This window comes from Equus caballus, chromosome 15 (genome assembly GCF_041296265.1).
Source record: "Equus caballus isolate H_3958 breed thoroughbred chromosome 15, TB-T2T, whole genome shotgun sequence".
NCBI lineage: Eukaryota > Metazoa > Chordata > Mammalia > Perissodactyla > Equidae > Equus > Equus caballus.
The window spans coordinates 49583232-49644179 of NC_091698.1; the positions used below are offsets into that span (position 1 = coordinate 49583232).

Consider the following 60948-nt stretch of genomic DNA (forward strand, 5'->3'; position numbering starts at 1 on the left):
AATGTAAATCAGTCTTAATATTGTTCAGAGCCTGTAATAAATCCTTTATTTAAGCATTTTAAAATGTGGTAAAGACAAAGATATTTATCATCTCCAACTGGTTTCTAAGGAAGGTGTTTTTGTTGTTGATTTTTTCAGAATATAGTTGTTTGGAGATTTTTTTATGTTTTGTTGAACACAAATACGATTGTTATCTTTAGTCTATTTGCCTTGTCCTATTTTAAGACAGGAATCAAGGGTGCTCTGGAAGGAATACCATGGTCAGTAACTGCTAGTTATTGCTAGTTACAGTACTGCTGCTAGTACAGAACACCCAGCACTAACCACCACTGCAGTTAATGAATCCGGAGCATATTTCAGTCTTTGCAACATTCATTCAAGATTCAAAGTCCTAAAAAAGACCGATGCCTCACACCTAATACAAAAATTAATTCAAAATAGATATTAGCTCTAAATTTAAAATCTAAAACTAGAAAACTTGCAGAAGAAAAATAAGAAAAAAATCATTGAGACCTTAGGTTAGGCAAAGATTTCCTAGATTTCCTAGACAGCAAATTCAAGATCCATAAGAAAAACAATTTGAGGAACCGGAATTCTTCAAAATTAACAACTTCTGCTCCTCGAAAGGCATCACTAAGAAAATGAAAAGACAAGGCACAGATTGGGAGAAAATATTTCCAGATAGCATTTCTGTGCTATGTCTAAAATATATGAAGAACTCTCCAAACTCAATAATAAAAAACAAACAACCCAATAAAAAATGGGCAAAAATTTAAACAAACACTTTGTGTTAGGCTGAACAGTAGGCTCCCAAAGAGGCCCACATCCTAACCCTGGAATTTGTGAATGTGTTACCTTACATGGAGAAAGAAACTTCACAAATGTGATTAAGTTAAGGATCTTGAGGTGGGGAGATTATCCTGGATTATCCAGTGGGGCCCAATGTAATCACAAGGGTCCTTATAAATGGAGGGAGGAGGGTCAGAATCAGGTAAAGTCAGTGTGATCACAGAAGCAGAGAGAAATTGGATGATGCTACACTGCTGGTTTTGAAGATGGAGGTTGGGGCCAGGAATCAAGAATGCGGGTGGTCCCATGAAGCTAGAAAAGGCAAGAAAGGGATTTTCTCCTACAGCCGGAAGAAGAACGCCATCCTGCCAGCACCTTACTTTAGGACTTTTGACCTCCAAACTGTAACGTAATAAATCTGTGTTATTTTAAGCCACTAACCTTGTGGTAATTTGTTACAGCAGCAATAAGAAACTAATATATATACACATATGTACATATATACACATATTGACTTCATAACTTTTCTGTAAACTGTTTATACGTTTTATGTACTTTTCTCTCTCCTCATTTCCTCCTTCTCTAGATGGATACATATACATACACAGTTTAAAGAAAACATAAAAACAGTTATATATATACATATGCATAAAACATATAAACATTTTAAGGAAAACTATGAAGTGCATATGTGTGTAACCACCATCCAAGTCAAGAATTAGAATATTCCCAACATCCTAGAAACCCTCATGTGCCCTTCTCCATCGCATATTTCTCCCTCTCGCCAGAGGTCACCACTGTCTTGACTGCATGATAATCATTTTCTTGTTTTCCTTTATAACTTATGTGCACATATAAATACACATATAAAAGTGTACCTGTAATCAGTATAGTAATTTTGCTTGTTTTTTTTTAAATTTTTGACTGTGGTAAAATACACATAAAATTTTCCACCTTAACCTTTTTTAAATGTGCAGTTCAATAGTGTTAAGTGCATTCACATTGTTGTGCAACAGATCTCCGGAACTTTTCATCTGCAAAACTGACACTTTATACCAAACAACGACTCCCATTCCCCCTCCCCCAGCTCATACTTTCTGTTTCTTTAACTATGACTACTTTATACACTTCATATAAGTGAAATCATACAATATTTGTCTTTTTGTGATTAGCTTATTTCACATAGCATATTATCCTTAAGCTTCATCCACGTCGTAGCATGTGTCAGAATTTCTTTCCTTTTAAGGCTGAATAACACTCCGTTTGGACGTGTATATCACATTTTGTTTATCCATTCATCTGTCGGTGGACACCTGGGTTGCTTCCGTCTTTTGGCTATCGTGAATTATGCTGGTACAAACATGGTTGTACAGTTCTCTCTCAAAGACGCTGCTTTCAATTCTTTTGGATATATATCCAGATGTGGTATTGCTGGATCATATGGTAATTCTATTTCTAATTTTTTGAAGAACCACCATATTGTTTTCCAAAACAAATGTACCATTTTACATTCCCATCAACAGTGCACAAGGGTTCCAATTTCTCCACATCCTTGTCAACACTTTTTATTTTCTGGGTTTTTTTACAGTACCTACCCTAACGGGTGTGAGGTCACATCTCATTGTGGTTTTGATTTGCATTTGATGCAAGTGATGTTGAGCATCTTTTCATATGCTTGTTGGTCATCTGTATACCTTCTTTGAGGACATGTCTATTCAAGTCTTTTGCCCTTTTTTTCAGTAGTGTTAATTTGTTTTATTGTTGTTGAGTTGTAGAAATCCTTTATATATTCTGGATATTAACCCCTTATCAGATATATGATTTACAAACATTTTCTCCCATTCCATAGGTTGCCTTTTCACTCTGTTGATTGTGTCTTTTGATACAGAGAAGTTTTTAATTTTGGTGTAGTCAAATTTATATATTTTTACTTTTATTGCCTGTGCTGTTGGTATCATTTCCAAAAAAATATTGCCATATCCAATGCCATAAACCTTTTCCCCTATGTTTTTTTCTAAGAGTTTTGTAGTTTTAGGTCTTATGTTTAGGTCTTGGAGGCATTTTTGGTTAATTTCTTATATGGTGTAAGGTAAGGGTTCAACTTCATTCTTTTGTACTTGGATATCCACTTTACTCAACACCATTTGTTGAAAAGACTGTCCTTTCCCCCATTGATTGGTCTTGGCACTCTTCTTGAAAACCATTTGACCATAAACACAAGGGTTTATTTCTGGGTTCTCTTTTCCATTCCATTGGTCTATATGTCTGTCTTTATGCCAACACCAGACTATTTTGATTACTGTAACTTAATTTTGCTTGTTTTAGAACTACTGGAAATCCTATTATTTGTATTTACGAAGATCTTGGTTTTTTTGTTTTGCATTGAGAGATCCTCTTGTATTTTTGCATACAGCTCTAGTTGGTTCATTTTCATTGAAGTATGGTAGTCTATTGTCCACAACGTAGTCATTCTACTGCTGATTGATATTTGATATTTTTCCTCAAATCTATGATTGTTTTTTGGAAATGGATTGCTGCTACTTGGTCTCATTGGGTTTTAAATTCTTTCTCATAGCCTTTTGAGTATATTTTACAGCCTCTTTTGACCTACCTTATGGGTTTTTTTGTTTTTTTTTTTTTGAGGAAGATTAGCCCTGAGCTAACTGCTGCCAATCCTCCTCTTCTTGCTGAGGAAGACTGGCCCTGAGCTAACATCCATGCCCATATTCCTCTACTTTATACGTGGGACGCCTACCACAGCATGGCGTGCCAAGCGGTGCCATGTCCGCATCTGGGATCCGAACTGGCGAGCCCCGGGCCTCCAAAGCGGAATGTGCGCACTTAACCACTGCACCACCGGGCCAGCCCCAACCTACTTCATCTTTGTGATTTCATCTTTTCTTTAACATTTCACCCGTAAGCTACTTTATACTTCCTATCTGATATTCTAATATCTGAAGTTCTTGGTGGTCTAAGTTTTTTTTTTTTTAAGATTTTTTTTTCCTTTTTCTCCCCAAAGCCCCCCGGTACATAGTTGTATATTCTTAGTTGTGGGTCCTCCTAGTTGTGGCATGTGGGATGCCGCCTCAGCGTGGCTCGATGAGCGGTGCCATGTCGCACCCAGGATTCGAACTGACGAAACACTGGGCTGCCTGCAGCAGAGTGCGCAAACTTAACCACTCGGCCACGGGGCCGGCCCTCTTGGTGGTCTAAGTTTGTAGTTTATTGTTCGTGTGGAATCTCATTCTTTTATTTATGTGGGTTTGATGATCTTTGTAAGCTGATATTTATTTGTTGAAAAATGTGTGGCCTAAGTGGAGGATGCTTCCTCCAGATACGATTTTCACTCACTTCTTCAAGGAGCCAGGAACTGCTACAAATCTGCGACTACTTTTAATCCATATTTGGAGCATCGGCGTCTCCGGTCCAACCCTCTCTCTCTCCTCCTCCATCTCGCCACTGGCCTAACAGCTTAGTTTCTGGAATGCAGGACTGATACTGCAATTTCATTTGCTTCCTGTTCAATTCTACCTTCTCAGAAGCACTCCAGATTCTTTGGGTTTTTGTTGTCTTGGTTTTTCCTGCCTTTGGAAAGTTCCCTGTTTACTGTGATACACGCAATACAATAAAAATTGTGTTTTGTGTAGGTTCTAGTTGTTTTGTAAGAGGAGAGCTCTTTTAAGACTATCTGTTCCACCATCATGTCAAGAGCAGAAGTCCTTCAGATGTCTTTTTTGGCAGGTTGGTAAGGTATTAAGGGCCTTGCTTCAGATTTTCCTGAATAACTTGCTTTTGTTTTTGTTGCTTTTTGTTTTATTTAATAAAGTAGACGCGAGCTGGATTGTCCTCAGCTGACGACGAGACTACACCTGGACCACGGGGAGGATCTGTTGTGATCCGGGGAAGAGAAAAAGGTAACTGGGAAGAGGAGCAAAATCTACCAGACAAATTTGGTTAAGTTTCTGCTGTTCAGTGAGGAATGTGAATCACAAACTAACCACAAATATGTCCATTGTTAAAAATAATGTGGATTTGGATTTACTTGGACAGAAGCAATGAAATGCTGATTTTGGCTCTAAAGTAGGTGACAGCCAAGGTCTACTACCTAAATCAGGTAATATCTGGAGAAAGAAACTTACCTTGATCTTATTATTTTGGTCTTGTACAGAAATGTCTTCACTGTGCTAAGATTTAATATTCTTAGTTTTTATAGCATACTAATATAAAAAATCTATTTGAAGAACATTCTGTCTTTTGCAAAACCACATTTCAAGATATCTATTAAATTACTCAGTGTACCTTATACAAGAACCCACACACATACAAAATTTCTCCTTAAATTCAGTGCCAGGAAAAACCTTGTCTCTAGAAAAATGTTTCTTTCTTTCTATCAGACTAAATAACCCATGCGTTTCCTGTCTCAAGTTTTTTCCTTAAATCCTGGAAAAATCAGATCTAAGCTAAGGGCTCAGTCGCGGTAACCAGTACATCCAAGGTGCTTGGTCCCATCTCTGTCTCTGATCCTATTTGTAAAAATATTTGATTACCCTTTCATTTCATATCATAAAAGTAATACATATTCATTAGTCATTGTGGGAAATGCAGACAAGAAATGTTTTTTAAAAGCTTGTTACTTTTAAAAGCTTATATGTACATTCTCTGATTGTACTACACCTACCCCAACCCCAACTCTATTATTTGATTGCCAGAAAGGCAAACTGACTCTGAGTTATGCAAGAGAGGAAATTTTTCTGTTGCTTCTACCCATCTTAGGTTTATTGGCTGGGGCCCTGCAAATGAGACTGACAAAAGACAGATTAACAAGGGAAAAACAAACAAAGGTTTATTAACATGTGCACCATACCTACACATGGGGCTATCCAGTGATGAGTAACTCAAAGAGGTGATTAGAACTTGGGCTTATATAGCATCTTAGCAAAGAACAATAATTTTGTAAAGAACAAAAAGACAAAGGAAAAGGACTTTGCATTTCTAGGGGCAGCAAATTATGGGAAGGCAAATTTAAGAGGAAACTGAAGGTAGCTAAGGGCTGGTTTCAGCAAGCTTTGTTATGTAGGTTCCTCTGGTGCCATCTGTGGGTTGCCAAGGGTCTAGGGGAGTCTCAGTGATTAACCTCTGACCTCCTGGTAGGAGGGGGTGGGGGTACATCTTTACAAATGTATGTCTTCCTTTTAGGCAAATTGTTGGGGGCAGGGGCAGAGAACTTTTTTATATCTGCTCTTCTCCATTGCCTTCAGCTCAAATTACTCATTATGTTAAAGTGGCATATTTGGGGTGGCAAAGTCTACTACCCTTCACTTTTTCTTTTGGTGAGGAAGATCCATCCCGAGCTAACATCCATTCCAGCATTCCTCTGTTTTGTACGTGGGACGCCTCCACAGCATGGCTGATGACTGGAGTAGGTCCATGCCCAGGATCCAAACCTTTGAACCTAGGCCACTGAAGCGGAGTTCTCAGAACTTTAACCATTTGGCCATGGGGCCAGTCCCCTACCCTTCACTTTCTTAAACAACAAAAAGTACTTGTTAGAAGGATACTGGAGTGCTCCCATAATTCAAGTAGAATGCCCAGGCCTCAGAATGCACAGGAGCCCCCAGCAATAGAAATCACAGACAAACTCCCTAGGACTCAGCCATCAGCTGACTCATCTCCAAACTGCTTTTTTTCCTGAGCGTTGGCCAGCGTGGAGCCCTGTATTTGGAAATCCCACTAAGACTGCATGGATTGGGGCAGGGCCAGATAGCCAGTGCAGATGAGTATGGGGTGGTTCTGTTACCGTAAAAGAAGAGTGAAAACCACTGAGCCACTTGTTTTTTTCCTTCTGTGTGGTCACAGCCAAGTGTTCATGAATTTATCTTGCTCCACACTGATTGCCACCGCTGTGAGAAAGAATCCTGGACTGACTCATTCTCCTGGTGGATTTGCTGAGCAGGCATCAGTTGAGAATTTTGGCTTTCTGCTGCCTTCATGCTCCTCCTGCCCCTTGTCCCACAAAGATGACTGAGTCATCTGGAGGAGACAAAAGAAGGAGTCCACACTGGGCAGGAGGCCATAATCCCCCTAAGTACAGTAATTAGAGCAAAATAAAAGTTAATTCTGTTTAGTTTAAACATTAACGGTAGATGGTGTGAGTCTGTTCTATGACCTCAACTAATGGGACATAACAGGCAGTACCCGCAGATGTGTACCTAATGCAGTATTTCTCAATGCTTATGGGAACACTCGTTTATGGAACACTAGTGTACTCAGTGATATTAACATTAGTTTTGTGGAAAAAGTTTTGGCAGTCAAAATACACTTGGGAAACATTGCATACTGTATTATATTTTTAGATATGCAAAATACACTGTCTCAAACTAAAGGCTCTAGGAAGTTCTGCAATTTCTCTCTCTCTCTCTCTCTCTCTGCATATATATACATATACTAAACTAACAGTGTGAGGATAAAGACTAAAATATGTAGTGATTATACTCCATGGGGTAAGTGGAACTGTAGATATTTTTTCTTTGTTTTGCTTGTCATTATACTCTGATTTTTCTGTATTATATATCTAAAGAAGAAAGTTAACAATTTGTACAAAATGGACGACAATTTAAAGCTTAAATATCTGTTAGCTACAACAAAGGAAGAGAATTTGTTCTCATCGAACACTGAAAGTGTTTGATAACGTCTCTCATTATCTATTAAAGTATAGCACATTGTTCATTAAATACCTGAATTGAATATAAGTTGGATGAATGTAGCAATATCAGAATGCCTGTGAGATGCAATATATCACTATTTCATTACGCAAACATTAATCCCTAAGACATACTCCAGTATCAATGAAAAAATTCTTCATATTCTTTCACTAAGTAACAAAGACATTATTCCAAACGTTCTTTTAAGTCAGGGATTGGCAAACCTTTTATGTAAAAAGCCAGATAGTAAACATTTTAGAACTTGTGGGCCATACAGTGTCTGTTACAATTGCTACTCAACTCGGCTGTTTCAGTGTGAGAGCTGCCACGGCCAACACCTAAACAAAAGAGAATGGCTGTGTCCCAGTAAAACTTTATTTATGAACCCTAAAATTTGAATCCCATAGTTTTCACACTCATTAAATATAATTGCTCTTTTTAATTTTTTCCCAACCATTTAAAAATCTAAAGTCATTCTTAGCCCATGGGCCGTACAAAAATAGGCGGAGTCAAATTTGGCCTAAGGGCCATAGTTTGCTGACCTACATTTTAACTATTTGCAGTGCAGTGATCACACACACAAAAATGTTATTTGTTCAAAAAAACATGTCTATGCTTTTGGGCTTTCTGATAAGGAAGACTTCAGATTTGACCTGACATTTTCTAAGGAGAACAATCTTAATAAAGGCTTTTTACCTGTGGTACCTAGCTCCAAGCTGGCCCCCAGTGATCTCCACCTCCTAGTAGACACCCCTTGTGTAGTTGCTTCTCACATCACAATGCCATGTGGTAGAAGTGATGGTATGTCACTTCCAAGATGAGGTTATAAAGACTGAGATTTCGGGGGCCGGCCCTGTGGCACAGCAGTTAAGTGCACACGTTCCACTTTGGTGGCCCGGGGTTTGCCGTTCGGATCCCAGCTTCCAACATGGCACCCCTTTTCAAGCCATGCTGTGGTAGGCATCCCACGTATAAAGTAGAGGAAGATGGGCATGGATGTTAGCTCAGGGCCAGTCTTCCTCAGCAAACAGAGGAGGATTGGCAGCAGATGTTAGCCTAGGGCTAATCTTCCTCAAAACAAAAAAGACTGAGATTTCTATCTTGGGTGCATGCTCTCTCTCTTGGCTCTCTGCCATGTTGCGTGGTGAGGCCCACATGGCAGAGAACTGAAGCCTCCAGCCAACAGTCAGAGAAGAACCCAGTCCTCCTGACAACACCCCTGGGAATCAGCTTGGAAGCAGATCCTCCACCCCCAAACGAGCCTTCAGATGACTCCAGCCTCGGCTAACAGCTTGAATGCTCTGTGCCAAAATCACCTAGCTAAACTCTCCCGGACTCCTGACCTCCCAGATAATAAATGCATATTGTTTCAGCTGCTAACTTTTGGTGTCATTTGTTACATATCCATGATAAGTAACACAGCACCCGCCCGTTAGACCAAGATCTGCTGGGTTCCTAACACTAACCCCTCACATATTGCTGCTCTCGAGACCCCTCTGCTCTGATTCAAAACCCAATCCCTTGTCTGGGTGCCCAGTCCATGAACCCTGCTGTACTCAGACACTCCCTCAAACTGAGGCTTAATTCCAGCCGTTGGAACGTCTGTGTGTCACACATGGAACTAGTAAAAGAAGAGGGTGAAATTCCCTGCACGTTATTTTACATAAAACAGTGGTCAGATATGCAGAATCTAGTGGTTTAATAGCATCTTTCCCTCTCAAGAAGAAAAATAAAAGTTTATTTGCTGCTTCCTAACCTACTTATGTAACTCCCCATCGCTCCTCATTGACACTTTTCAGTATCTTTTCCGACAGTATATTGTGCTTTAAGTGACAATTTTATCTCTGAGAACTGTGCTTTGTTTTTCAACCAGTCGCCTGATTTTCCTTTACAATGCACAATCTATTCCACTGTCTGTTGCTCCTTACTCATCAGTATTACAGGTCCTGTGATTATTCAAGATGACATTTTGTAAAGCATACGGCAGGAGAAGCAAGAAAATAATGGTCATTCTGCCAAGCCAATCACATGATCCTGACAGAAGCTTGGAGCCAGGCCAGTCATTATTAGCAAGAAATTGTCTCATTGTATTTTGTGATTTCAGAGCATTGAAATTTTTTAATGTCCACAGATACCTTCTATACACTTAGAAAAGTATTGGGATTGTGCATTCTGTGAGTGTGAGGGGGTTTCAGGCACTTGAGCATGTGGGCATTTGGGTGAGTGATGGGAAGAGAGGTGGGGGTCAGAAAGTCGGAAATATCCAGATGCTCTAACTTCCTTATTCAGTTTTTTTCTTTCTTTTATTTTTCTGAGGAAGATTAGCCTTGGGCTAACATCTTTTGCCAATCCTCCTCTTTTTGCTGAGGAAGACTGGCCCTGAGCTAACATCCATGCCCATCTTCCTCTACTTTATATGTGGAACACCTGCCACAGCATGGCTTGCCAAGTGGTGCCATCTCCACACCCAGGATCCAAACTGGGGAACCCTGGGCCAGCGAAGCAGAACGTGATCACTTAACCACTGAGCCACCGGGCAGGCCCCCAATTTGTTTCTTAATTAATCAGAGAACTCTAAATGTAGAATAAACTTCAAGAGATCATTAAAAATTCCCATCCGGCCTTTGAACTCGATAGCTATGTCTTCCCCAAAATAAGACAGGGGGTCAAGGTTACCATGCTTAGGGGGCTGAGTTTGACCAGCTTGACAAGGCTTATCAGCGATGACAGGCTTGCCAGGCACTGTGCTCAGAGTTCAGGCGCTGGACTTGGACGATCTCAGCTCAAATTCCTCCTCCGTCACTTATTTTAGTTTTTATTTTTCCTTTCGCCTGCCCAGCACCTTCACTGGTCCGTCTTTGGAAACAGCATCTCCTCATTTGGGGAAGTGCTTCTCTCTTTCCAACCATTTGATTCTAAAGGTTCTAGTTTCAGTTATTCCTAAGGTCCAGCTGCTCCCTTCCCTCTCATAAGCACCGCTCCATAGACTCTCCCTTCTATTACATAAGATACGCACAGTCTTTCCCTAAGCTGGTTAGAACTGAGTTCCTATAGTTGTGACTACTGGCAAATGAATCCTGATTAATTCAACTGTGCTAGGGGTTTTGGTGTCAATAAAAGAAGAGGAAATTATGATCTGATTGAAAAACAAGATACATGAAAAAGAAAGAAATTAGAGAATTAGGTAAAAGAGTATACACATATAATTACTATAGTATCAACTATCTGGTGGTGTAATAAGTTTTCACCTAAAGTGCATTTAAATAGTAATATTGCATTTGAGAAAAAATTATTAAAATTGCTACAATACCTGCATGTTAAAAGACATCTATTAGTTATGACCATATGCTCAGCAATAAACCCCTCTCCAACCAGATACAACCCGTAACATTGTGCCACAGCCAGCCATTCTGCCACGGCTCTGTAAAAGTGATACTCTGTGTTGAACGTCTAAAAGTTTAAGTATTATTAAAATGACTTTAGTAATCAAATATCAGCATCTTAACACTGAAGAAAATATTGCAATTTTTGAACAAATAGAAAAATGGGAAGGGGGAAAATATTAAGCAAAGTGCATACTTGTCACTTGCCTTTAAGAGAGTAAAAAAAAAGAGGGTCATTTTTAAAAAGTGCCCCTCTGAGAAGGGAGACGGTGGTGATGGTTGGTTCCATCGCAAGAATGCCTTTGTCTGCTGTGATCCATACTGAACTAAAAATGTTTGCAGCCTGAGAGCAGAAGAGAGCTTTAACATGTTTTTTTGTTGGATAATCACATGCACACAATACCAGGAGTTTTTCAGAGACCGTATTGAAGAAAGTGGCATTGACCGATGGCTTGAGTGTAATACATGGAAAACTTGTTTGTAAACACTGAGAAATGACAACTTTATGAGGTTGTTCAGTGTGGAGATGGAGAATGATGAGGGAGGGGAGCAGAGAGCAAAAATTAAATTGTGATCAATGTCTCAGACTATAAGTGGAAATACAGAACTCTAAAAAGACAGTTTGTTCAATGAAAAACTCATAGTTCATGGGCTTCATTGTATTGTTTAAAAACAAAGAAGAACTTTGGGCCTTTTTTTTTTTTTTTTGAGGAAGATTAGCCCTGAGCTAACTACTGCCAATGCTCCTCTTTTTGCTGAAGAAGACTGGCCCTGAGCTAACATCCGTTGGGCCATTTTTAGTCCAGCAATGTGTGTAACATTCTGTGTCACTAAAAGTAGTTGTGTCACCTTTACTTTTTGGAAGGACTCTACAGAGTGGAAAAAATATGTTCTAAAATATTAAGTGTACTCTATTTTATTCATTTTGTGCTAGATTTTTACTAATTCTATTCTAATATTACAAATTTGGGTTATCCCTGTTCATCTTCTCGTCCAGTCTACCATTGCCCGCAGTATTCCAATTAGTTCTCAGTTGACTAGTTGTAAGTTGACCATGAATGCTGTAGGACTTTAAAGGAAGTGAGTATTGGTGAGGGCCAGGCTGGTTAGTAACATCTTTAAGCAGAAGCCAAGACCTGACTTGGGCCTTGATGGATGGGACAATTACAAATAATTTTGAAGAATCAATTCATCCATTGATTCATGTGACAAATATTGAGCACCCACTATTTGCTGGGCTCAGTACTAGGCAGGGTGAATACAATTGTAAATAGAATACAAACTCTGCCCTAAAGGTATTTATACGCTGGTGAGGGGAACAGAGCATAAGCAGGCAAGTAAATGTATATTTTATAATTCCAGGTGGAGATAAGTGCTCTGAAAAAAAATAATAGAGAAGGGTGAAGGCATAGGGTGCTAAAATTAGGCCTCTCTAATGAACTAACATTTGATCAGGAACCTGAATGGAAAGAAAGAACAAGGAATTCAGAGATTCGGAGGGATAGCATTCCAGGGGTTGGGCAAGGGGATAGTGGGAAGTTAGTGCTTCATGGGTACAGAGTTTGAGTTGGAAGATGAAAATGTTCTGGAGATGGACGTTGGTGATTGTTGCACAACAAGGAATGCACTTAATGCCACAGAACTGTACATTTTAAAATGGTTAAAATAGTCAATTTTATTGGCATATTTTACCACAATTTTTTTAAAAGGTCTGTATCAATTTCAGAAAGAGTAGAAAGCCATCTCTACAGAACCTAGTTTTAACTGAATATTTATTTACATTTGTGGAGAAAAAGTGAATACTACTGTCCTGGTTGGTCACAGATAACATCCATAGCAGGAAACAGTGAAAGTTTTGTCTGGAATGTAAATTCCTATGTTACATTGGCCCAGAACAAATGCAAGCAAGAATGGATGTAAGGATCACCATCACCGAGCCAGAGTCTGCACCACTGACTGTGCGAGGAGGTAACCAGATTCCCCCTAGAGGCCAGCAGACAAAAAGGAAGCCTGTTGCTCATCACCATGGCTGCAAAATCCTTTGGGCCTAAGGTAGGACTTGAATCCTTCAGAACTGGTCCAGAAGGATGGCTTTGTCTTCAAGTTGAGCAAATCAGAATAAGAGAGGAAGTCCTAGTACAAATGTACAGTGAACTGGTTGAGATGTCTGATGCTAAGACATCCAGAGGCAGGAGGAGGGAAGGCATATGGCAAATCATAAACCATGGACACTGATTTAAAAATAAAAATAAGAAATAACTCCTGCAGATGTTAAACTGTACCTGAACATAGATTGAATGAAAAATAAAATGTGTTGGGATTGGATTTTACATGTATGTTTATGCATATACACACACCCACACACCCACCACACACCCACAATCCCCCCCCACACACAACTATGTCCCAGGTCATAACAGTGATTACTTTTTGAGGTCTATAATATGAATTCAGCACAGAAACTGGGACAGTGGACACAGAATGTTGTTAGCCTGATTCCTCTACCACACCCACCATTCAAGCTTAATATAACAATTCCAAAAGAATGGTAATAATGGTTGCCTTGTTGACAGACAATGTTTAAGGTCATCAATTTGAGGTAATAATGCTAGACATCTTAAAAAATATAGTAAATATAGTAAACATATTTTTTGGTGTTTTTTTTTTTTTTTTTTTTGAGGAAGATTAGCCCTGAGCTAACATCTGCTGCCAATTCTCCTCTTCTTTTGCTGAGAAAGACTGGCCCTGAGCTAACATCTGTGCCCATCTTCCTCTACTTTATATGTGGGACGCCTGTCACAGCATGCCTTGATAAGCAACGCATAGGCCCATGCCCAGATTCAAACCAGCGAACCCCAGGCCACCAAAGCACATCATAAGAACTTAACCACTACGCCACTGGGCTGGCCCCTAAATATATTTTCAAATAAACAAAAATAGCTACAATTTATTGACTATCTATATGTGACTGATACTCTTGTGTGCTTTATATAATCTCATTTGGTTCTATGAGCAGCATATATGTTACCATCATCATTGTACAAATGAAAACACTGGGTGTCTGAGGGGCTAAGTAGCTTGGCTTGTTCAAGGTCACCCAGCTTGTACTCAGCAGAACTGGGATACAAACACAGATCCATTAGACTCCATATTCTTTGCACATTCGTGTCAGTGATGAGAAATTTTCCAGTTACTTTTGGATTTATTAATTCCATTTTAAGTTGCATCTTATGATTCTGAAAATGTTATTCCCAATGCGTGTTGCCCAGCATTAGTAATACCTCATATTTGAAAAGTAATTTATGTTCCAAATGCTTTCCATTTTCTCATTTAATTCTCGCAATGTTGGGAAAGAGGTATTTTAATTCCCATTTTACAAATAGTGAAAACTGAAATGCAAAGATTTTAAGTGCACTGCATAAAGAAGCTAATTAGAAGCTGAGCCAGGATTGAAACTGAAGTCATCTTACTCCATGGCCAACATTCTCTTCAGTACACGGATGCAAGCTGGCTTGAGACTGTGCGATTGTGGAACAAAAAGTTGAGAAAAAAGCGAAATTTCCAAAAAGAGTTCTAAATAATTCCGGAAGAGGGGGCCAGTCCTGTGGCAGAGTGGTTAAGCTTGGTGTGCTTCATTTCAGCAGCCCAGGTTCACAGGTTCAGATCTGGGCATGGACCTACACCACCCCTCAGCCATGCTGTGGCAGCGACCAACATACTAAATAGAGGAAGATTGGCACAGATGTCAGCTCAGCGACAATCTTCCTCAGGCAAAAAGAAGATTGGCACAGATGTTAGCTCAGGGCTAATCTTCCTCAAGCAAAAAAGTAGTACTAATAATAATCATTCCAGAAGAGCATCACCCTCTTTCTAGTCCCCATCTACCAGAGTAACCATTGCATTTGCTGTATACCTCTAAGTGCTAATAGAAACATACACAAATTTATATGATTTTAAAATTTTTTAGTGGTTTAAAATACCATCATACTATAAATATTATTTGCAATTAGATTTTCTTCTCTTTACATTGTTCCAGATAAATCATATGAATCTAACTAGCTACTTTTCAAGATATGGAAGAATTTACATACGAACATGTTTAAAATGAGGACAGAAATTCAATTCAAGAAACATTTATGGAGCACTTACTATATGTCAGGTACTGTCCTGTGCGTTCTGGGGATACAGCAATGAACATATAGACAAAAATGACTGCCCTCACGCTTCCACAGCTTGCCACTGCATAGCCACTTCACTTTTTATCATTAACAGTTTTAGCATATGTTTGTCAATACAACATATAATTTATTATTTTAACAGTGGCATAAGTTCTATAGTATGGGTACATGAGAATTTATTTAGCCATTAATTTGTTTGACATTCAGTTTATGCTTTTTTTTGATTTTTACAATCAGTGCTGCAGTAAACACTCATATTACATGTATTCAATGTAATGAGCCTTTATCTCTTCTGAAGGATAGGTTTTTAAATGTAGGATTGCTGATTCAACATATATATGTATACATGGTTAAACTTTTAATAAATTCATCAGATTAATTTTAATAAAAAGCTGTAACAATTATATTTTTCTACCAGCTTATAATAGTTTTGATTTCCTCCCTCTTTACCCACAATGAGTTTTAAGTCTTTAAAAATTTGCCAAGGGGCCAGCCCAGTGGCATAGCGGTTAAGTTCGTGTCCTCCGCTTCGGTGGCCCGGGGTTCACAGTTTCAGATCCTGGGCACAGACCTAACAGCGCTCTTCAAGCCACACTGTGGTGGCATCCCACATAAAGCAGAGGAAGGTTGGCACAGATATTACATCAGTGACAATCTTCCTCAACCAAAAGAAAAGAGGAAGATTGGCAACAGATGTTAGCTCAGGGCCAACCTTCCTCACAAACACACATAAAAATTTGCCAAGCTGATGGGCCAAAAATAGTTTGATGCTACTGATTTAATTTGCATTCCTCTGGCTCTTCTACTAGAGATGGTTGAGCATCCTATACATGTTTATTGACCATTTGCATTTCCACTCGATAATAATTGAATTAGAATCAGCCACTGGAAGGTGCATCATCACATTTGATCCTCACAACAACCCATTCAGAGAGGTAGTGTCTGCTTCCACTCACAAATTTTACAGATAAGAAAACCAGTTCCAAGAGGTTATGAACTTACCCAAGGTCACACAACTGGCAAAGTGGTAAAGTGGGGATTTTAAGAAGTCTGATTGTGGTGCTTCTGGGCTTAACCACTACACAAAGTGCCTTTGCTGCCAGGAACATTTTCAAGCCACTCCCTCCAGTCTTACTTGCTCCCTTTTAGAGAAGCTTGAACAAGTTGGTTAAATCAGCAAATATTTGAAGGGTCTCCTTGCAGAAGACTCTGCGGCAGACATTATCGGGTGATCTGAGGAAGCAAAGCTCCTGCCCCCAAAGTCTTACTGGGGAACCAAGATACATTATTGATAAGGAATATACATCAGTTTTTTTTTTTTTTAAGAAGGGATAAGATTTAATGTCAGTAACTGTGGTGTGGCCAGCAAATCTATCCAATGTCAGAGAAGCGGACAATCACACAAAATCCTGCAGCCCTACGGAGTTTAATACTATTCAAAGGGTAGTGTAGGGAATATTGCGAACAACTCTGAAATGAGAGCTAACGCTGATTTATTTTTGTAGAATAGTGTAGGAAACAAATCACTTTCGAGATGATGCTATTCCTAAAGAAAAGCAGTACTAACCTGGGTGGACAAAAACTAACCAAACAGACCCATCTCTACCCCTTTGTCCTCATTAACCCGCTTCTCCACTCCCCAGGTGTGCTCACCGGCTCTGGTACTATCCACCTATGTGGTGCTGAAGCAGGTGCTCACTCTGTTGTCTGAAGCCGTTCCCTGTAGAGCCCTGAGACCTTTGGCTCCCTTTGATTCAAAAATCACGAACTGTCAACCGACTTCTGCCATGAAGACTCTCTAGACACGCTTAATATGTAAATCTAAACTGTGCGGTGTCGCTCTGCGTGCCCTACCAATAATCTTTCGACCAATCCCTCCTCTTGGCCATTGTCACCAGCTATGCCTTAGACACACACGCCGGTTGTCTTTTACAGGATTAATAGCTCATCCTTTAAGATCTTTGTAAATGTACGTGACTCATTACACCGAGTCATTCTTGAGACAAAGATATGCATAATGAAAATACACACCAAGAGAAGGCGTAGCTCTCCGCATATGTATTGGTTATTTTCTTTTACTTTTTGCGCACGCTCCTAATCAACTGTGGCTTGCTGTCCACATTAGATGGAATTGCGCCTTCCCTCGGCCATTTCCTCTAAGCTTTGGAAAGACTGATTTCCTGAAATTTAAGTCACTGGCTAACGGTTTCCTGCCCTCGCTTCCCGTCTCCCTTTCGCTTCTCAGCCTCCTCCCGCTTAACTGGGGCCAGATCCGTGAGCAATGGTGTCCACATCCCTTAGTTGACCAAGGTGATATCCAGATTCCGAGGTCTCGCTCCTTGGTGTAGTGTCGCTTAACCCCAGTGCCTACCTCCTCCCTCCCAATCCTCTCCTCCGCCCGCCCCGAGCCGCACAAGGAGGAGCCTAAATGTCCCCTTCCCCCACTGAAGGGGATTGCGGTGCGTAAACAGGATTAACTCTCTCGTCCCCAGCTGCGCTGATCTTCCAGCGGCCTGCGGGCCGGAGCGAGGCCACGGGTGCGCGGTGGGCGCAGCACGGAGAGCGGGGGATGGGGAAGCTGGGGGCCTCGGAGCTGTCTCTGGTGCGCGCTTGCTCGCTGTGTGGGGCGGGGGGCCACAGCCTCTGGAGCTGCTCCTCAAAAGCCCGAGCGGACGGCCGCGACGGCGCGGGCTCCTAGAGGCAGCCTCCCCTCCGCCACCTCCCTCTCCCTCCCGGCGCTTCCTCTCCGCCCACCGCGCTCCAGCCGCTCGGCCGCAGCCAGCGCTGTCCTCTGCCCCCCGAAGAAGCCGCGCCCGCCCCGCGCCCAGCCATGGGGGACCTGCCGGGCCTCGTGCGCCTCTCCATCGCGCTGCGCATCCAGCCCAATGACGGCCCGGTCTTCTTCAAGGTGGACGGGCAGCGCTTCGGCCAGAACCGCACCATCAAGCTGCTCACCGGCTCCTCCTACAAGGTGGAGGTGAAGATTAAGCCCCCCACGCTGCAGGTCGAGTGAGTGCGGGCGCGTGCCGCGGCTGACCAGCCCCGCTTAGGGTATGCGCGGAGGACCGAGGACCCCGGGACAGCCTGAGTCTCTCCCGGGCCCCTCTTGCCTCTCGCCGCGCCCAGCGGGCCCAGGGCGTTGGGAGAAGAGGCCAGGTCCCTGCTGCGCTTAGTCCCCTCTTCTACCTTAGACTTATGTTTCCTCTGTTCTCTCTTTCCTCCACCCATTGTGGTGAGGGATGTTTAAAACAGCGACGGGAAGCCAGGGGTGGGGGTGGGGTGTCTTTTCTTATAAATTTCTCATCCCTTCTGTCCAGCCTTCAGTGCGGACCCCCAAGCAGCCGGGGTGGGCCAGAAGGGAGAAGCTTGCCGCGGGGTTCACCTACCGCAATCCCGGTGCTGCTCTCCCGGGTCCTGGCGTCCAGCCCCGTTCTGCCTGCAAGGCTGAAGGAGGGAAAAAGGCTGAGGAACGAGGTGTAAAGGCGGGGGGGCGGGGGGGGGGGTGCCGTTATTAGGGCTCCCTGAGGGATGCTCCGCACTCCTCCATCTGCCCTTACGTGGCCGGGACCCCGGGGCAGGAGGAGCAGCCACAAGTCAGAGGGCAGCCTCTGCCTAGGCCTAGTTTCACGGTTTCTTTGCCTGGCGTTTTTCTCTTTCCCTGAGTTGTCCGTTCAGCCTGTGGTGGTGCCTGGGATTAGCAGCATCCTTACAACAAAAGGATATTTTCTGATTTATTCGTGGCAGGGATTATCTCTTCCCTGCTACCACAGACTGATGCACCCAGTAGACCTCTGGCTGGAAAGTCAGTATGGGAGAGTGCACTAGCCCATGGGGAAGGATCCAGGAGTGGAGTCCTTTACCTCTCAGCTTCAGCCTAAGCATGGGGTGAAGTCTAGCGTGGAAAGAGAAAATAAACCAGGATATATTGTATCTACCATATGCTGAGCCTGGGAGTGGGGGTGGGGCAGACTTTGAATCCATCAGACATCTTTTACAGCTCAAGTGTCCATCCGTAGTCGTTCATTCAATAAACTTGTATGGGCTTTCTAGGTGCAGGCCTGAATTCAAGGACCTAGAACCCAACCTGGGTTGTTTCTGATGCTTCCAGTCCATCTATTTGTCAGCATCCCCCACAGCTCCATGCCCCCATTACCCTCACATTTCCCAGTGTTCTGTGCATCTCTATATGATCCAGACTTTTCCTTTCCCTTCTTTCCTGGCAACCTCTTTTCCCAAGTTATCTGCTCTATATGCCATTTTCTTCAGGGTAGTTCCTCTATTTTTCAAGCTAAACTAAAAACAAATTGTGTTAATGTTAAAACTATTTTTTTCTAGTTACACTTTACTTTTTCAAGTGTTTTTCTGTGCACTAACCCAACGGTTCTCAAATTTGTGTGTACATCAGAATCACCTGGAGGGCTTATTAAAACACAGTTGACTGAGCCCTACCCTAGAGTTTCTAGTTTACTTGGACTAGAGTAGGACTTAAGTATTTACTTTCTAATAGGTTGGTAGGTGAAACTGATGCTGCTTGTCCAGGGACTACACTTTGAGAACCATTACCCTAACACAAGGGAATAATGCTAGTGAGAATTTCTCATAGTGTGGCTGGCTTGAGGAAGAGTATCCCATATCATGGGACCCCTGATTGCTGGAACAGAAAAAATCATTAGAGAACTAGTTCAGTGGCTCTCAATCCTACCTGCACATTAGAATCACCTAGGGAACTTTAAAATAAATGTACCAGTGCCCAAACCACACTCCAGACCAACTGAGTCCTAATCTCTGGGGTTTAGGATGGGGCTGGGTATAGGTAGGTTTTTGATAGCCCCACAGATGGAAACTAAAGAGGAGGACTGCTCAAAGAGTCTGACTTGGTCTTGTACAAGTATTCTGGATGGGAATACTGAGGTCAGTTCGGAGAGATTATGTAGTCGGTCTAGGGTCCACATTGCTGGTTAGCTGGAGAACTCAAGCCTCCCAAACTTTCTGAACTTTCTAGCATATTACAGTGTCTCCTTTAGCCACACCCTGTAGGGTTCCTGCCTAGGGTTGTAGTCCAGTCCAGGACAGGGTGCCTAAGCTAATTCCTACCATATATAATCAACTCAAGTCCATTGCAGGAACATTTCCATTGGTGGTGTGGTTGTCCCACTGGAGCTGAAGTCTAAAGAGCCTGATGGGGACAGAGTTGTTTATACGGGCATGTATGACACAGAAGGTGTGGCCCCAACCAAGAGTGGAGAACGGCAACCCATTCAGATCACCATGCCGGTAAGGCTTGTTTAGGAATGTTGGGGTGTGGTGCCAGGGCAAATGGAAAAGAAAACAATCAACATCTCCAATTAAGAAAATATATAAAATGACATACTATGAACTTATGAAATATTACTTCAATCCATGGTTTTGTATTAAAATCTGTTTGTCCGTAATGTCCCAATATAAGTAACTAAATAATCTGTGCTTCTCCAATGGTCAGTTTCATAGTAATTTATTATATGGCAAAAGTTTTATGTCTCTCAGTACACTTTCTAATATATTCCGTTGATCTGTCTATTCTCGTGCCAGTACTGCGTTGTTTTAAATAGATTTCTTTTATAATATATGTTCATGTATTTTGTAACTGGCCACCTTACAGAACTTGCTTACTAAAATTTTTCATTTAATGATCCTGGGTTTTTCAGATAGACAATCATAATCTACATATATAACTGTGTCAATTTCTGATTTTCTTTTTCTGGCCTTATCGCATTGGCTAATGTTTCTTGAATAATGTTGCCTGCTAATGGTGGCAAGCGGTACCCTTGTCTCCAGGGTTTCACTGTTAGCTACAATGTTAGTTTCAAATATTCATCATGTTAAAGCAACCTTTTTCTAGTTCACTAAGAGATTTTTTTTTTAATTGGGAGATGTGTTGAATTTCATCTAATTCCTTTTCCTATCTATGAAGACAACTTATCTTCTTTGTTATGTTAATGGAATAATTATATAATACACTTTCAAATACTAAACTTCCCTTTATTTCCTAAAATAAACCCTACTTAACATCATGTATTATTTTTAATATATTGTTAAATACAATTTGCTAATATTTTACTTAGGGTTTTTAGATTTTTGTTTATTCATCTTTTTTTTTAAAGATTTTATTTTTCCTTTTTCTCCCCAAAGCCTCCTGGTACATAGTTGTGTATTTTTAGTTGTGGGTCCTTCTAGTTGTGGCATATGGGACGCTGCCAGCATGGCTTGATGAGTGGTGCCATGTCCGTGCCCAGGATTCAAACCAGGGAAACCCTGGGCCGCCAAAGTGGAGCACGCAAACTTAACCACTTGGCCAGGGGGCCAGCCCCAAGATTATATATATATATTTTTTTTTTTTTTTGAGGAAGATTAGCCCTAACTGCTGCTGCCAATCCTCCTCTTTTTGCTGAGGAAGACTGGCCCTGAGCTAACATCTGTGCCCATCTTCCTCTACTTTTTTTTTATATGTGGGATGCCTGCCACAGCATGGCTTGCCGAGCGGTGCCATGTCTGCACCTGGGATCTGAACCGACAAACCGTGGGCCGCCAAAGCAGAACGTGCGAACTTAACTGCTGTGCCACCAGGCTGGCCCCTCATCTTTTTATTTGCTTGATTTGCTAGCAAATATATAAAGGTTTCCTTTATATCAGGCACTGGGAAAAGAGTGGTGCACAAAATAGATATCCCTGGTTTCATGGAGCTTCAAATGTAGAGGACGAAAACATACTCTATACATGATATTTGATAATAAAGTAAAGAATTATTATTATACAAAGAGTAGTGAAAAAGTAGAGGTGCCCTTGGAGCATATCCCAAGGATCTTATCCTAGTCCAAGATTTGGGGGATGGCTTTCTTGAGAAAGAACTAAAGGATGAATAAGAGTTGACGGAAGAGGGACCACTTAAGGAAGAGGAGCTACAAAGGTAAAGAGCTGGGAGAGAGCATAACGTGTTCCATTGAACGAGAGAAGCCCAACATGGCTGGAGCAGAGAGTAAGGCAGAGACTGGCTCAAGATCAAGCTGGAGACATAAGTAGAGGTTAGACATTACAGGAACTTCTTTCCTCATTGGATTTATCCTAATGCCTATAGGAATTCATTGAAGGTTTTTAAATCAACTTTGGTATGCAATTTATATACAAATTGCATGTAAATACATAAATGCACCAATTTAAAGTAAACAGTTACATAGGTTTTGGAAATGGATAGTACTGTATAATCACCACCCCCAAAAAAGTATGGAACATTTCTGCCACCCAAAAAAATTCCCTCTTGCCCATTTGTATTTAATCCTCCCAGTCCTAGCCCTCTGTCTCAATAATTTAGTGTTAACTCTCTAGAATTTCATGTAAATAGAATCATACTGTTGTCTGACTTCTTTCACTTAGCACAATGATCTTGAGATTCATCCATGTTGTTGCACATATCAGCAGTTGCTCCCTTTGGTCACTGAGTAGTATTCCATCGTATGGATATACTACAGTTTATTTATCCCTTCACCAATAAATGGACATTTGTATTGTTTTCAGCTTTTGGTATTATGAATAAAGCTGCTGTGAACATTTAACTATGAATCCTAGTGTGCAAACTTGTTTTCATTTCTCTTGAGTAAACACCTAAGAGGAGATTTTATGAACCACAAGGTAAGTATATGTTTAACTATATGAGAAGTATCCAGGCTGTTGTACCATTCATATTTCTACCAGCAATATATGAGAATTCTAATTGCTTTACATACTTAATTATGTATTTTACACTTGGAAATGCAAAAGAACTAGAAGAGCCAAAACAATTTTGTTTCATGAACTATATAATAGTCTTTAAGTCAGGTAACATAAATCTTCCAGCTCTGTTTATCCAAAGTTATTTTGGCTATTCTCGACCCTTTGCATTTTAATATAGATTTTAGAATAAGCTTGTCAATTCTCTAGACATTTGAATAGTAATTGGGTTTGTATTCAATCTATAGGTCAAGTTAGAGAGATTTAACACTTTAACATTGATCCTTCTAATACATGAATATATCTCCCTAGTTAGGTCTTCTTTACTTTCTCTCTGTAGTATATTACGGTCTTCCCTGTGCAGATTTTATACATATTTTGTTAAATTTATCATCAATTATTTCACATTTTGAATGCTACTATAAATGGTGTTTTTATTGCTAGTATATAGAAATAAAATGGACTTTTCTATATTCATCTTGAATCTTGAGGCCTTGCTAATCTCACTTATTAGTCCTAATAGTTTTTTTATAGAATCTCTAAGATTTCCCATATATGCTATAATGTCGTGATCAAATAAGAAGCTTTTATTCTTCCTTTATAATCCATATTCCTTTTTTCCTGTCCTGATGTCAATGGTTAGGACCTCCAATTTGATGCTAAATAGAAATGATGAGAGTGGACATCTTGTCCCCCGATTTTAGAGAGAAAGCATTCAGTTTGTCAACACTGAGTATGATGTTAGCTGTAGGTTTTACGGGTAAATGCTTTTTATCAAATTAAGGAAGTTCCCTTCTATCCCTAGTTTACTAAGAGTTTTTGTCATGTATGTGTTGTCAAATGTTTTCAAATATTTTTTCTTTATTTTCTGAGATGATCGTATGATGACTTCTTCTTTATTCTGTTCTATGTTAGATTACATGGCTTTTTCAATGTTAAAACAACTTTGAGTTCCTGGGATAAATACCACTTTCTCATGATATATTCTCTGTATATATATATAATACTGGATTGGATTGATTAATATTTTGTGGAGGATTTTATATCTATGTTCCTGAGGGATATTGGTCTATGGTTTTCTTTTCTTGTAATGTCTTTGTCTAGTTTTGGGATCAGAGTAATAAGGCTTGCTGCATAAAATGATTTGGAAAGTATTCACTCTTCTGTTTTCTGGAGGGTTTGCATGGCATTCATATTATTCTTCTTTAATGTTGGATAGAATTCACCAATAAAGGCATGCATTTTACTTTGTTTGAAGGTTTTTAGTTACAAATTCAATTTTCTTAATTGATATTAGGCTATTCAGGTTTTATTTCTTGAGTTAATTTTTGTAATTTGTCCTTGATGTCATTCATTTATTTCAATTAAATTGTCAAATTATTGGCACAAAGTTGTTGGTAATAATCCTCCACCATCCTTTAATGCCTTAGGATCTTTGATGATGTCCGTTCTGTCATTCTTGATATTCGTAATTTGCCTTTTTTTCTCCTGACCAGTCTAGCTAGTGATTTATTACTTTTATCAGCTTTTTCAAATACCCAGCTCTGTTTTCATAAGCTTCACTGTCCTATTTTTCTATTTCATTGATTATTGCTCCTATCTTTATTTCCTTCTTTGGGTTGCATTAAGATATTTTAATTGAGGTATTAAGTACACACACACAGTGTATATGCACACAGTAAAATGATCTCTTTATATATTGTACAGTTCTGGTTTTTAATAGCTTGACTATATGCACCTAAGTGTGGTTTTCTTTGTATCTTTTCAGCTTGGGGCTCATTGAACTTCTTTAATCTATAAATTAAAGTCTGCCATTTGCCATCTGCTATTGTGCTTATCTTCTCAATTTTTTTCTATATTGTATTTTTCAGTTCTAGAATTCTTATTTGTATTTTTTATAGTTCCCATCCCTCAAGATTCCCTGTCTGTTTGCTCACTGAGACCATGTTTCCCTTTACTTCTTTGAGCATATTTATAATTGCCAATTTGAAATATTTATCTGATAAATCCAACAGCTGGGCCCATTTTGAGTAAGTTACAATGGAGTGACTTTTTCCTGAATGTGGGTCATACTTTCCTGTTTTGATATATGTTTGGTAATATTGGATCAGAAACTAAAGATTGTAGATAATATATTATTGATTTTAGTTTCTGTTTTATTCTTCTGAGGATTATTATCTTTTTATATTCTAGCATGCAGTAACATTCCTAGACTCAAACTACAAACTCTCTTCCCAGCAGGGTGTAGCAGCTAATATCTCTGCTTAATTTTTTTTTAACTTCTAGCTGCTGCTTTTCTAGCCTGGTGCTCTTATGCCAGTGGAGTTTAGCAGTCAAGGAATGGGACAGTTCCTACTGAGATTTGGGGATCCATCCACCTTGAGGTTCCTCTAAATTTCCAGCTGCTCTGCCAGTCCTGAGCCCTTTGCTTTGACACTTCAAACCAGTAAGGCTTCAATTTCTCAAGTTTGGGAATGCACTCAATCAAAAAAAAAAAAAAAAGACAGTGAATGTACAAATCTTATTCAGCATAATTTTCTCTTTCAAGGATTGACTCCTTCCTGCCTTGTCTGCTTTTTCAATAGATCCCCCAGGATGTCCCCCTCCTACCAGCTCATATGTGCAATTAGCCAGGAATAATGGGAGAGTTAGAGTCAGATTTTAGGTCTCATCTCTTCTGTAGCTCTCTTGCTTCCAGAATTCTCTCCCTAAATTTCCAGCTGCTCTGCCAGCTCTGAACACTGTCTTCTGCCACTTCTAGCAAATAAAGCTGCCATTTTCTTCTGCCATACCTTCAGGGCATTGGGGAATACCCTCAGGCAGAACAGCCACCAAGACAATTCTCAGCTGTTAGAGTTGAGATCTTCCCATGGTAACTCTCCTCTGGTTTCTGTCTTGCTTTTAGTCACTTTTTAAAGCCTTCAAATAGTTCTTGTTTATATTTTGTCAGATTTTATAATTATCTGTGTAAAGATCACCCAACAACTCCTTTCCACCATTACTCCCTTTTCTAAACCTTTCATTGGAGGAGTTCTGGTTCTTGGTGATGTGACAAGATTTGCATGTTGTTAAAATCAGTCTAGCAGCGATGTGTGGATTAGAAGGGGAGAAAGGTGAAGAACAGTTAGGAGACCTTTGCAGTCTAAGTTTTGGTGTCAGGGTCAATAGCTTTATAAAATGAATTGGGAACATTTTTATAGTTTGTGCACTGAAACAAGTTACATAGCATAGGTCTTAGCTGTTACTTGAAAGTCTGACAGAATTTCCCCATAAAAGTTAAGATCCAAAATGGGGATATTTGGAGGGAATATCTTTAACTTTCAATTTAATCCATAACTTTTGCCTTTTGGGAGCTTTAAGGGTTTTATTGGTCCATTTGTGTTGTTTTTCTGAGGAAACCATCTGTTTCTACAGAAGTACATTATAAAATGTATTTTTAGGGGCTGGCCTGGTGGTATAGCAGTTAAGTTCACACGCTTTGCTTTGGTGGCCCGGGGTTTGCTGGTTCGGATCCTGGGTGCAGACCTACGTGTTACTTATCAAACCATGCTGTGGCAGGCGCCCCGCATATAAAATAGAGGAAGATGGGCACGGATGTTAGCTCAGGGCCAATCTTCCTCAGCAAAAAGAGGAGGGTTGATGGCAGATGGTGGTTCAGGGCTAATCTTCCTCAAAAAAAAAAATGTATTTTTATATTTCTAAGAAAATATTTGCAAACCACGTATCCAATAAAGGGCTCTCAGATCATAATAAATCTCTTTTATCATATCAAAGAAGTATCCTCTTACTCTAGTGTATCAAGAATTGCATATGTAATTAGAGGTGAAGGGAAATATTAACTTGAAGGAGAACTGCAGATACTGAAGTTACCAGAATTTTAATGAGAGCCCAGAAGGTCAGTGAGCTCACTTTAAGTTTTTCATTCTTTCACTGAACTTGTACTGAGCACTGGGTCAAGTGCCGAGGAGGCCACCATAAATAAGACTGTGCCCTCTCTTCCAAGTGCTCACAGAGCAGGAGAGGAGACCTCCCCACCTTCTCTCTGGAGCCGGTATGGGCTGGGGGCACCAGAAATGTCACTTCCTCTGTCTCCTTCCTGAGGCTGCTCCCTCCTGGGTCTCTGGTCTTAGAAGGATGGATTTGTACTTCTTTTGCTATAGGTATAAACAGAACACTAGAGAGGAAGATTAACTGAAACCCTTTAGAAAGGACTTGATTAAAAACTTCTTAATTGGATCCATAAAGAGAGAATTTCTATGTTATTTTGGATGGCTGAAGTACAGATTTTTTTTTCTTAATGTGAGACTGATTCTGATTTAGTCATGAAAAGAAAGATTTTATTACTTGCCACAAGCCTGGATTGCTGTCCAGGCATCTGCTAAAAGTTTGGAAAGTCTTTAAGTTACTTCATGCTTTAGGGGTATGCCACAGGGAGAAAGATCTGCAGTCTCTGCTCTGGAACTCATGAATCCTGGGTCCCAGTAATAAAGCCCAGATTCTCTCATATAATTTCCACGTTTAGAAGAAGCAGGAGGTTGATAGTCGGTTGTCCCAACAATGGTCTCACAGCTGTTGGGTTGAGCATTGGCCATGCATTTGTTTCTTATCTGTATTAGGCTGATTCTAAGGACAACAATTGAAATTAGAGAATGTTTCCTGATCAAGTCAGCAGCTCTCAGTTTAAATGTTCATTCTAGTGGTGAAGACTTCAGGTAGCCTTTGTGACCCTTCTGTGACATTTTAGAGTCATCAATATTTCAAACTTAAGTATTAAAAATTATAGAAAAACCACACTCTCACAGATATCACTGAAACCTTGACATATTCAGGTAAATAAAATCAATTAAGTAGCAAGTTCTTGGATTATTAAATTTATATATTCATCAGGGTAAATGTCAGTGGTGTAGGTACCTGAGGAAAAGTCAGGAACGTCATAATTAGAACTGGAAGTTAGGAAAGTATCAGAGTGCTGTCAACTTCTGTAATTAACTGTGATCCCAGACAAGCCCTAATTCAGTGGGCCAGTGTTTTTCAATGCAGAATAGATGGGTTCCACTATCTGATCTCCGTGGCCACTCTCAGCTATAACATGGTGTGAAGATTACAAATTTACCCTTACAGATGTGATACTGGTACTTGCTGAAGAAAGTCAGATTCTCAAATACTGTCATTTACCATCACACCAAATAGTACTGAAGGCCAACAAGTCCCTGTAGAATTCCTTTCTGGTTGGGCACAGACACAGAGAGGAGGACTGGGAATGGATCCTAGCATCTCAAAGGATTTGTGCGATTAAAAAAAAAGGTGAAATAACATAACAAGGTTCAGAAATCAGAGCAAATTTTTAAAGCAGCAATAATCCCTACGTTTTGACTCAGATCGTTTTCAGATTACCTTCCACATATTTACATTTTAGAGTGGCAATTATTTTCAATATATAATTGTCCAACTTTCTACATATTCATTGTTAGAATTTTAATGGCAACATAAGACTCTATCAAGATATATCATAGTGATTGGACTACTCCCCAGATATTAGATATGGCAATTGTCACCATCATGAAAAGTGCTATAATGAATAATGTTGTGCATATGTCTACCTCAATTGGAGCAAAATTATTTGATCAAAAGAAATGAATCATTATGGCTGTTCTTACGTATAACCATTTTGGGTTTTTTAAAGTGTTGTACATAAAATGTTACGGTGTTACTAGCAATAAAAAAGTCTGCTGGCTTTGTTATAATTATGACATCATTGGGAATTTCTTGAAAAAATAATAAATTTTCTGTCTTACTTTTTACTATCACTTACAAGAATGAACATTTCCACAAGTTAATTTTATTTCTTCCTGTGTAAATTATTCTTACATGTTTCGTCAATATTTCTATTGAAGATTGTCATTTAAAAAAAAATCACAGGCTCCGAATAAAGATTAAAAAATCTGTCATATTTCTCTCACTATTGCTTTCTTTTCTTTTTTTTTTTTTTGTTTTTTTGAGGAAGATTAGCCTTGAGCTAACATCTGCTGCCAATCCTCCTCTTTTTGCTGAGGAAGACTGGCCTTGAGCTAACATCTGTGCCCATCCTCCTCTACTTTATATGTGGGACGCCTACCACAGCATGGCATGCCAAGCAGTGCCATGTGTGCACCCAGGATCCGAACCGGCGAACCCCGGGTCGCCGAAGCAGAACATGTGCATTTAACCGCTGAGCCATCGGGCTGGCCTCTATTGCTTTATTTTCATTTTCAATTGTGAAAAACATAATTACATCTAAATTTCTCATTTTCCATTATGTCCTTCCATTTAAAATTGAGAATGTTATTTTTCCATTGAGTTGACAGTCTATTTAGATTTTTCCATAATTTTAGATTTTATATTACTTAATTTTCCCCTCATTCAAACTTGATTTATATGTTTCTACTGTACATCATTTTACAAAGAATTTAAGATGGTGTTTAGCATTTTATGAGCCCCGGTGGTAAAGCCTAGATTGTCGCATATAATTTCCATGTCTAGAAGAAGCAGGAGGTTGATGGTTGGCTGTTCCAACAATGATCTCACAGCTTTGGGGTTGAGCATTGGCCATGCATTTGTTTCTTATCTGCACTAGGCTGATTCTAAGGAAAACAATTGAAATTAGGGAAGTTTCCCTGATCAAGTCCGCAGCTCTGATGTTAAGATCACATTTCATTCTAATAATGAAAGCCCTATCTAGCCTGTAACACTATTTTATGACTTTTGTCACCAAGGTTGAAGCTTAAGTCTTGTAAATTAGAGACACAACCACACTCACAGATAACAAGGAAGCCATGAGGCATCCCAGTAAATCCAGTTAATCAAGTAGGTGAACCCAGCAAGGGAGGCTGAATGAAGGGGGTACCAGAGCAACTTGTGATGAGTCTAAAGTTACTTCAAAGTCGTTTTTTGGATTTTTTTGTCATTGGATAAATGATGCCAGGATAATTGGCTATTTGGGGGGAACATCGCTGTTGTTCTTTCCCGATACCAAACACCAAAAAATATTTCAGATGGATCAAGGGGTTGTCTGTAAAAGTCAACTTTTTAAAAATTCAAAATGAGAACCATTAATCTAAACCTAAAAGAAATGGAAGAAATCCAAAGGTGAAAATTGAAAACTTTGATTACATACAATGTAAAATTTCTGTCAAACATCATAAACAAAGTTAACTTAAATGTTTATTAAAAGGCAATTTAAATTAAAAGGCAAATGGCAATTGATGAAAAAATCGTTTGTAACACGGATGGCCTTCTAAGCTGTGTGGCCTTGATTTGCCACTGCCCGTGCAGACGTTACTGCTGCCTTTAATAACTTTCCGCAGCCCTGTACTGCTCACTGAAATTGAAGGCAGGACTTAGTCAAATGCCATATGCCTTCGATTAATAGCAGGGATCTCTTTATTCAAATAATTCCAGAGGCTCTGGTACCTGGGAGTAAATAAAGTGATACTCAGATCTAAAAGCTCTCAACCCCCACTTAAAAGAGCAATGTTGACTTGTATTTTAATGTGACTAACTCAGTTTCTCAAAGGAGAGAGTCCAGGTGGAGATTCTGTCTGCACAGTTCATCAGAACATTCCCCTTTTGTTGGCGCTCTACAGTGGCAGGCTGCTGGGAGTTTGGAGGCATATGACAGGGAGGTAGATGAGCTTCTTACAAGGCTGCATGTGTGGAGGGCAGTAACCTTATGCAAGCACTCCCAGGTATAAAAGTTGTTCCTCAGGTCAGCTCTGTCTAGACATTTGGCAAGATCTGCAGCTTAATATATAAAGAATTTGTAGAAACCAGTAAGAAAAAGATAACCAGAGGGCAAGGAAAATGGAAAACTAAACAAAAAACATAAATAGGCAATTCACAAAAGAAGAAATACAAATGACTAATATATTTTAAAAGTGGCTTAATTTCACTATTGGTAAAAAACACAAATAATGCAATGCTAATTTTCACCTACAAAACTGGTAAAATATTAAAAAATAATACCAACTATTCAGTGCTAGTATATTTCTTTATGAAATATGGTGATTTTTATAAATTGATACTGTATCCTGCAAGCTTGCTCAATTCACTTATTAATTCTAGCAGCTTTTTATTAGATTGCTTAGTATTTTCTGCAAACACAGTTGTTCATCTGTGAACAGAAAATTTTCTTTCTCTTTCTTCTTTTTCTTTCTTTCTTTTCTTTTTGTTTTTTGGTGAGGAAGATTGGCCCTGAGCTAACATCTGTTGCCAATCTTCCTCTTTTTGCCTGAGGAAGATTGTCCATGAGCTAACATCTGTGCCAATCTTCCTCTATTTTTTGTATGTGGGATGCTGCCACAGCATGGCTTGATGAGCGGTGCATAAGTCTGTGCCTGGGATTCCAAACCTGTGAACCCCAGGCTATCAAAGCACAGCACACTGAACTTAACCACTACACCACGGGGCCAGCCCCAGTTTCCCTTTTTTTTTTCCTCTTGCCTTAAGGTACTCACTAGGATCTCCAACACAATGCTGAATAGGAATAGTAAGCGCTAATATCCTGACCTTATTTCTGACCTTATAGAGAATGGATTCAGTCTCTTACCATGAAGGATGATGTTAACTATAGGTTTTTTATCCATGGTCCTTAATCAGATTGAAGAACTTTCCTTCTATTCCTAGTTTGCTGAGAATTTTTATCATGAATGGGTGTTGAATTGCCAAATGCTTTTTCTGCATCTATTGATATGATTTTTCTTCTTTATTTTGTTAATATGGCAAATTACATGGATTTTCAAATATCGACCCATCCTTGAGTTCCAAGAATAAACCTCTCTTTGCCCTAATGTAATATTCTTCTTATTTATTGCTGGATTTGATTTATTAATATTTCAAGCAAATAAAACTTATAAGCAAATTTTATGCATAAGTCCATGAGGAATTTTTGTCTGTAATTTTCCTTTACTTGTAGTATATTTGTCAAGTTTTTGTATTAAGGTAATGTTGGCTTCATAAAATGAATTGAGAAGCGTTGCTTCCTCTGTTGTCTGAAAGAATTTATGTAGAATCTGTATCTTTCCCTTACACGACTGAATTTATCAGTGAAGCTCCTTGGGCTTGAAATTTTCTTTCTAGGAAGATTTCTAACTACAAATTCAATTTTTTTTCGTAGATAGAGGTCTACTGATAGTTTGTATTTTTCAAGAAATTTGTCCATTTCATTAAATGTGTTGGAATGAGGTTGTTCCTAATTTAAGGTATATAGAATCTATAGTGATAGCATCTCTTTCATTCCTGATATTGGTAATTTGTTTTCTTTTTCTTGCTCAGTTTTGCTGGGGGTTATCAACTTTAAAGACATTTTCAAAAAACCAGATTTTTGCTTCCTCAATTTTTCTTTGCAGTTTTTCCTTTTCTATTTCGTTGATTTCCGCTCTTTATTGCCTTTCCCCTTCTTACCACTAGACTGGCCAAAATTAAAAGGACTGGCAATGCCAGCTGTTGCAGAGGATATAGAGCAGCTGAAACTCTCAATATTGCTGGTAGGGATGTCAAAGGGCACGATCACTTGGGAAAAGTTTGACAATTTCATGTAATTAAAAAGGTAAACATACTTTATAACACCCAGAACTTTCAGTCCTATCTATTCAACTAAGAGAAATGGAAAACATGCATTTACTAATAAAACTTTAAGCGGCACAGGAATAGAAAGGCTTGGAATCCAGTAGGAGTTGATAGATGACCTTACACTAAAAGTCACACATGCTTATTTATACTACATTTGTTTACTAATGGAGTAACATCATGTTTCTATTAACATAATGCGCTTGGTCTGTGCTCCCAAGTCAGTGAATTTCTGAGTGACCATATTCCTGGTGAGTCTCACATGTCTCCAGTGGAGGAGAGCGGCACGGTGAAGGGAGAGAAGCAGTAGGGCTTATAGGCCAACTGGTTTAAGACCACAGAACTTGCTTGAAACAACCTCTTCGGATTCCTTATTTGTTACTGAGGACAACAAATGAGTCTTCTCCCCTTGGAATCTGATGGATTCTCTTCCACATTTGTTGTGAAATGAAAATGTACCAAAGCTTGCAGCTTGTAAGGACACTATGGCAAATAAAACGTCCAGGTATATAGTCGAGTGTCAGTTTCAGAATACACCAGCCTGGGTGGCCTAAATGGCAAACATTTATTTCTCACAGTTCTGGAGGCTGGAAGTCCAAGGTCAAGGCACCCGCAGGTCTGGTATCTGGTGAGAGCACTCTTCCCAGGTCACAGACAGCTGCTTCCTTGCTGTGTCCTCCCATGAAGGAGAGCAGAGAGAGGGCATCCCTCTCATGTCTGTTTTAGTAAGGGCACTAATCCCCTTCATGAGGACTCCATCGTCCCGACCTAATGACTTCTGAACGGCCCCACCTCCAAATACCATCACATTGAGGATTTAGGCTTCAATATCTGGATTTTGGGGGCATACAAACATTCAGTCCGTAGCAGTGTCCTAAAGCATTCTACACGTGACAATCCATAAATGTTCTCACTCAGGGAGAAAAAAGAAAAACTGTTCATTAACTCTTAGCTCATTGGCTTATATAAACAGTTTGGTACCGTGATAATAGGTCCTAGATAGGAATTAGGACACCCGGGCTCAAGACCTGCTCCTATCATTGGCTGGCTCCATAGTCTAGCCTAGGGCCAAGTCACTTACCTCTCTGAATCTTAGTTGTTTCATCTGTAAAATGAAGATGTTAAACCCAGTCACAAGATCAATGTGGAATGACATATGTCAAAGTATTGTGTAGAATAAAGAGTGCTATACAAATGCACAGAATTATACCTGTGTATGAATTGCATCACCCAGGGAGCCTGCCTGGGTAGATTTTCCTTGGAAGGCACAGATGGGGCTGGGAAGGAGTGGAGAGCCTCTGTAGTTGCTTCTGTTCTTCAAAAAGAGCGTCAGCTTTTGAGACCCCATCTGTTCTTAGCCAGAGAAGAAATTCTAAGCTAGGTGGTGAGATGCCCAGGAAATAGAACTCCACAAGAAAGAATAGGAAGGCCGATGAGAAGTTAGAACAACTAAGGCATGGGAGAGGGAAAATATATGCATAGTTAGCAGCAGTAAAGTTGACTACAGCGTGACCTTGGGTCCAACATTGATAAAAGAGAAACAAAACAGAAATAGGAGCACCTAAATATCCCCTGCCTTTAGCTATGACTGTTGCTGTCAGCAGATTTCTATTTTGGTCTCCTGTGTTACTGCGAACTCTTAGATTGAGACTTTCTTAGTTTTAAGGCTATTCAGACACGAGTGTGTTAGTGCCTTAAGTTTTTTCTTGTCTGTCGTCATAGTCATCTTAGTTGTGTTTTTTTTAACAACCAACTTTTATTTATATCTATTTCAAAAAATGTCTTGGCATTGTTTCTACTACTTACCTACCATGTTTTCATGCTACTTCCCTCGAAAGATTAGCTGGTGTTTGTAAAATATTTTTATAACTTAGTTTAATTCAATTTCACTTAAAATGTGCAATGCCCTGTGTTGGTCAAAAATAAAAGTAAGTAATACTAAACACCCTTTAAAAGTCTTGGTGATTTATAAGATGAGGTTTCAATTTTTTCTTACCATCACTACCTTATTGTAAAGAAATTTATAATATTTTCATTAGCATATATGTATCCTTAATAGAATTTATAAAATTGCTAGAGTTTGAGGGATATAGATCTTAATTTTTGAGGGGTGATAAATCCTTTTCACCATTTAAAGTATACTTTCTGATTATAAAAGTAACATTTTCAGAAAATCTAAGCAGATTGTTAGAACACTGTGATGTTCTTAAGATAAATTATCAGTAGAATTTCTGGACCTATGTATATTCTCACTTTTAACTTGATTCCAAAAGGCTGTCTAATTCAGTTCCCACTGGCACTCTTTAGAACACCTGTTTCCTTGTAACTCACTAAAAATCAGTATTTCTATTTTTTAATCAACTTTGAGTTATAGTTTACATAAAATCTACTAAGACTGCATAAAATCTTAGTAGAAAAGATTGAAAAACACTCCTTGTTTACTTGGAAGCTCCATTGTTAATATTTTTTCACTGTCTTTTTTCTATACATCATTTTACATATTTGAGCTCATACTATACATAAACTATCTTAATCCATCTTTTTCCTGTTAACATTGTTCTAATCATTTTCTGTCAACATTAAAAACCCTAAATTCCTATTTGATGGTTATATAAATCCATCATACACATTGCTACTATTTTCATATTTTCCTGAAATTGGATGCTTTGATTGGTTCTGGTAGTTGGAAATTTTTGCTAAGTTAATAGGTATCTAAGAATAATGTCTCTGTAAAAGTTCGTATTTCTTTAATTATTAATAATATTACATTTGAATATTTTTCAGATGTTAACCATTTTTTCTTTTTAATTAACTGTGTTCCAGTTTTATCCAAATGTTTTTAGTAGTTCTTACTAAATAATTCATATAATCTTTTATATTAAGGATATTAACTATTTGATAATACTTGCAAATACAGTTTGGCTTAACATTTTTTTCTGATTATAAAAGTAAAATTCAGTCCTTAAATTTTGAAAATAGAAATAAGTACATGGAAGAGAAAACTTATTCCATCAGCATTTCCAGCATTAACATGATAATTTTAATTGAATTAGTACTAGACAGTCTTGTTGGTACTCTGCTCAGTTCATGTAACAATACATAATAACAGAAAAAATTTATTAAATATTTACATTTAGAATTGCTCTATAGTAGTCCATTATATAGATATGCCATAATTAATTAATGTCTTAAGGACATTAAGTGTTCAGCTTTTCACTACTCTAAACACTGTGATGTTTTAAAATTATAAATGGAATTGCTGGACCTACATATTTTCTCACTTTTAGTTTGATGCAAATTACCCTTCTAAAAGGCAGTATCATTTAGTTGCCATTGACACGGTTTAGAACACCTGCTTCCTTGTATCTCACTAAAAATCAGTATTTCTATTTTTTAATCAACTTTGAGTTATAGTTTACACATACTGAATGTACCCATTTTAAGCATACTGATCAATGAGTTTTGACATATGCATGTACTCATGTAATCATCACCGCAATCAAGATGTAAAAGGTTTCCATCACCCCAAAAAGTTCCCTCTTGCACATGTTATTCAGTCATCAATCCCTTCCTCCCACCCTAGGCGCTAGGGAACCACAGATGCTTCCTGTCAGCACAGACTATATTCTATCACTATAGATGTTATATACATGTGAGTTTGATATAAATGGACTCACACAGTGTATGTATTCTTTGGGGTCTGCATTCTTTTGCTCAGCACTCCTTTGAGATCTATCCTTGTTGCTGCCTGAATCATGTTCCTTTTTACTGTAAAATGCCATTTTATAGATATGCCAAGACTTGTCTATCACCAGGTAAATGATGAAACATTTGGGTTGATTGCAGTCTGGGGCTATTGTGAGTACAGCTGCCATGTACTTGTCCAGATCTTTAAGCCATGACTCTCTAAAAAAGAGATACTTCATTTTCTGATGGGAAATTAGTGGACTCTAGGTATATCACCCACTGTTTCAAGTCAAGCAAATTTCCCAAAGGAAAGTCAAACTTTGTTTTGGGATCAAATTAGCAGGGTGAGGCAATGGTGCAGGATATAATTTTGAGAGCATCTTGGAACGCTATCTGGGAAGCACCTGATCGCCCTCCTCCTGTAGCAGCCACAAGCATAAGGTTCCTGTTGCTCACTGCCCTCCCCCCACAAGTCTTCTGGCTCCTGACAAGTCTAAGAACTCTGCCAAGTCAGTCCCTGTCCCCTCCCATGACAGGGGAGGGTCAGAGGAGAAAATAACGACAGGCATCATACTGTTTAATGCCAGATCCCCTAAATAGCTCCAGGAGGCAGTAACAGGGTCAGGCTACCCCACAGGCCACTTGAGCCCCTGCCCAGTGGCCTCTAGGGTATTCTGTGCCCTCTTCTCAGCTGCATGAGAATTTCATGCTTACGGCTCAGGAGAATTCTGTGCAGTGATTTGCAGGGCCTACCTTCTGGGAGTAGAATGCAAACTTCTTGAGAGCAAGAATCATGCCTTAGACAAACTTTTAAATGTGCGAGGAGCACAGTAGATACTCCAATAGGGTTTTGGATGATGTATAATCGAAGCCTGAGTTGCTAGTATGGATTTCTGACTTAGAAACACTCAATAGTGTTTGAAAGTTAAAGTAAGGTCTTTAACAATCAGATGCTTCTGATAAAATATTTTTCCCCGGAATTCAAAATACTAAAGGAAGGGCAACTGTATCTTATGTTTAGTTATGTTGTACATATGTTGTTTTGTACAGCTGTCTTTTGAAATAGAAGCCAGAAGACAATCATTAAACACCATTTCCTCTCTTCTCTTCCCATTCCTCCTTCTGTGGCATGCTCTGAAATTCTGAGATTCTAAGAGTGTTTTCCAGAAATTAAATTTAGAAAACAGTTAAATTGGAGGACGTATTTTTATTAAAGGCTATGATAGCAAAGGCCACTAATACAATGGGAATAACATTTTATAGAAGAAAAGTGGTTTACAGACAGCTCTTCAAGACAGTATCTCTCGTAATAAAGGAAGATGATTCATTAAGGTAAAGGCCTAGGCTTTGCAGACCCAAAGAGACTGATTGCTCTGGATTATGTAAGACCTCCTTCACCAACGGTACCTCTCGTCTATTACTCATGGCAGAATGAGGTTTTCATGGGGCGTGTTTCTCTTCCCTCAGTTCACTGACATTGGGACCTTCGAGACGGTGTGGCAAGTCAAGTTCTACAATTACCACAAGCGAGACCACTGCCAGTGGGGAAGCCCCTTCTCCGTCATTGAGTACGAGTGCAAGCCCAACGAGACGCGCAGTCTCATGTGGGTGAACAAGGAGTCCTTCCTCTGAAATGGCTCTTTCTGATGTTGCTGGACAATCTCTTCAGAAATCTACTCTTAGATAACCCAGCACAAGCCTTCCCCAAGGCACACCACACCGTTGCTGTTTCCCATTGGGTGCCAATGACCTGCTAGCCCTGATTATTTGGAAAGTGTAATTCTCCTCTGATGCAATATCCCTGACATAAAAGATCGTGATGTACCACCCCCGAAAGACCCCTTTCTGTACTCTGTGTCCGTGTTCCTGCATCCAGGTGTTCTCAGTCATGCTATTGACTGCTTGTGAGTGGAGCTCAGTGGAATTGGCAGGCATGTCCCATACTTACTGGTTCCAGAGAATGACTGTGGTGTTTTGTTTCCAAGTTAAGTGATTCCTCCTTTTTGGTAAATTGTTAAATAAAAAATAACAATGTGTAGGTTCTTTCCTAAGTGTAATATGGTAACACGTAACTTGCAATGTTTTCCAGCTCCCAAAGCAGGCTTTGTGAAAATGTAATACAAACAGCAGTAAAAGGGGACTCGAATGTTGTGCCCCCATAATCAACTTCTTCAAGGAAGGATAAGAACAAACTAAAAGGACAAATATTTAGGAAGTATTTATAATGTATTAAAACTCTTTCAAGCAACTTAAGGTATTGTGGTGTGGCCTAGTGGAAATGGGAAAAAGCATTTTTGTGGCCCACTGTTAAACAAGGTGACAGGAGTTAGAGGGTAACCTCTTTGCAAGCTACCCTCACGTTCAAACGTGCATATTGATGGCATTCCTGCATTCCCCTTCACTTGAACTTTGTAAAACTGTGTATGGAACAGTAATCAACTTTTGATATTTCTTAATAAAGGTCTTGAAAATCATACCCTGAATTGCCTTCTTAATTTGAGCTATCCAGCCGATAGACCTCTGCTCCAAGCCAGGTTCACTCAGGTCTCCATCTACGTTGCAGGGTGAGGGAGATATATGTGGAGTGAGTTAGCACACTTACTCATAGATCAACTCTGACAGTTTAACGGGAGTGCTCCAGCCAGCTCTAACAGGTACTTAGCGGACAAGTAAAAAATGCTTGTTCCTGTCCTCTCTCCATTCTTCCTTCTGTGGTGACCACTCCCCTGTCCGCCAGCTATGTGGCTGAGCAGCTTGAGGACGTGGTGCTGTAAGTGCGTGTACACCTGAGTGGAGACCTCCTTGCCTGCTCCCAGGGTATGGCAAGGCACCTGGCACAAAGCCTGTACACCATGCAGTTTGAGGATGAACTCCCCAAGAAGGAAAGAAACTTCCTCTTGAAAAGTAACATACTGCTTTGCAACAATATTGTAATGTTCACTTGGGAAGCACAAGTTGGAAAAAATGAGTTGAGGATCTTTAAATCCTGTAAACTTTTCAGGTAAGAACATGCAAGGTTGATGGGAGGGTTGTAAAGAAGCCATTTATTGTAGAACTGAATTTGGAAGGCTGGCACCAAAATCTTTGCCCCTCTGAGTCGCTTACCTGCAATGAGGCTGCACTGCCAGCAGAGCACAGCAATGCCTTGCATTTAGCCTAATCAGGAGTGGCGTCAAAAGAGCGGTAGGTCTCAGTTTGCTTGTTTTTCCGAGCTAATAAGGTCTATGACAACTGTGGTTAAATATAAGCATTAACTCATTCCTAATTACTGTGTTTTTTAAAACTGGCACTCAATTATTTAAACAGACATTGGGATATTTAAACCAATGGACTCACTGCAGACAGAAGCTGAAGTTTTCTTCCAGAGTATCTGATAGAAAGGCAGAGGGATTAGTAGGTGGGAGAAATGTGAAAACTACGTATTTTAATCTATTGAAACATTTGATGAGTAAATATTTTCAATTTTGAAAAAGGAGGTTTCAAGCTAGTGACTCATCTCTCAGAGCTTTAGGATTTGTTTTGGGGGGTGGAAACAATGTCCCGACTTTTGTAATTTTCCTTTTTAGCTTTTTTTTTTTTTGGAGTTTGGAATGACTCAAGGCAGGGCTAGGGGAAATGTGGCCTAGTGTGCCTGCACACACCTTCCCACAGAAGAGCGGGAAGATGAGCCCCAGATCAGAAGCTGGAGCATCTGAGTCCCACAGACATGCTGGTTGAGCCTAAGCGGTCACTGCCTTTCTAGGGCTCAGTTTCCTGGTGTCTGAAACAAGGAGTTAGGCTGGTAGAATTCTAAAGCCCCTTATTTATGGTTGGTACCTCTACTTTATACTCTTTTTTTAAAAAAAAGTATATGTGTGTGTGTTTTCCTTGGGGCTCAGAGGTAAGCTTGAACCAAGGGAGATGGGGAGGAGATGAAGATGAAGTAAACAGGAAATCTTAACAGCTAATCTGCCACGTTAAGTGATCTCTCCTGGCGTGTACTGTTCTACTTAGGATTGGACTCGAGCCCAGTCTCTTTGGCCACTTCTTGCATAGCTCTCCTCCTACTCCAAAATTTGAGTGCTCAGCTATATCAAGCTGCTGAGTTATAACTTTGCCCCTCAGCCATCTGGAAGGGCTATTTTTACACAAGTTGTAGCCACGTCTCTCTACTTCTAAGCATCAGATGGCTACCCAGAAGCTTGAGGAACTAGGCCGTTCTTCTAACCATGAGAATGACTAAAACACTTTTTGAGCAGGTGGAAGAATAAAAGGCCTTGAATTTATATTTTGTGACACCTCGTGCATTGAGAAGTCACTTATCTAGCCATCTGAACTATCGGATCACAGATGAGAACAGAAAACAGGCCCAAAACTAAGGATCCCCGTCACAAATGTCATGAAGGCCGTTCTCAGAAAGCTTGGGTCTTCCCGCAAGACCTCAGCACTCCCATTTTAGAGACAGTTCTAACTTATGGGGTGATCTGGTTTCCAGCTCTTAGGAAATTGGAAACAGAATAATTAGAAGAAAGAAGACAATTTGTAGAGGTAGATATACTGAAAATAAATTTTTTCACAGAAAGAGGACAAAGAAAAAACATAAAAAGCAGATAAAGTAAGTCAAAAAGTATAATAGATAGGGACATCCCTCTACTATAGGGACACAATCCTGCACTAAACCACAGTAGTTTCTGTGGATATCAAGTAACAGTTGATATATGTAATAATGACCGTTGTTGATTTAGCAAGATGATCCATCATCTTCAGAAGGGTATCATCATAACTCAGATTCTAGAGCCGAGATGCTTCGGTTCAAATCCTGGCTCAGCCACTTATTAACTGTGTGACCTTAGGCAAGTCACTTAATATCTCTGTGCTTCAAATTTTCTCATTTGGAAATGGAGATAATAATAGTATTTACCTTATGGAATGGTTGTGAGGATTAAATAAGTTAATGTATGTAAAACCTTTAGAACTCTGGGACATAACCTTATTATTTAGTACATTTTGTTTAAAAAGACAGAAAGGACAAAATACATTGTCAAATAAAACTATTAATAAATGCCAAGAGAAAAACTGAAGGTGTTTAATGAATTGAATTTGAAATAATGGTCGAAGTTTGTGCTCTATTTTTATACAAAAAAAAAAAAAACGCTTGTAGAGACAACTATGTTTTGTTGTGTTTTTTTTTTTTGAGGAAGATTAGCCCTGAGCTAATGTTTACTGCCAATCCTCCTCTTTTTGCTGAGGAAGAGTGGCCCTGAGCTAACATCTGTGCCCATCTTCCTCTATTTTATATGTGGGATGCCTGCAGCAGCATGACTTGGTAAGCAGTGTGCAGGTCTGTGCCTGTGATCCAAACTAGCAAACCCTGGGCCACCAAAGTGGAGCATACAGACTTAACCGCTATGCCACCAGGCCGACCCTGAGACAAAATTTTTAATTATTTAAAAATAAATAGTTTGAAGTAGTTTTTCTTGCTTGCTTAAGGAAGAACACCCTGAGCTAACATCTGTGCCAATCTTCCTCTACCTTTTTGTATGTGGGTCGCCACCACAGCATAGCTGCTGCCGAGTGGTGTAGGTCCATGCCTGGGAACCAGACCTGGGCTGCTGAAGCGGAGTGTGCTGATCTTAATCACTAGGCCATGGGACTGGTCCCCTGAAGCTGTATATTTTAAGGTATGCTAGGAAAAGACCTTCTCCACAAACAGCTCACATAATGTCTGTTTTATGAAGACCCAGTTTTGAATAATATGCAAACATCAGGACAGAATCAGAGAACTTAAAATCTGGTAAGGGTCAAGAATGATGTCAAAAGGTCTATTTGTTACTTCTTTTAATCGTCCTAACAGCTCTGTGAGGTAGGCAGCACATGTCATACCTCTGTTTTACAGAGGGCAAATAAGTTTCAGATGTTGAAAAGTAAGGCTCAAGTTTAAACAGCTAATTTTATAAGAAATGACCTTATTTGATTCTCAGTTTTCTCACTTATGAAATGGTGACAATAATATCCACTTCTCAAAGTGTGTTAGGATTAAGTACTATATCACGTGCAAAGTCCTTTCCACCTCTTCTCCCATTACCTTCCTCCTGACATATTTCATTTGAAACGATCTCCTGATGTGCCCAGCCTCCAGCGGTGTTTGTTTTTTTAACCTGCTGATTTTGCCTTCATTTATTTGCAGTCTAGTAGATCAATTGGTCTTTCCAAAGAAAATTAATATGGATATATTAAATATATATATGACAATTATTGCCAGTAAATAGAGGTATTCAATTTCTAGGAACTCAGTATTCAGCGTAGAAACCTATACTACTTTACACAGCAAATTACTTAAGATGACCTTTTCTCTTTGGAGTTGTACTAACTATAGCACTAGATAAGATTAATTAAAATTTTTCCTTAACAAGTATGGTATTCCATTCCCCATTTGCCAACTAATGAAAATTATGACAATGTTTTTAGTTCTACTCTAGCGCTTTCACAGTAATCCTGACTGGCTCTCCCGACCGGCTGCAGTGAATTTCTGGTTCTCCTTCAGAGGTACTAAGCCAGGACAGTCTTCTTGCCCCTGCACAGCCTGTTCCCTCTGCTTGGAATGCCCTGCTCCCTTTTCTACCTAGCAAATGCCTTCAAGTGCCAGCTTAAATGTCACCTCAGCTATGAAGTCTTTCCTGACTCCTCTAAAATCTTGAGTCAAGAATAATTTTGAAGTACTGTTTATTCAAATATTTTATTTTGTTACCCCATTTCTGAAAAGCGTCATCAGCCTCCATCTAACTTCTGCTTTTCTTAAGTTCTCTGGAAGGCTTCCATGTATTCTTACTGACTCAGTGAAAATGAGCTGACTCAATAAAAAGGTGATGAGATTCTAGAAAGAGCTGGCTGACTGGCTGGCTGGCTGACTGGCTGGCTGAAAAACCAGCCAGCAAGAAGTTTGGACTATATTAGCCTTTAGTGGGTTAGCTTTGCTCCCTTTAAAGGAGACTAAAAGAAGGAAAGTGGATGAGAAAGAAAGAGCTTCTGAATTCTCTTACTGACATTGCTTTAAGTGAATACGCCTTTTCATGTTCATGTTATTAGTGATGATGGCACTAAGGTGTGTGGTCCTTTAAGAAGTTTATTTATGTCGGGTAATCATTTATGCTGCTCACCAAATGTTTCCAGCCCTCCCCTGTCTAGGCACATGATAGGATTGTGTTTCCATGGCCTGGGGTAGGCCATGTGAGAGTGACTCAGGCCAATGAGCTGTGAGCAGAAGTGACGTATATCACTTCCAGGCTGAAATAGCCAACTGTCTGTGCAACAGTAGCAGAGCTCTCTCTCCCTTTACCATGGCAACCAGCTACTTCCAAAGATGATCCATCATCCTGGGTCCTGGAGTGAGAAGATATGGCGCCAACCTAGCCAACCTTTGTTGACCTGTAGCATAAGTGAGAAATCAACTTTTCTCCCCCACATTTTATTGTGAAAATGTTGAAATATACAGAAAAGCCGAAAGAACTATACAGTGAACATCCACATATCCATCACCTGATTTCACAGTTAACATTTCGCTATATTTGCTTTATCACTGATCTGTTTATCCATCCTCCTATGCTGTATCAATCTATCTTTTTTATTTATTTATTGTTTTGGATGAATGAGAAACTATTGTAAAACACTGCTAAGATTTAGGATTGTTTATTACTAACACATAACTTAAACTTTCCCAATCTACATATCTGGGGAGCCCTGCCAGCGCCTCTCCTTTTCTGCTGAGGGTCCTAAAATGGAACTACTCCAAAAAGAAAAAAGGAACTGTTTTAAGTTAGTTCTAAGATATCATTTCCTGCCAGGGAAAATTTAAAGTCATGAGATGAATTAGGAGACAGATTAAATCTTTTTTTTTTCTTTCATGGGCTTAAAAAATAAGATAAACTCTGTCTGAAATAGTTTAAGTGGAGCTCTGTTTGGAGGCAGAGGGATGGATTAAACGGGGAAAGGAAAGGAAAAAATCACATTCATTGAGTGCCTGTTGTGTGGCAGTCATTTTATATCCACTACCTTGTTAAACCTTCCAAACCACCCTATAAAGCATAGAGGATTTCCATTGTTAAAATGAAGATATTAAGCTCAGAGAGGTTAGGCTACCTGCCCAAGGTTGCACAGCTAGTGTGAAGAGGCACAATGAAAACCCAAATGACTCCAACACACTTACCCTTCTCTACAAGTCTACGAACGCCTGGTCTCTGTACAGCCCCAGGAGCTGATGTTTCTCTCCCACTGAAAATCAGGCAGTTCCTAAAAATGGCATGGCCCATGAGGTAACAACAGTGTTAGTGGCAACCTCCCTCATTGTTTGAAGCAGAATTTTAAATGTCAAACTTATTTGACAAGAATATTTTTTGAATGTTCTGAAAAGTTCATCAAACCCATTAAACAGAGGAACATTGTGAATTTCCCAAAGCCGAAACAGTTGGTTTCTCCTCTGCCTTTATCAGTCACTTCCTCTGACAAAAAAACACGTACATACTAAAATACTAATATTTTTTCATTTTTTCAGCTCAAAGCCCAGTTGGAATCTTGATTTTCTCTCAGTTTAGTCTTCAGGCTTCTATTTTGTTGTGGAGTACATATGTGTGTATGTTTGTGTGCACACATGCTGTGTACTTATTTCTCCAAGTCTAGATGATTACACCTTGAAATTGAATGACTATGACCACACTGAGCATTTATGTTCAGAAGTTTCATGGCTGCAGTCTAATGATTTTGGATTCATGTTCGTTACACCCAAAAGCATGGATATGATGGATGTAACTTTACGTCCTCAGGTTCCCATGCAGGACAGAGATGTTTCTCCTGAGCTAGGTAGCTCTTGCTTGCCTGAGTAGAACAGAATAGCCAGCCAACTTGCCTGGGAAGACAACCTAAGAACCCACTTAGGACTTGGGATCATGGAAATTTGTCCTTACCCTGTACCTGGAATCCAACCCAAAATGACAAGTTCCTTCAAATATTGAACACTGTCTTTCTCAACTTTTCTATAGAGCTTAACTTTTCCATAATGATTTTTATGATATTCAGCCTTTAAAATAAAGCTTGGAAATACTTGAGGGGCAGCGAGAGGGAGTTTCCTGGGGAGATGGAAGTGTTCTGTATCCTGATAGTGGTGGCGGTTGCAGGAATCTATACGTGTGTTAAAACTCATAGAACTGTACACATCCACACACAGAGTTAATTTTATTGTATGTTTGTTTCTTAAAAAAACCAGTAAGACATAAATGCGAAGTGGTCTATGAGGCAAGAAATCAAGCTATCAGGGTCAGACCATCTCCACAAAGCATCAGGGACTCCTTCCAGAGAGGCAGACCCCTGAACAGACTTCCCCAGGGGGAGCTGCCAAGGTGGCTCTGTCCTCTTACCTCAGGTATATAAATCCTTCCAGAAAACTCACAAGAGTCAAATATTCCTCATAAACCATCTGAGAAGAGTTCAGTGTCTTCCTCAGATGACCTGCTTTGGATAGATATGCGTCTTGCTTTGGCCTTGTAGTGATGTCTCGATTGAGTCTGGAATGATGAAGCTGAAGAATGGGCACGCTCAGGAGACCATGACTGAGAAGGCAGAACCTAGCAAAGATGGAGTCAGAGAAGTGCCTAAAGCAGAAACTGGGTTAATTCAACTGGGTTAGCATCATTGGGTCTGAGGAAGTCAGCGTCTGTAGAGCTGAGAGGGGGTTTACCAGAAGAAAAGTCACAGGAATGAAGAGTCAGGGCAAGTCCAGACAGATCCATGCAGCTAAGGTCAGAGACCCTGGACCTCTGGGAGACCTGGTGCTCTGCACCCCGTGGACATCTATTCCTAAAGTTGCTGCCTTCTGAACCAGAGTCTAACCCACGTTTACCACCGTCTTTGCAAGATCCCTTCAGTTAGTTTCTAGAGTCTCTGCTTTGGTCAGTGTGGTCCTTGCAGTCCTGCATTATCTAAAACCTGGGAATCTTTCTGGAGTTTGTCTATCTTGGGAGGGAAATTTGTCTGAGCAGACTTGAAGGCAGAGGTGGGAGCCACCTGCTGAAGACACCAGTGAGCATGTGGCAGGGTGGGCGGGGAGAGTGAGACAGAACAGAGGGGAGGGGGCTGGGAGCAATCCCACTCGCTGCCTCCTGCCTGCATCTGGGGCCCCCGGAGCTGCTCTTAAGCAATGCCTTGCTAATGAGTTGGCGTGAACTTGTGCTTGTTCCTCCCTCAGGGAACAAGGGAAGACAGGCTTAAAACTGCTACAAATCTTGGAGCACATCCAAAGAGAAGCTTAACACAAATGCAACGTATTAATGCAAACAGCTAGGGCCTGGCTAAATAGTGACTATTGTTTTTGTGTGTGTATGTGCGTGTGTAAGGAAGATTCGCCCTGAGCTAACATCCGTTGCCAATCCTCCTCTCTTTTTTTGCTTGTTTGTTTGAGGAAGATTAGCCCTGAGCTAACATCTGTGCCAATCTTCCTCTACCTTTTATTTGGGACACCTCCACAGCATGGCTAATGAGTGGAGAAGGCCTGCACCCGGGATCTGAACCTGCCACCCCGGGCTGCTGAAGTGGAGCACGCAGAACTTTAACCACTTGGTGGGGCCGGCCCCCTGAATGGTGACTATTCTAACAAAACAAACACATGGGAGTTGACGACAATCGTTCTGAAAAAGAGCCAGCCCAGCCCTTGTACAGAGAGCCCTTGTACACTTCTTCAGTCTTCACAGAATTCGCTTCACTGTGGCTTTCTCGACTTAGGCTGGTATCTATTTATTCTCAGCAGTGCCAAGAACAGTCACCTCGAGGGATCTCTTATGGGCGTGAGCACACTCTGCGATGTATGCTGTGTTGAGGAACAAATGTTCTTTGCTTTTTTTTGGATTATTTGCTTTGCCTTCTAGGGGAGGACTTCTCCCAGGCTGTCGGAAGTATCTGGGAGGCTTGTTAAAGGACAGATTCCTGAGCTCCACCTTTTCAGACCTGCCAAATGAGGGGGACTCTCTGAGAGTAAATCCAAAGCAGCTGCATTTTAATAAGCACCTCAGATGATCTTTGTCACTGTAGAGTTTGGAAACCACTGCCGTTAGGGTCTATTCACTATAATCCTTCTCTTTAATGTTCATTTACTCATTTAACAAACATTGACGTGCCAGCTACTCTGTGGAACAGAAAATGGTGAGGGTACTACAAGAAGTATTCAAATTGCTCATAGCCAAACAATTACAACAAAATATGGTAAATGCTATAGTAGAAGGAGATATAAAATACCTGAAAGAACAGAGGAGGGGCCTGCAGGAGCTGGAGGCAGCTCTATAGGTGATATCTGAACTGCATCTTGACAAACAAATAGAATCTAATCAGGAAGACAAGAGAAAGCACATTTCAGGCTAGAGAAGGAATTGCAGAGTATGGCATACAAAAGCGTATGATCCACTCTGGAAGAAAGGATTCTGTGTGGCTGAAGCACAGGGAATAGTGGAGGAGGAAAGAGTCAGGGGGTGGGGCCAGACTCTGAGGAGCCTTGCATACGTGCAAGTGGTTTAGGCTTTGCTCTATGGAAAGTGGGAGCTGGAGGAACGTTTTAAGAATAAAATGAGGGGCCGGCCCAGTGGTGCAGCAGTTAAGTGTGCATGTTCTGCTTTAGCGGCCCGGGGTTCACTGGTTTGGATACTGGGTGCAGACATGGCACTGTTTGGCAAGCCATGCTGTGGTAGGCGTCCCACATATAAAGTAGAGGAAGATGGGCATGAATGTTAGCTCAGAGCCAGTCTTCTTCAGCTGAAAAAGGAGGATTGGCAGCAGATGTTAGCTAAGAGCTAATCTTCCTCAAAAAAAAAAAGAAAAAGAATAAAATGACAGAATGATATGTGCGTTATAGAGTGATCCCTGTTGGCAGTTTAGAGTCAGGGAGAGGATCAGAAGCATCTGCAATAGTGAGGAGCTAGGAGGCTAAACCCAGACAGTGGCACGTGGGGGCAGTAAAGTCTGCACGGGAGCAAGAAAGGGAGCAAGAGGGGTCTTGGAGGTGGAGTTAAGGGTCTGTGAGTCGTCAGGAGCAGAGGCGGCATGGTGGCAAACTGCGCACGGCCAGCTTGGGCCACAGATGGAGAAGTAGAGGGACTATTGCTCACGTAGGAAATGAGGTCGGTGCAGATTCGGCAGGGGAAGTAATAATGGCTAGTCTGAGTCAAGAACCTCATCCAACAGAAGGCATTTTTCAATGCCCACATAACTCTTCCAGCTCAGAATTTGAAAGCTGACATGAGGTTTGAGCTTATGAGCAAATCATAGTGTCTGGGCCCATTAGTGATCGTTTCTACTGTGCTAGGGAACAGTTTAAAGATAACTGTTAAGTGAAAAAACATCACCCCATAGTGTGTAGTATGATTCCATTTGTGTTTTTAAAAACTAAGTGCAGTGAGAGACAGGTTGAGGGAGAGACAGAGACAGAGAGACTGAGAGAATGAGAGACAGAGACACCGAGAGAATGAGAGAGAGGGAGAAAGAGAGACAGAAAGGTTGAGATTTGAAGGAAATGCAGAGCAAAGGCCGGTTACTATTAATAAGGAAGAGAAGCGGGATGAGAGAGCGAAAGGAAGGACCTTTGATAATCTGAATTTTTGTGCATTTTTAAACTATTTTAACAGTGAGTTTTATTGATGCATGCTTTTGTTACTGTAATTTTTGAAAAGATGCTTACACATCTTCTTGGCTGCCACTAGGTGGTACTAGTGGAAGGACACATTGGCCAGCATTTAAGCTTCCCGTGTTCACCCGTAACACCTGCACGTGGGTGTAACTTCCTACCTTTAAAGGGTGAAACAAATTAATTCACCAATTATTATTAGCATGTGTTCCCAGAGCTTAGGGCTCAAGGCCCCCAGACTACTCTTTTATTCCCCTTTGGATATGAGATATAGTTTTTCTATCTAATTTGTATTAAAATATTTTCAAGTAAAAAACACGTTTTTTCCACATCAGTCTAAGTTGTACACAGTTTGGTTCACATATATTCAGAATAATCTCAAGATCTCCATTTTACAATAATATTCCCAAACCAAATCTTCATCAGATGCATAAAAATAATTGAACTCTTCTCTGTGACAGCACTGTTCACCCAAGGGTGCCTAATTCCAAGACCAGGCCTTTTTTTTCCATCCACTTACCCTAAATTCTCTTGGTCAGTCAACTTCTTCCATCTCCGCAACTGGTGTGGGCAGGAGACAGAAATGTTACCACTTATCCCCTCCCCACAACCCCTGACAATGCAGCATTTGTGATTTCTTTCTGGAGGCTTTTTCCCTTTTAAGCAGGGCTTATCTCCTCTCACATCAAGGAGTGGTCTGAACTGGCTAATGTTGTGTCCTGCGGTCTAAAACAATGTTTCATTCCAAACCAAGTACCTGAGGTTCCCAAGCCCGGAGTTAACATAGCCTAGAGGATGCCATGAAAACACTCATGTGCTCTCTTCAGAACACCGATGAGGCCAGCCTGGCACACACACAGCCACTCAGTCCCAAAGGGTGCAAAGCCAAGAGGTGTCTGGAGCGGCTCTGGCTCGGCTAAGGCATGCTCCTCGTGGTAATCTCCACTGGACATGGCATGATTTTTCACTTTCTTACCCCCCGCCCCCCACCCTTCCAGTAGGGGCAGTGTGCTGAGTTAGCCTTTGGATCAAACCCAAGAAAAAACTGACCAAGTTTACAGAGTTCTACTTGACACTCCCTGCATGGCCAGTTGAAATACCAGAGGAGAGAGTCCGGAACATTCCATGCCAAGGGCATTAGATATTAAATGGATATCTGCCACTATCCATCATTAATGATAAAGACTACTATTTATTTGCGCTCTTGCTATTTGCCAAGCCCCGTGCTAAATACTTCATATATTTTATCTTATTTGATTTCCTCAACCACCCTGTAAAGGAGCATTATTGCACCCATTTTACAGATATGAAAACAGAGACTTGGAAATGTTCAAGTGACAGGCTCAGGTTTATCTATTTTCAAAGCTTGTCTTCTTAATCCCTATCCTATTCTGAAGATAGCTAAGGGCTCTGATTGTTCAGAGATCCATTTACACCCCATTTAATAGATTACTGAGGACCTCGACTGCTCCCCCTTACCCCTTAGTTCATATCCTTTCCAAAGGGGTAAGAAAAGTTCAAGGCAAGAAAGTGAACGTAAATTATCCATTGCTTTGCACTGACATTTAGAATTATACATTTTTTTAAAGACAAGAACTATGCTTTCCAGTTACTTTTCCGTCCCCTCAGCACCTCCCATGATGTTCCACCCATGACGGTTTCTCAGCATGTGTTGCTTCAGTGACTGGCTGGCCTCTTGCTCACATTTAGGGCCAAGAAGATTAGTGACGGAATAGAACTCAAGGTTTGTGATTTTCTGTGGGTCAAGATTATTTTTACCATCTGTTTCCCCTTTCCATGAATCCTTGCAAATCAAATATAAATTGGTTTCCAAATTGAAATATTTCTTCTAATTTTTTTCGATGAGTCTAATTTTATTATTTTAAGAAAAACTAATCAAGCACGGTTAGTTGAAAGTATAAACAAGAATAACTCCATCACAACCTTCCCTTCTCCAGAACTCAGAGCTGGAGCTTGTTTTCACGATCTAATTAGGCAGGGACTTCTGTGACTTAATTTAAAAGCCTGAATTATAATCACCTTGCTTTTTTTTCAAAACAGTTTTCTTCTCTGCTACCTCTGGATGAACCTGGCTCTGCTTCTCCAAATTCAACGATGTCAGGTCAGCAGGGAGCAAATTCGAGACTGTACAATTCCCATCAGATATTAGCTGGGGAGATCTTTTCATCCCCCAGGTTTAAGTTCAATTCTAAAGGGGATGTTTTCTTCTCAACAGATGTGGTTATCTCTCATTAACAGTAACGGGTGTTTCGCGTGAACGCGCACAAGACTCTATACCCCTAAGATTTTCCCAAGCATCAATTTCACGAGGCCAAAGTAAACACATTTTTGCTTTTTGGCTCCACCCTCCTCTGCGTTTGCATAAATGTTGATACCTGAATAAGACTCTAAGTTATGAAAGGCCAACACGTGGTTTCTGCATATGTCAACCAAAGGACGTGGCTTTAAAAACGGGTTCCTGTCTTCTCTGTTTAATTCTTGGCCTGTCAAGCCATTGTAACCATATGAGGGAGGCAAGGAGACATTTCTGAATGGTTTTTTTCTGCCCAGATGTCATGCTGTGCCAGTGAACGAGATATGCCCAGGACTGCATTAATGTCCTATTCTGAAATGTTTGTCTCCTGGTCTACCTCCAGTTGATTCAATCAGTATTGGATACTCTTGAAATCACGAAGTGAAAAACAGGCATGAAAAAAGAGCGACTAAAATATGAATAACAAACTGTTCAAGGCGAGACAGCCAGTCATAAGGGCTGGCTCCACTCGCCTGAGAGGTGTGTTGCCAACACCAAATAAGCCGAAATAAGAGGCAGCCTTGTTTGTATAGTACTTAGTAGGCCCCAGAGGGAAAAGGGACAGCTCAATGAAACAATCTTGCCTAATTTTTTTCTTAGCTTCTTCACTCTATTTCATGTAAGTCATGATTCAGAAAGGTCTCTAAAACGTGATGGCTTTAAGAACACTAGTCTGCCACGGCTCTTAAAATGTGTGTTAACAGCTTTTAATCTTGTTGTATATATAGTTATCAATAGCAGCAGTGGCACTTAGCATGTATTTCAACTCAGTAATTTCTGCATATGAAGAGTTTAATAAAAAAGAATGAGAAATGATATGGTTGAGAGTAAGATGAAGACTCTTTCATTTCCCCTGAAATTATTTTTAAGAACATAAACAACTTACCTCCTTCTTTGCCGGTCTTAACCTATAAAACACAAAAAGTCAAGTTGTGGTTATCTTTCATGACTGTTGGCCTCAATTTCTGTCTCAGGAGACAATATAAAGCGGTTCAACTGGTTTTGTCTTGTTTGAGAAACTAAAATTAAAATCTCAGGAGTTATTTATTTTAACCCAGAAACAGGAAAGAAGGAGGTCCATCAGAAAAAGTCATAAAGACAGTTTTCCAAATGCGTAGACCTTTTTAATTTAGTAACAATCTAAAAAAAAAAAAAGGTTTTTTTTTTAAAGACTTTCTAAATGTGTTTTTTTAAATATCTTTCTCTAGTTGCAACTGGACACTTTAGGTTTTATTCTCATCTTCCAGCTACTGGCATGACATAATCTACTCTAGGGAATGACTGCCTAAATTACTAGATCCTTAAATATTCTAGTGGAAAACATTTGCAAGGCTCATTCTCAAAAGCACACTGCAGTGCCGCGAAGTTGACACCTATCTCATAAGACCAAATTCAATTCTATTTTTCTATATTATAGCCAACAATTTCAAGGTGTTATTTTAAACATCACAATTCCAAAAGCATGACAGAAAAGAGTTCCATGGATGCTATATAAGCCAATTTTGCAGTGTGTTTTGGGAAAAAAACTACCCAGTAATTGTGAATTCTGTTTTTCATACTACCCAATAGTGATAGTCAAGCAGCCTCTAGCATTTATTCTTGGCTAGGATAAGTGACTTTTTAGGAAATAAAATTTGGACAAATGTATGTTATGCTGGCTCTTGACACATTCATTCTCTCTCTGTTTTTTAAAAATCATAAATCAGACCCCAGCTGTCAAATTTTCAGCTTTTGAAGAAGAAATAGCACTACGTGTTTACTTACCAAAGTTAACTGAGTTGAAGTCATCACAGCTAATTCTGGCTCATTCCTGGGATTCTTCTAATTACAAATTACTTGCTTAAATGAGTAAATGTGCTATATTAACTGAATGCTTGAATGAGTAAAGTTGTTTATACATTGTGTTACCCATTATACAACATTCTATACTAGGCACTGGTCAGTCTATAACTGGGAGGGGTATTGTGTTTCAGCCAATGTCTTTACTGAGTGCCCGCTACACATTAAATGGTTAAGACAGAGGAGATTACAAAATATTCTCTGGATTACTTCACAAATTACAGTTGTTGAGACAAAAATGTAAAAGTAAAACTACAATAAACAAGAGAATCACTTATCTGATAAGGAGAAAATTTAATCCACTTACAGGAACAATTTGAAGCTTACTCAGTAAATTTAGATCTCAGAGATTGAGGTGTTAGCATTACCAACAAATCATTTGTGATTGCAGGTCCTGGAAACAAATAGCTAACATTTTTGAGAGTCTCAGTAGGGCACACAAACCACTCCCCCACAATCTATGAATCTAAAAAGAAGCAGAAATATTTTTATACGTGAGGAATGAGTCTCTTCATAACTTGTAAACACAGAGGGCTCCGATTCCACCCTGCTAGGTTCCCTGGTCTAGCTCAGCAACTTCTCCCACACATCCCCAGCGTCAGTTTCTTGGTCTTCTGGAATCTTCGTCTCCCTGCCTGGTAAAAGGGGAGGAGAAGTAATCATGCTTTCACCACAGGGGTGTTGGTAAAAATTAATTAGTATTTATAATGTGCTACATTAAGGTCCTTAGGCGATTCATGACTTAGAACTTACATGGCACTCGATCGTTCCTTAAAGTTTTTAAAACAGTCCTTGTTTTCCAACTCAGGCGAAAAAAAAAACCACACACAATCTTTACACTTCAAACAGTAGAATTAAGCGTAGGAACATTTTGGCTTTCCTAGGAACACTTATTTTCCTGAGGTGAAAATATTAGCACATTACAAAAGCGTATTTCCTCAGCATTTGATTCTGAATTGAGCAGTTTTCATTTATAGTTGATAAAAGCCAAACGAAGAAGGTTTTAGAAAAGCCATTTTAAAAGCTTATTCTGCCATCTTTGGTGGTGTTTTCAACTAGTCCCCATTGAAGGGAAATTGGTTCATCTATTTTACAATTATTTAATTCCGGCACTTAAAAGAAACCCAAGAGGTCATTTGGTCGATGTCTCCTGCCTGCAGTAACAGTATTGAGCACCTACTCAGAAAACCAACATTCTCAAATTATAAGTGCAGAAACTGGGGCTCAGTGAGCTCAAGTAACAAAGCAGGGACCTAACCCACACCATTGGACTCCACAGTCCATTCTCTTCCCACCACCTCAGACAGACACCTCCAAGAAGTAGTACCTGAAGCTGACCTGCCCAGCACAGCAAGCCCTTTCTTCTCCTCTTTGTCCCTATCCTCTCTCTGAGCTTAAAAATTAAACTAAAATATTCTAATAGAACTTCTGTCCTAGCTCCAGAGAGCTCAGGAGCACCTTCAAATGATACTTCAGTTATTTTGAAGGATAGGTAGTTTAAAATCACTTTAAAAAGACACATTTTATTGAAGAAACAAAACCTATGTATATCCTTTTTTGAGAATTGACTTACTTCATTCAGTCTTAGCAATTTTTTATATCAAGTTAAAATGCATATTATATTATCAGAACCTTTTAAACTTTGTACTGAAGTATAATGTACATACAGAAATTAAGTATACTTATTTTTTGAAATGTGAAAATCGATCCCATCTTCATCTTGTAATAAGATAAGATGTCATTTCACATCTCAGAGAAAGGTACTATATGAAATAATGAACTCTAAAAAGGTATAAATTAGCTCTTAGCACATCTAAGAATGCTTTGAAAGGTTAAGCTCATTATTTAAATTAAGGTATGATTGGTACAGTATTTTTATCATTGTTGTTATCTTTTTTTTTTTAAGGATTGGCACCTGTGCTAACAACCATTGCCAAACTTTTTTTTTTTTTTTTCTGCTTTATTTCCCAACCCCCCCCCCCACCCCCACCCCCACCCCGGTACATAGTTGTATATCTTAGCTGCAGGTCCTTCTAGTTGTGGGATGTGGGACGCCCCCTCAGCGTGGCCTGACGAGCGGTGCCATGTCCGCACCCAGGATCGGAACCCTGGGCCACCGCAGCGGAACGCGTGAACGTGTGAACTTAACCACTCGGTCACGGAGCCGGCCCCATTATCATTTTAAATAATGGTATTTTCTTATGCCTTTGGGGAGCAGGCAAGTAAGATAAAAATAAGAAAAAATTTATAGGTGTCTCTGCACGCTATCACTATCTTTAAACAGTGATTGATAACCTATACCATGAATGACTATGTATAAGTTTTGTTCATACAGTTTACCTCCACGTAAACTGCACAAATCATCTTAATTGCCTATTACTGAAAAAATATGGCCTGAAAGTCAGAAGTACCTAAGAATTTGAATGGCAATTGAGAGAGATCATTCTTAAGTTGATATCCATCTTTGTCCTTTCATTTTGATTCATGTTCCTCTGTTTAACATTTACTGACAATTAAATGGATGGAGAAACCTTATCAAAATCACACCCCTGTTCTAAGCTGGTAAATATCAGACCCCCAACTGCAGAGGTTCTATGATGCTTGTGGTCTGGGAACACACATTTATTGAAAAATTACCAACAAGCATAGTCTTTTACTGTAGTTGATTGAACCCTTCTTACCTCTAGACAGTGAGTCAAATCAGGCCTACCTTTAACTTAGGGAGAAGGATATAGGCCATCAAATATCCTGCTCTATACTAAGGCTCAAATTAAACAAAAACGAAATAGCTACTCTGCACGCACCATGAAAGACTGACTTTGGTTTAATCCCTATTCTCAGTGTCTATTGTGGCAGGTACAAGAGCTGAACGGCCCTCTGGGTACCACGTCTCAGCTGTACAACTCCCTCCTGGTCATGGGGCTCTGGCACTAGTAATGGAAAACACCCTGGGAAGGTTCCCTGAGGAGCTGAATTCAGCTTTTGTCTGCCTGATGAAAAACATAATTCTTCTCCAATAATTCCCTTAGGGTTTTCCCTAGGGAGTACCATACAATGCTGAACTGACCCAACTTGAAGAACAAGTCAGCTGCATGAGACAGAAAACAATGTCGCACAAACTTACCAACTGAAACCTTAGTAATTTGAGTTTAATTTGCTGTCAGAAGTTTATTAATTATACTCTTATGGAACTGGAATCTGGCTGTAAGATTTCAAGGTAAAAAATCATATTTTTAGAGAGTATTTAATATAAACACAGGTATTAAAAAGATCATAAAAACTTTCTCGTTTAAGACCTTTGTTGAGAGTAACTTACTTATGAAATTTATTATAGTCCAATATAATGACCCATTTAAATCATTTTATTTTCTAACTGTTTTTCTTTAGAGTTGAAATTTTTATAGTTCTAGATCCCCAAAATTTTTATTTATGTGGAATATTTTTAAAGGTCTTCATTTTATAAACATTATAAGGTCCCAGGACTTAAGCAAAAAAATAAAATAAAATAAACAACCAATAAAAGAAGTTATAGAATGAGGGCTGGAGAGGAGTTAGAACTGGTCCGTTGGTCATATCATACATTTCTCCTGCCAAATCAGAGGAATTCTAGGTCAGAAGATAAAAAGCTATTCCAATTTCTCTAAAAGGCATACTGATACTTTCTGCCATGGTAAGAAAGTGTTTTCAGGTATCTAAAATTAATGATAGAGAATGAGCAGTCATTATCTACAAAGAAACATTGTATTTTTGGTATAATAAAACAAAAATTCATAAAGCAACTAAAAATAAGTACACAGAAAGTCTGTATAAATCTATTTCAGAGATGAAGTCTCTTGACTAATTCAAAAAGTATTGGTCTTTCCTCCCCTTCAAACACTTACCTGATTTCCTTTACTTATCTAGTTACATAACTGATTCTGTGACTTGTAAACAAACAGCCCCATGGCTCGACAGTTCTGGATCTGTGGGTTTGTACTGCTGTTTCTCTGTGGAGGTTGAGAGCTGCATAATGATTTATTCTTTCCCCGCCCCTGCCTTCTTTTCCTGTTTTGCTCCCTCTTTTTTTTGTCAAAGTAGGTTAAAAAAGAAAAATCCAAGAGAACTAAATGTGAAGACAAATCCTGGTGCTATAGGATGAGGCCACCAATTTAAACACCCTGGCCACAAGAAATGCACAATATGAGGGTCTCATACTCAGTCGAGTTCTCCATAGGGAGACTCCTATTATGTAGCATTTTTCAACATCCCCTGGACTCCTAACCATATGCTTTTGTATAAGGCAGCTTTGATTCCCATGATTTCCCACGCGTGAAACTCACAGCTTCAAAGAGAACTCTGCATGCAAAAGATACATGGGGGTGTAGTTCGGGAGGAGAATGGGGCTAGTAGGCAGAATGTGGGTGAGTTAACATTCCAGTCTGCGCTTTAATTCCAGTGCTACCTGTCACTGGTGTGCCCCAGATATAACAGTGACTGCTGGCAAATTAGAAGCTTTCTATTTTGGTGATTAGACCTAATCAATTACCTGGAATTATAACACACCTGATTCCATCATAGGGAAGTAGATTCCAGAATTGGTTGTTAGGTGGATTTGATTTATTTTTGATGGTGTAGATTAAGTACAATTTATACTATGGCATGGCATGTCATGCACTTACTGGCACTTTGTGTTGCTCAAAAATTCTTCAGGAAACATTTTCATTATGTAATAATTTAATCCAGATGAAGTAAATGTGAATAAATTAAGCATTTTGGGTTTTTCAAAATCTAGAAAATTATGTGGTCTTATGTGAAGAAAGATGACAGAGCCTTTAAATACCTTCAACGGTTACATGAAATTTTAACTAATTCTCCTTTTGTTTGCTATTTTAGGAGACTTTTATTTTTAAATATTTTTAAAATTGTTTTTTCTCCTATTTATCACCGATTCTTCTTTCAGTCTGGGTGTTGTAAAGTATTTCTATGCCAAAGAATGTCTTGGAACATTAGAGTCTAATGTACTGGTGGCCGTTCTTCTTTAAAGAAATCCCTGAAAGTATTTTATTAACTACATCAGGGCAGAACTAAGGACCATTTTAAACTACAAAAGGCTTCTTTGAATGCTGTCTTTGGAGGTTCGGTCTTATTCCAAGGAGTGTAAGTAATCTGTGATTAAGGGATATTTGATGACCTCTTTATAAGAAGTTTACCCTATTCCCCTTAAAAAATCATTTTGTCCTGGGAACTTTTTAATATTAGGATATTCCTTAGCTTTATATTTGTTTGTTTGTTTGTTTGTTTTTTGAGGAAGATTAGCACTCAGCTAACATCTGCCGCCAATCCTCCTCTTTTTGCTGAGGAAGAGTGGCCCTGAAGTAACATCCGTGCCCATCTTCCTCTATTTTATGTGAGATGCCTGCCACAGCATGGCTTGACAAGTGATGTATAGGTCCACACCCAGGACCTGAACCGGCGAACCCCGGGGCATGGAAGCAGAACATGTGAATGTAACTGCTGTGCCAGCGGGCAGGCCCAACTCTTAGCTTTATTTTTTAAATTAATTTTCACATGTATGTCGTGAATAAGAAGGCCCTATTCTCTCTGAACTTGATCCATATGACCTAGGTTGAAGTGAAAGTGGCAGGCCCCAGTTTTGCAGCTAGCAGACTAAAATGAAAATCTGAAGTGAAATACTTGCTGACTCCAAGAAATTAGGAGGAGCCTCTGTGTTCCCCTCAGAAGCTGCCAGTTGCAGGAGCTTGCCTGGTTTTGCTCTGAGGTTTCTCAAGGTCTGTTAGAAACCATAGCAGCATAGACCTTTAGAGCTGGAAGGGATGGTGCTTAGCTTTCATCTTTTCTAAAGCCCTCTTGTTAGACAGGAGAAAATGCACCCCAGACAGAGACTGCGATCTTGAAAGGTACATTTCCTATTTTTATTCCTTTTTAAAAAGCCATTTTTTTTATTGAGTTAATGATAGGTTACAATCTTGTGAAATTTCAGTTGTACATTAATGTTTGTCAGTCATGTTGTAGGTGCACCACTTCACCCTTTGTGCCCACCCCCCACCCCACCTTTCCCCTGGTATCCACTAAACTGTTCTTAGTCCACATTTTTAAATTCCTCATATGAGTGGAGTCATACACAGATTATCTTTCTCTCGCTGGCTTATTTCACTTAACATAATTCTCTCAAGGTCCATCCATGTTATTGCAAATGGAATGATTTTGTTCTGTTTTGCAGCTGAGTAGTGTTCCATTGTATATATGTACTGCATCTTCTTTATCTATTCGTCTGTTGATGGGCACTTAGGTTGCTTCCATGTCTTGGTAAAAAGCCATTTTTAATTCAAGTTTTATACCCTTCCGATGGACAGGGACACCAACATGTGTTGAGACTGCTCTGTCCATGTGCTGCAAGAATTCGAGGGAAGCACTAGTTTGCTCCTCTGGAAGGACTGAGAAAATGCAGAGCGAAACACTGGACAAAGCTTAAGGAGCTGGATCTGACTCACGATTTTAGTGTAATAGTGTAACCTATTATCTCATTTACTGCATATAATCCCAAACTCCAACTACAAAATATAATAACAAAACTATTATGGAGGACTACATGTTCAAGCTATGGAACCATAGTTGGGTTTAAAAACAAAAAGATAGTTTAAACATTCACTTTCTTACTCGACATATCTGCTTCCTGTGTATCTTGGAAACACATTTATTTACTGTACAAACAAAGCTGTAACTTTTTTAAAGTTTCCTGTTACTTCTTATTATCTAGTGAGTTGAAACACTAATTGAGGAAATGGTGGAGAAGATTATATTTCTGTTTCTACATCATAGCCCAATGTATTACAAGTGAGAAAAAGTTGTTGAGTCTGTGGTCATGAATGGCCCCAAACGTCTGCATTTGACTGTTTTTACAAAGTCAGAAAAATGGGACCATTGTTTTTCCTCTTATCTCAACTTCTGGGCTTGCCGTCTCACAGACTAATGGTCCATGTCATCGGGAGCTTCAGTGTGGCCTTCTGGGACTGTGCTTATGGAGGGAATTGGCTTTTATTTAAACATGCTCTTTAGGCTTTGGGTTAGGGGCCTGAAACTATCGTTACCAGAGCTCTTCAAAGTCTAATGTGTTACATGAACACAAGAGTTGGTGAGGGAAACAGTTTCAAAACAGCATGATCCTATCTTTATTTTAAAAAGAATATGAAATACATAAGGGATAATGCATGTGTACCTGCACCTCGCCCCCCCAGCAGTTATGCACACAAACAGCCGTATAATATAGTGGTGAAAGCTTGAGTTTTGGAGTTATGCAGTCCTGGGTTCTACTTCCAACCCCAGCACTTAATTTCCTCTCTTCTTAGACCCACAAAATGATTTTCAGTCAATTGAGAAGACTTAAAAATATGGTACATGCTTTGAAGTGCTTAAAATTGTGTCTTTATAAACTACTCTCCCATGCTCTTTCAGTGTCCCTTGTTATTCTTCAGGCTCTGCTAGCCAGCCAACCTCAGATTCCTCAATGCTTTTCCACCAACGCTGGATCCTGGAGCACTCTATTGGGGTTCAAAGTTCTTAAACTCAGTGTTCATTGTGCCTAATCCCTCCACCCACCATTGTCTAAACATCCTGCAGCCCCTGCCCATCCAATGCCTATTGACTGTCACAGAATATGCACATCTCAACCAGTAGTTGATTTGAGTCTTCTAAGACTCCTCTCTTGATCTCAATCTCATAAGTCCTTACTTCTAAACACACACCTTTTGAACAACAGGATCTCTTTGTCTTGGGCCTCCAAAGACCAGTTTAAAATCACAGAACATATTGAATTCACTGAAGAAAACTTATTCACCAAATATTTCATCCTTACTCAAAAATATACAATTTTATTTTTCAAAGATTTTATTTTTCCTTTTTCTCCCCAAAGCCCCCAGGTACATAGTTGTGTATTTTTAGTTGTGGGTCCTTCTAGTTGTGGCATGTGGGATGCCGCCTCAGCATGGCCTGATGAGCGGTGCCATGTCCACGCCCAGGATTCGAACCATCAAAACCTCAGCGGCCAAAGCTGAGCTTTTGAATTCAACCACTCGGCCACAGG

The 60948-nt window shown here is 39.8% G+C and overlaps 1 protein-coding gene and 1 long non-coding RNA gene across 11 annotated transcripts; one reads left to right on the forward strand and one right to left on the reverse strand.

Moving 5' to 3' along the window:
- Positions 1-14835: 14835 nt before the first annotated feature.
- Positions 14836-38555, forward strand: CNRIP1 (cannabinoid receptor interacting protein 1). Of its 2 annotated transcripts, none has more exons than XM_001492209.6 (3): positions 14836-18060; positions 20175-20325; positions 37549-38555. In XM_001492209.6, the coding sequence occupies exons 1-3, from the start codon at positions 17882-17884 to the stop codon at positions 37711-37713; spliced, it is 495 nt and encodes a 164-aa protein (XP_001492259.1). In that variant the 5' UTR covers positions 14836-17881; the 3' UTR covers positions 37714-38555. The 2 variants fall into 2 exon arrangements, with proteins under 2 accessions (XP_001492259.1, XP_014586611.1); XM_014731125.3 differs by having other exon boundaries at positions 14836-18028.
- Positions 38556-42850: 4295 nt separating this feature from the next.
- LOC111768073 (uncharacterized) lies at positions 42851-56862 on the reverse strand. 9 transcript variants are annotated; one of them, XR_011426402.1, is made up of 4 exons: positions 56750-56862; positions 52794-53503; positions 51916-51937; positions 42851-49276 (listed from the first exon to the last, which is right to left on the reverse strand). It is a non-coding gene; the product is annotated as an uncharacterized lncRNA (long non-coding RNA). The 9 variants fall into 9 exon arrangements; XR_011426400.1 differs by having other exon boundaries at positions 42851-47422; positions 49236-49276; positions 51916-53503; XR_011426399.1 differs by having other exon boundaries at positions 42851-45674; positions 47338-47422; positions 49236-53503.
- Between the last annotated feature and the right edge of the window lie 4086 nt (positions 56863-60948).

Bases quoted from the DNA above. Each gene is read 5' to 3' on its own strand.
- CNRIP1 (XM_001492209.6), top strand. From the start codon at position 17,882: ATGGGGGACCTGCCGGGCCTCGTGCGCCTCTCCATCGCGCTGCGCATC. The intron at 18,061-20,174 runs GTGAGTGCGGGC...AGTCCATTGCAG, and splicing joins CCCCCCACGCTGCAGGTCGA to GAACATTTCCATTGGTGGTG. The intron at 20,326-37,548 runs GTAAGGCTTGTT...CTCTTCCCTCAG, and splicing joins CCATTCAGATCACCATGCCG to TTCACTGACATTGGGACCTT.